At 51.9% G+C, this 60,948-nt stretch overlaps 1 protein-coding gene across 1 annotated transcript; it reads left to right on the forward strand.

The window, feature by feature from the left end:
• The first annotated feature begins 17,201 nt into the window (after window positions 1-17,201).
• Window positions 17,202-60,637, forward strand: MLLT6 (MLLT6, PHD finger containing). The gene is made up of 20 exons (XM_075722773.1): window positions 17,202-17,310; window positions 20,963-21,042; window positions 26,098-26,152; window positions 27,757-27,866; window positions 28,303-28,406; window positions 29,118-29,211; window positions 30,452-30,559; window positions 39,721-39,819; window positions 47,563-47,737; window positions 48,539-49,129; window positions 50,583-50,764; window positions 51,522-51,639; window positions 55,406-55,472; window positions 55,932-56,074; window positions 56,356-56,544; window positions 56,745-56,833; window positions 57,246-57,601; window positions 57,734-57,842; window positions 59,364-59,741; window positions 60,592-60,637. The coding sequence occupies exons 1-20, from the start codon at window positions 17,202-17,204 to the stop codon at window positions 60,634-60,636; spliced, it is 3,201 nt and encodes a 1,066-aa protein (XP_075578888.1). The 3' UTR covers window position 60,637.
• Window positions 60,638-60,948: the final 311 nt, after the last annotated feature.

Below are 60,948 nucleotides of genomic sequence, written 5' to 3' on the forward strand. Positions count from 1 at the left end.
AATGACAGCACCGAAAAACATCTCTCCATTCTCAATCTAAACTTCGAGCACGTTGCATCACTAATGAACAATACTTTAATAAATCCTACCATTCCCAAAATAATATTTGAATTCATCTATTTATTAATTTTCGTATTTAGAAGAGGAAGCCAGTGGCTGAGAGGAACAGCAGAGCGTGCAGCCGTGCAGGGCGGTGTATCTGCATGCACCGGGTGGGGATAATTTGCAGCAAATCTCTGCTGGGATGCAAGGGCCGGTATTAGTAGATGTTTGGTTCTTTTTGCACTTTTTTCTTTAGGTACTATCCCGGTGCAAACAAAAGCAGTATTTAGTGACAATTTATAAAGATGCAAATCCCGCTCCCCTCTCTTTTGTTTCAAAATACAAAGACAGAAAAGTGGGGTTAGTTTGAAAATAGGCTCGGCTTGAGGGGCTGCAGGCTGGGGCCATCCCCGCTGCTGCCGTTGTTCCCTTTTCCTCCCCGTAAAACAACACGGGGTTTGGGGGAAAAAACCCACACAACTCCCCCCAAAAAAACAAAGAGCAAAAAACCATCGAAAGCGTGCAATCTGATGAAAACTGCAGGGTTTGAACTGCGGGAGAGGCCTAGGAAGAGCAATAGGTTGCATCAGACCAAATGGTGCCGCTCAGACCGCGTTGAAAAGGTTTGGAGCCTGGCTTGGAGTAAAGCCGAGAGATTTAAGGCAAAGCCGGGGCAGGTCCCGGGGAGCAGATCCCGAAAGGATGGAGAAGCGCCTCGTTATTTTTTAATCAGCTGAGCTGTGTTTGCTCCGGAGCTCCTTCGCGCAGTTTTACCGGCGTGGGAGGAGGCTCCCCGTTCCGGGAATTAGAAACGCGCCCATCCTTCCACCGGCTTCAAACATCCCAAGGTCGCTTGTTCAAACTTTCTGTTTTATTTCTGTCTTTCTTAATAAACAGCCTTTCACCATCCTCTAACAAAGAAACCACATTTTCTAGTGAGCAGCTGAAGGAAATTATACAGTAATAAACACTGCCGATTGGAAAAAAAAATATGTTTGTTTGTTTTCCTAAGCAAATACAGCTAAATACTTCCAAGAGGGTTTCTTCTCCTGGAGAAATCCTTGCGAAGAGGCTTGGAGGAGGGTCCTGGTAAAGCCGGCAGCTTCGAGGGATGCGATGGGAGGCTGGAAGGGGAGAACCTCCATTTTCCTGCTGTCTTCAACGAGCCTATTATTTCCCCAATTATTTAAAATAATATTTCTGTGGCCATTGAGAGAAGTGTATGTGTTTAAAACAAACAAACAAAAAAACCCAAACCCCCAAAACAACAGACTTCTAAGGAAGAGGAAGAATGAGTTTGTAGATGGAAGATTTCAGATTTCATGCCTCGATCTTAAAGCCAGCAGAGATTTTGCATTATTTTTCTGTCGCCTTTTGATGTTTCCATATTACATTGTGATTTGGTTGTTTTCCCTCTTCTCGCTTAATCCAGGCTCTTACTCCTTCTATATGGGAACAACTACTAATAAAAACATTTGCAGGTTAGTAAATTATAAGCCCAGAACATTTCCCCCTTAACAAATTTCATCTGAAGAAATCTTAAATTCTGGGGTTTTTTTCCCCTTTAAATCTAGCCCGGCTAAACCAGGGAAAGTCTCTTATTATGTCTAACCCATTGATTTACTACTAACACGGGATTTTGTTCGCTAGTTCAGTTTAGAATTAAAAGAATGCTGGAAAATATTTTTGTTGCTAAGATAAGCTTAACCCAAAACTCTTCCTTGCCATTTAATAAGTGCCGGTTTCAGGAGAAATTAAAGGCGATGCAAGAAAGCCACAATCTTTCAGTCTTTTTATAGGACAGGGAATGGTCTTGGATATCGCCTCTTCCCTCAAAGAGCATTTTATATTCTTTGGGAAACATTTATCAATTCTTATTTAAATTGCACTCATACCTACAATGCTTTATTCCTTAACTTTTAAGTGTTAGATTTAAAACAATTATGACTTAAAATTCCTCCGCGGCAGACAAATAACCCTCGGAGCATTTTTAAACTGTGTAAAGTTTCGTGTTGTCAAACTTTAAAAGGAAAAAAAACCTTTTTTTTTTTTTTTTTTTTACCTTTTACAAAGTATTTCTCCTGCCTGTTATTGATTGACAAGTTTATTATTATTATGAATGGATTCTCCCATTTCCCAGTCCTCTTCAAGGCCTGATGTGGATTGAGAGCCTGACCAGTTGCTTATTGACCCATGATGGCTATACAATGACCCTGCTGCCCCCAGCCTGACCCTGGGACCCCCGAAGGACCCAGCCCCACAGAACAGGGCTCAGATATGCAAAGTTGGAGCTTTATGGGGTTTGGGGAGGGGAGGAGGGGGGGACGTTGCAAAGTGGGCGAGGGTTTCATTAACAAAAATGTGTTTATTGTAAATAAAAAAGGCACAGGGGCGGTTTAAAGGAACACGTCCTAAAGGATCGCGGCTACTTTCCGGATGGGGAACGCTGGAAGCGCTGGAGCCCGTTTTATCCCAACGCACGCCTAACCGGCGACAATAAAGCAGAAAGGCTGACACTCGCTCTGCTGAGTTTCCCAGCCGCCCGGGTGATGTTCAGTAAGTATTGCTCGATTTCAAAAAGTTACCGAGTCTGCTCAGGTTTGAACCGGCAGCCTCCCTTGGGAGGGAAATAGAGAAACCCCGCGGGAAGGCCCACTCGCACCTCCGCTCTTTTCCCTTCCCTCCCTGGGAGCATCCCTGCGCGCGGGCGGCTGCGTGCTGCCCAAGTGGGAAGCCGTGCCCTCGTTTTGTGCCGCGGTCCGGCGCTCGCACAATGAGAGGAAGCGAGGCCTTTAAAAATGTAATCAGCAGGGATGAATGAACTAAAAAAGGTTAGAGTGGATATCAGCATTAATATTCACCCTTTGTCTTTTTACCCGCTAAGTGAGGAAATGAAGGGGAAAGACATCTCCTCCTACCCCTGAAGTGCAGCTCCGCTGCTTCGTTACTGTACAGGGTCCGTGGGCGAGCTAATAATTATTTGTGAGAGGTGAGAGGTGGTACGTGGCCCAGAAAGCGCCTGTTTTGTGAAACAGCATTTCGCTCCGTTTCAGAAAGTAAGGGGATCTGCTCTCCACCCTCGCTCCCTCATTTAATGGAGATACAGTTGTTTAAATAATTTCCCTCTTCCCAAAACAAATGCAGGAGAATGAGAGCTCATTTTTTATCCTAATTGATGGATCACTGAAGACAAGCCTTTGAAGAAAACGGCTGTCAACAGTGGGAGATACCCGGAGCATCTGGGTTAGATAGGTATAAAGCAAAGAGCAACCTGCATTCTTTGCAAGGCTGGATGCTCTCAGATTATAAACCACGGCGATTGCTTTTGATTTCACCATAAAAAACAACAGCAGCAGCAGCAGCAAGTTGTTCTGACACTCTCAAAACATCTGGATTGTAAAGTTTGCTGGTTTCTGGCAACAGCAACAATAATAAATAAAATCTCTCGCCGTACGGGCAGATCCCCATGGTTTCGCCAGGGGTTTGGCTCGACCCGGCCAAGACGTTTGTTCCGCTGCACGACAGAAAACGTACATTTGCGTGCACATCCCCAACACCTCCCCGGCAGCGGATGCAGGGGGTAACACACCAGAGCTCTGCGGGTCCAAAGAGAAAAAGCTCTTGCAATTTCTAATTGCGGTGCCCGTGCACCTAAAGGCAAGAAATAGCAGATCTGGGGGCTCTTCTCTGCGTGTGTTTTTAAATTGCCTGGATTTTGTTTGAAATCCTGCGTTAGGGGAGAGATTTGCACAAAACCTGGGGTGCAGGGGTACAGAGTCGTGTCAAACGCTCGTGGGGCACAAGGAGCCCTGGACCAAAGTGTGTCCTTGCATGTCCTGGTGCGTGGCACGAACAGGTCTGTGCACACATGGACACACGGACACGCGGACACGCGGACAGAGGTGTGGGGTCTCCATGCCAGCACGACCTGGGCATGAGCTGCTCTACCGGCTGTTGAACTGGGTTAAACCCTGGAATTTGGGATGAAAAAAGTTACTGAAGGGTTGAGGATTGTTCTCGAGTACTTTCCGCATGTTACCCCGTGGGTAGGGGAGGAGGTTGCATCTGTTTGTCTTTATTTGATTTTATTATTATTTTTTTAACACCGTGGTATCTCCCAGCTGCCAAATGGTTCTCGGTTTCAGAGGCACTGAGACCTAAAGGGAGAGGAAGGCACTGAGCTGGGAAACAATAAAATAGAAAATATTTGCGTTTCGCTCCAAAGTGGACATTTCAGCTTCAGCTCCACTTTCTAGGAATCGCCTGGCTCCGTGGAGGGGGGACAGGAGAGCTTGTGGCTGTCCCCGATGTCCCCCCCCGGCAGCCCCTGCAGCCTCCTTTGCTGGGGGTGGCGGGGGGGTCTCTCGTCCCCAAACAGGGATGGGACAGGGCGATGCCTTTGGGGAGCGGCTTCGGGGCCACTCGCGAGGTGACATCTAAAAATCGAGGTCCCCGAAGGAGCGGACACCGGGGCGGGGCGGGGGGGGACACCGAGGACAGGGACGGGAGGGAAACCGGACACCGGGGCGAGGGGGACACCGAGCACCGGGACAGGGGGAACACCGGGGCGAGGGGGACACCGAGCACCGGGACAGGGGGAACACCGAGCCCCGGGACGTGGGGGGGGAAACACTGGGGCGAGGTGGGACACCGGGCACAGGGACGGGGGGGGACACCGGGCACAGGGACGGGGGGGACACCGGGCACCGGGGGCAGGCGGCGGCACCGGCTCCGCGCCGGCGGTGCCCGGCCGGGGTGGGCGACGATCGCTACCGAGGGCTGGGGGCAGCGCCGGGGTCGGTGGGAGCCGCGGCGGGGCGGGGAGCGGGAGGGGGGGAGCCGCGGCGGGGCGGGGGGGGTGCCCGGCCCCAGCCCGGGGTGCCCGGCGGGCGGGGGGCTGCTGTAGCCGGGGCGTCCCGGGATCCAGCTCTGCCCCGGCTGTTCCGCCTCTTCCACCGAATTTTCCCTCTGGTGCTCGTCGGCGGGGACCCCTAAACACACGAGCGGGGGTCTCGCCCCGGGCAGGAGGGTGCCGGCCGCGGGGCGCTGGGTGCCGCTGCCGCCCCTGCCCTCCCCGCTGCCGCAGCTGGGCAGGGAAATGCTCCCGCTCCCCTTCCCCTTCATCCCAGCGCCCCTCTGCCCCCCCCCGCCCCGGGCAGCCCCTTTCCCAGCCCCTTCCCAGTCCCTTCCCTTCCCCAGCCCCTTCCCAAGCCCCTTCCCAAGCCCCTTCCCAGTCCCTTCCCCAGCCCCTTCCCAAGCCCCTTCCCAGTCCCTTCCCTTCCCCAGCCCCTTCCCAGCCCCTTCCCAGTCCCTTCCCTTCCCCAGCCCCTTCCCAAGCCCCTTCCCAGTCCCTTCCCTTCCCTAGCCCCTTCCCAGCCCCTTCCCAGTCCCTTCCCTTCCCCAGCCCCTTCCCAAGCCCCCTCCCAGTCCCTTCCCTTCCCCAGCCCCTTCCCAAGCCCCCTCCCAGTCCCTTCCCTTCCCTAGCCCCTTCCCAGCCCCTTCCCAAGCCCCTTCCCAGCCCCTTCCCTTCCCCAGCCCCTTCCCCCGCCAGCACCTCTCGGCACCGGCACCCGAGCTCAGCCCGCCGGTAGCTTTCCCCTTCGCCTCCGGCGATGCACTTAAAAAAAACCCCAAAATAAAACAAATCAGAGGAGCCTCTCGGCTGCCCCTTCCCCCGGGAGGGTCTGTGCCCGCGGCTCCCGGGCACCCCCTTGCACCCCGCTTCCCGGGGGATCTGGGCTGGAAGGACCCGTTCCCCAGGGAGCCTCAGCCCAAGCCGCTCCCTGAGGAAGAGCGAGGTCCCAGCGCGGTTTTTTTCTCTGCTAAACCCGGACACTCCCGGGAGGGGGAAATTTTGGCTGGCGGGGTGGGGCAGGGGAGAGCGGGGGCTGGGTCGGACAGACGGGGGACCCGAGCAGAGGATGGACGGACGGTCGGGTGGATGGATGGATGGATGGATGGATGGATGGATGGATGGATGGATGGATGGATGGATTGACGGGAGAAATAGCGGAGGAATAGTCCAGTCTCTGGCCGTCATTCCCGTTTCTGAAAGGTTTCGCCCCCGGGAAGAGCCGGCACCCCCCGGAGAGCGGAGCCCAGCCCTGGGCGCCCACCTCCCCGCCCTCCCGGCCAGATCCTGCCCGGGGCTGCGCCCCGTCCCCGCCCGGAGGATGCGGGTTTGGGGGGGTCGGGGCTGGCCCGGCCCCGGGCTCGGCCCCCCGGGACAGCCGGGCTGGGGGGGCTCGGCCCGGCGGGGAAAGGCGCAATGCGGGCGCCCTCCGGAGGTCTCCCACCGCCAGCCTGGCCGCAGGGCACGCGTTTGGGGGAAAAAAGGGCATTTTTAGGCTTCGCCCAGTAGAGGTCCCCGGCTGCCTTCCCACCGGCAGCCGCCGGCTCCCCGGGTCGGCCCGGCCCGGTGCCGCTGCCTGCACCCCCCCGGCAGCGCCGTGATCCCCCCCCACGACCCCCGGGGCATCTCCTCAGCCCCCCCCGGGCCCCCAGCGTCACGTCCCGGCCGCCCCAGGCCCTTGGGACCCCGTGGGGCTGGTACAGCCCCGACCCCCCCCGGGGGGGTCCTTCTCCTCCGCGGGCTCCAGCGGCAAAGCTGCCGGTTTGCCCGGCAGAAACAGAAACTCCTCGCACGGGAGGGAGCAGCAGCGGCTGGAAAATCCCCTTTCCCGGCACTCCGCATGCGGAGATGTGCTACCGTGTCCTGCATGCCAGCGCTCACAGCCAGCAGCCTGCCTTCACGCAGGACGGTGGGAGATTATTTGCCTGAAGTAGGCAGCAAAATTCAGGGCAGGGACCTGGAAATCCCCCCGCTGGGTTGGGTAGTTGTGGTTAAAGCCATGCAGGGGAAAAACGTGCCCGCCCCGATATGACAATTCCCCCACGGAAAGGCACCTGTAGGGAAAAGCATCACCAAAACCTACCACGTCAGAGCCGACACTTCGAACATCACATTAGCCCAACTCTTTCTGCCTCCCTAAGTGGCACAGTTCCGTAAACCGAGTGTCATTTTCAGTTTCAGGTCTCCTCACTATTTTTGTAATCCCACTGTCAACGAGCCAAAACAGAATGAATGAAAGAAAGAGAACAGAGTGGGCTTGCCTATATTAGGAAATTACGCTAAATATACTGCTGTGTTTGTGCAAACCTCTCGTGTACACCCATTACTACTTTATATTGTGCTTCTGATAGATTATTTTCTTTTAGCAAATAACCAGATTGAAATACATTAATGTAAGCCTTAATTAAAGCTGGACTTAGTGCACCTGAATAGGTCTTGCACCTGTGAAATTCCGCAGTGTATCCCAGCCAGCACACCACCCTCCATCTACAGGCTTGCTCCAAAGCACCCTGGGATGGCCTTCCCCTCAGAAAGCTTTTGCAGCGATTTTTGACACTTTTAGAAATGATTTCCATTGCTGGGTTTCTCCAGTTGAGTGCAAAAATACTTGAGCATCGAGATAGATAGGTATGAATCACAGCTAAACTGATTTATTCCAAATATTACTCATGAATTATGCTGCAACCATCAGCCTAATTTTGATCCCTTAGCTCTCACTGGGAAGCATCGCACAGAAGTGGTGCCGGTGACTTTACACACTATTTTGGGGGTTAGCCTCAAGGATGTCAGAATTTGGCCATCTTTTATTTTCCAAGGGACGAGCTATGACTCACCAGTGACTAAGTAACAGGTTACAGCCTCACAATTTCTGATGAGTAATAGGGTGTGCAAGAAGATCTAACCCATTAAGTCACTAAATAGACACATGATTAAAAGGACGATCCTAACAGCAAGGCAGATTGGCAGAGTCCATGATAAATCACTGAAATTATCAGTAAAGGAAACAGTTGCTTCCTCTGACAAATAATTAGGACATTTATAGTAAACAGGCATCTCAGAACGGTCCATGCAAATCTCCCAAGAGCAGTGACGAAGGGCTAAAGGTTTGATTATGTTTTCTTTTCCGTCCTTGCAGCTCTTACCAAGAACCAGAGCTACTCGCCAGTTGACAAACGCGTGAAGTGCAGCCTGCAGCTGCCTCGGCCCCCAGGGGCCTGCAGCCACCCCCTCCCACACCAGGCACCCACTGTCTCCAGCCCCACCGGCCCTGGGGGGCTACTAGGGCAGGGGGGGTCAAAGGGCGTTGTAGGTTTTGTAGTTTTGAGTCTGGAGAGATCATAGTATCATACAGTGGTTTGGGTGGCAAGGGACCTCTAAAGGTCACCGAGCCCAAGCCCCCGCCATGGGCAGGGACATCTCCGACCCGAGCAGGCTGCTCCGAGCCCCGTCACCCTGACCTGGAACGTGTCCAGGGACGGGGATCCCCCACCTCTCCGGGCAACCCGTGCCAGCGGTTCAGCACCCTCAGCAGAAAACATTCCTTATACCCAGTCTGAAGCTCCCCGCTTTTAGCTTAAAACCGTGACCCCTTGTCCTATCGCTGCAGGCCCTGCTAAAAAGTCCGTCCCCACCTCCCTTATAACCCCCTTCACGTATTGAAAGGCCGCAATAAGGTCTCCCCACAGCCGCCTTTTCTCCAGGCTGAATAACCCCGACTCTTTCTCCATAGCAGAAGTGCTCCAGCCCTCTGATCATTTTTGTGGCCTCCTCTGGACCTGCTCCAACAGGTCCATCTCTGTCCCACGCTGGGGACGCCAGAGCTGGACGCAGTGCCCCAGGTGGGGTCTCAGCAGAGCGGAGCAGAGGGGCAGAACCCCCTCCCTCGACTTGCTGGCCACGCTGCAGGGGATGCAGCCCAAGGAGACGGTTGGCTTCCTGGGATGTGAGCGCACATTGCCGGCTCACTTCCAGCTTTTTTGAGTATGGAGAGATCATGGAACCACAGAATGGTTTGGGTGAGAAGGTACCACCGGTACCCCCAAGTCCTTCTCCGCAGGGCTGCTCTCAATGGGTAGGTGATGGGTAGATGTGGATGCAGGGCAGGATGCAGGGTGGGATGCAGGGTGGGATGCAGGGATGGATGCAGGGACAGCCATACTCCAGGGAGCTGCATTGCCTCTGCCATCCCAGTCCCGGCCTGGGGCTGCTCTCAGCCCCCCCTGTGGCCCCCGCTTCCTTCCCGGCCCTGGGGAGCGTGGCAGGGGCAGGATGTCGTTGCCTGAACCTCAGCGCTGCAGCTCGCAACCAAAAAAGCCACCGATCGTTTCCTGTCAATATTCACGGGGCTTTCTCAGCCCCGGCTGTTCCCAGCCCCACAGACCTGGGTATGGTCTGGCTTGGCTCCCCGGAGCCTGGCACCGGACAGCGGGCAGCTCTGCCACCAAGCCCTGGCACCCGCACCGGGGGTCCTGGCAGCCCCTCCGGGCCTGCAGCACCCAGCACAACCCCTGGGCTGCCAGTAAAGATTTTTTTGCAGAAATCTTAGGGAGTGGGGGGGGATTTGGGTGAGAGCTGACACAGCTCCCCAGCCCTGGGTGCTCTACGGTGAAAGGCGTGCAGCAGCAGCAGAGCTTGCGCAGCTCCGGGCACGACTTTTTCTGCAGAGCTCTGTAATGGATTCTTTTGCATGCTGCAAACCAGCTTGAGAAGTCATTATATGCGTATATATAAAAGTATATATATATAGGTAATTTGGGAGGGAGCGGGGGAGAAAGCCTGACCCTGTGCAGCACCCTGGACCGTTGTCAGCTTGGCAGTGGGGCGGTGAGGGACGGTGGCCTTTACCCACCGGCTGCCCCACACCTTGCCGTGCCGTGGGGCCTGCGCAGCTCGGGATGATTTCCGCCCTGGGAGGATAGCTTCGGCCTGGAACGACGACTTGGTTTTGTGCAGTCGCTGCAGAGCTGTTACCTTCAGGCTTTTACCTCAGGCTTCCTGTCTTAAAGGCAGTTTCCGATAGCGTAGCCAAGAACTGAACATACAATTGCAAGCTAAGCTGATGCAATGCTCTAAACCAACGCGAGGACGTCAGAACAGAGCGGTTAATTAAACTGGTTTGTACACCAATTAAATGAGAGCAACTGGTGGGCACAGGCAAAGCTTCAATTACTGCCAAGTATTTTTTAAAGGCGCTAAAAACGCAGGAATGTGAGGAAAAAGTCCCAAGGCACAAAGGGAAACAGGTGCCTAAGTCCCATTAAAAAAAGATCTGTTTGTGATTATTAATCCCCTCTTTCACATCAGGACCTAGGCTGAAGACTCAGGGCCTGAATCTGTGAAGTACCTAACACTCTGCCATGCCAAAGCACCTCGGGAGAGCTAAAACGCTCTCAAAAGCCTTGGTCCCGCTCCGCGTGCATCAGCAGAGGTTTGGGCGCATCGGGAGATGGGAGCGGCTCCAAATTTTTTTGGTTTTAAAGCCAGGGCATCTGTTTAGCTTCCTAAGAATGAACTTGAAAGCCTAAGTACAGGCTCCTTAAAAATACTCTTGGTTTCGGGATGCAGACCACATCACTTATTTCTCTGGTAATTGTTGTGTACTTTTGCTACCTAATGTAAATAATAATAATAATAATAAAAATAATATGACACTACTAAGTCCTTGGTTCTGCCTCCCCATAGGGAATTAGCCTAATTGGTCTCTTGAAGTTCCTTCCAAAGCAATGCTTATGTGATTTTATGACTATCCCATTAGGTTTGTTAAACTGGACTTGTTTTAGAGATGTTCCTCAACTACACGGTCTGCGGGACGCTCTCTCTTTTGCAGGAAGAAGTGAATCAACAGCTAAACCACTTTAAATACGTGACCCATAGGAATCCCCCTCACGCCAGTGGGAGAGGACAGTAAGGTAAGCGGTCTGGAAAGCGGTCATAAATACGGGTATGTCACGAAAGCGTGGGAGTTTCAGCTTTTAGGGCGAAAAGAGACGGAGCGATTCTAGCAATCCCTTCAACATATTTCCACTCATAAAAGAGTAATTTAGTACCAAAAGCAAATTTGTCATCTTCCTGTGCAACGACCTACTATATTAATCAATTTTACTGTTTTGAATGCATCAAAACGATCAAGACAAATACGGCCCACTGTCTTGTTTGATTTAAGCTGCTAGAGGAAAAAAAAAAAGACAGGCATAGAGGGTATTTCAATCGCTACTTTTTTCCTTTATAAGTCATTAATGGCACTGTTTCCTTTCGAAGTTGTCAATGACATCATTGTTTCCTTTCAAAGTCCTTAATGACATTGTTTAATGAATAATAACTTGCACTTATATAGTGCTTTTTCAAGCAAACAACCCAGAAGTTCTCTGCAGTAGGGAATTGGTCAGACAAAGAGGGAAAATGAGGCACAAAGGGAGGAAGTGACTTGTCCAAGGCCAGAAAGTTACTGATGAAGCAAAGCTGGGAGTGCCTGTGTTTGGCACTTGGCTTTCTTTACTCTCTGAATCTTTCCGTGGGTGCCCGTACTTTAGAAATGCAGCATTTAGTCCACCATGGAGCAAGCACAAAGTAACCCATCTAATAAACTATCAGTGCCAATTCAACAGCCTATTCCGAAAGCCGAGTGTTTCTTTTTCTCTCACAAAGATCTTCACTAAACAGAGTTGCTTCTTAAGAAAAGCTACCTCGACGAAATGCTTTTTGTGAGGATATGAGCAGGGCAGAAAAGAGACGAAAAGCGTGGGGTTTTTTGGTAGGTGTGGTTGATGAAGAGCAGGGGCAAAGGTCTCGGTGTCTCTCCCCTGGGAATGACACGCTGCAGCTGAAGCTCCTGTTTAAACAGAGACTTTGCCTTTGCAGGTTGCAGTCCAGACTCCCAGCTTTCAGTCCTGCAGGGTACGAGAAGCCTTTGCAGACCTCGGTGGGATTTTTCCTTGTCCGACGATGGGAAAAGAGAGCTAAGAGGCCCTATATACTGTAGGAAAATGTGTGCCACAGTGCTGACTGATTGCAAATGAGATTTCCCCATCTATGGTGTAGAGAAATATCAAGAGATTGACCCCTTGTCTCTACCAGCCTGCGAATATGGACCTTTTGTTGCTAGGTAATAAAATCAATTTTTGTTGGAGAGAAAGGGAAAAAGTTTGTGTCCCTTATAAACCCACTGCAAAGGTAGCAAAACTCCAGAACTATCTGGTCAGCAGCATTCCATGTGGGAGAGGCAAAAAATAAATTTGGGTGAAGTTTTGCGTATGCCACTGAATCGCATTTGTCGCTATCATTACCATCGTCCTCATTTTTGTTCCTACTACACTTATTATGAATTTTGACGGTGGATCATGCAGAGACTCTGAGTACCATCAAGACCCTACTGATCCTGGAAGAGTGCAGAAGGTGTGATGAGATGGCATTCCCTCCTCGAAGGTCTAATAATCCAAACAGAGAAGAAGGGGAAGGCAAAATAATTTACTTCAAGTCTTGCAACAGGTCAGTGGCAGAGCTGGAGGCCATCTTTCCAGATTGGCAGAGGAATTCTCTGCCATAGTATTATTTACCCCTCCAAGGAGGGACACTTGTTAGCCTTGAAATTCGATGGCTAGCATAATCTTTCTCAATGTTTTGAGACACCGTGGTATCCAAAACAAAGGATATAGAGAAAAACATCACATGCAAAGTTTTAAAGAAAGCTGAACTAAATTATTTTGTTTAAATAATATGTATAAATAATGTGTGTAGTCTTCTCGCTGTGCTAGTAAGCATTTACAGAGAGATGAAGGGGCTAAACGTGCACGCATCAGTGAGAAGGATGAAAAGTTTGGTCTAAAATGAGAAAGCAACTTTCTGAAAGAGATAGGGTTTGGAGAGTTCTCCGATTATGTCATGTTCTCCCTGGTGGCTGCTGCTAACAGAGGATAAGACTTTGCTGCTGCTATCTGTGGAACTGATCCCGCAGTTCCAACTGAGAGATTTATACTTTAAAGTAGTGGTTCTTGCTAGCGACTCGAAGGAGTTTGGCTGCCTAGCGAGGATTATGACTCTTATCTGCACAATTCCCTCTTCCTCCAACCTACCCAAGAGGAATGAGATAAAATCTGATAGAGCTAGCAGGTTCGTTGAACAGGGGCGCAGATTTGCCTGTCCACAAATAGGCAAGTTTTAGCCCTCCTTGCACCCCGATAAATTACAGCCCTTATTCATGATAATCTTAAGTGACAATTTCCCCATAAATGAAGGAAGGAAGAGTCTTCATTCCCAGGAGAAGCTGTTGGAAAAGGCTGGGATACTGCGCAGAGAGGCAATCTATCACTGCAAGCCATTAAGTATGTACATTCCAGTGTTTCCTTGCATCGACCCTTTGTGTAAGCTAGGCCATAAGCGCTTCTCTAACATAGATCAGTCTTTAATTTCCTAAGAGCACATTGAGTTATCATAAGAAAGATAAATCTTCTTGCTTTTTTTTGTTGTTGTTGTTCTTTTCTTTAACATAGGATATATGTCTTGTATAGATAAAATAGCCAAAGTATGAATAATCTGGAAAATGCAATGATATGGCCTTAGACGCTAGTAAGAGTATTTTATTTATTGTATCTCAAGAATTTCCATGTCAGGCTCTTAGATGAGAACTAATTTTAGGCTATTTTTAAATACTAACCAAGTAAATGCAAAGGTTCGCCCTGAAAATGAAGGATCATCTGTAACAAAGACTCTGCAGAGAGAGATAAGGCTAACAGCTCTGTTCATGATGTATGAGCCCGTGGAGAAGCCAGTTCCCTTATCCACAGTTCTCTAGATATAGTAGTAAACTACTAAGTTTAGTAACAACTTCTGTAACTTAGGTCTGCAGTTATGACTGAGATACACAGGGTTAGTGGTTCCCATGAGTCAGTACATATCACTTTAATTTTGCCCGCTTCCTACATATGGCCGCACTTTAAAAACACTGACTGATAAAATAACAAATGAACAATATAAATTAAGTATCTCCACGTCTCAGTTTTCACAGTTGTAACTTTCCCCCAAATTTTTCTCAAGAAACGATCGTGCCCTTTCCTCTCTGGCCTAGCCTTTCCTCACCACAGGGATTAGTTATGTAAATTGGAACTTAATCCCCTAAAGGCAAATTTGCAGTTCAAGTCCAAGTGTCTGCTAGCATGGCCAACTGGAACCAAGACGGTCAGGGGATGGTGGATGTTTAGCATTTTGCCCTGTAGTCTAAGACAATCTTAAACCGCAAGGATCTCCTTCAGGTTACAAAGGCAACCAGCCAGATTTTCCCCCTTTTCTTTGAAACAAGTTCATAACACAATAGATAAAAGAAAAAAAAAAAAGGGGGGGGGGGGAGAGGAGGGGAAACCCTCCCAGAAAAGTGAGCTAAGGCTGAGTGAATTTCCAGCAATGTGGTGAACGTATTGTCTGCCCCTGTGACTCTCAAAGGAATGTAATAAAAGGAAGACAGCAACCCAGCGGGCAGCTTCTCAGGGAGCCGTCTGCCTTCCAGCCCCTTGATGTAACGCTTGAACAGGTGCAATATAAAGGATGCTAAACTGGTGATTATTAGGGCTGTTGGAATGGGTTTCCTCTCTGCTCTCTGATGAGAAGATTTTTTTTAAAGGAACCATACGATGGGATATGCCAACCTTTCAAAGGCTACCTGTCGCAAGGGAACGACTTTGAGCAAGAAGAGGGTCGCCAGTCTAAGAGACATTGACACTGTTTCTGGTCTTATCTAAGCGGCTGTAAATCAGGAATAGTTCCCGTGGAGTCACTGCAGCGATGCGCTTGCAGGCAGAAGAGAACTGCCGAGGCTGTGCTCCAGGGAGGGCATCTTTCTGCAGAAACACTGATGGCTTTGAAGACTGACTTTCGAGTAAAGATACGACCTCCTGGCTACTCACATACATGCCAGCAACTGAAAACAATTTTAAGTGCCTGCTCCTGGAAGCAGAGAGAGCGGCTTTTGATTTTTTTTTTTCCTTGATGTTTCCTTCACTACCACGACCATGTCTCTTCAGTGCTCACAACCCACATAGAATAGGGAAAAAAAGATTTCAGGTAGCTCAGTGATTCCATGAACCCCGCACCTTCCCAAGCAAGACACAACGCTCTCTCCTTTTGATCTAATTTACAACACTTCTTTTCTAAAACGCCAAGGGTTTACAGGAACAGAATTAAAAAGTAGTAACGCAAATCAGGCACCTTTATATGCTCCTTCTTATTGAAGTTCCTGTATACCGTTCCTCCATCAGCCCTCCAAAAAGCCCTGCTGTAACAGAACTGTTGGGTATAGCAGCTTGAGAGGACATCTTTTCTTTATCAACGCAGGCAAAAAAAATTGTTCACTGTTACGTTTTCTACTGTTTCTTTGCCCAGGCTGGCATCAGGCGCTTCCTTTTTTTTTCATGAGGACAGTGTGGTCGGTGGGTAAGGACGTGCACCAGAGATGAGACCTGGGCTCCGTTCCCTCAGAGCTGCTCGGTGTCCTCAGGCAGATGATTTCAGGTGGAGCTGGAGCCGTAGGAACACGTTACATGAATTCTTTGGGTTCCTCCTAGGCCTCTTTTCTAAGATTTAATTATTTTTGTGCTCTGTGCTTGGGTTTTCCTCATTTCTCCTTGTCTGTGCTGGGTGATGCATCCAAGGCAAGGGCTGTTTCTCATGATTGTGTTCAGTTTTGGGCCCCTCAGTACAAGAAGGACATTGGGGGGCTGGAGCATGTCCAGAGAAGGGCAACAAAGCTGGGGAAGGGTCTGGAGCACAGGGCTGATGGGGAGCAGCTGAGGGGGCTGGGGGTGTTCAGCCTGGAGAAGAGGAGGCTGAGGGGAGACCTGATCGCTCTGCAGCTCCTGACAGGAGGGGGCAGGGAGGGGGGTGTTGGTCTCTTCTCCCATGTAACAAGCAATAGGACGAGAGGAAATGGCCTCAAGTTGCATCAGGGGAGGTTTAGATTGGATATTAGGAAAAATTTCTTTACTGAAAGAGTGGTCAAGCATTGGACCAGGCTGCCCAGAGAGGTGGTGGGGTCACCATCCCTGGAGGCATTAAAAAAGCGGGCAGAGGTGACACTTTGGGCCATGGTTTAGTGGGCATGGGGGTGTTGGGTTGATGTTGGACTGATGATCTTAGAGGGCCTTTCCAACCTTAGTGATTTATAGTTTTACTTCCATTAAAAAATAACCCAACCACCAAGCCAGGAAACATGAACCTAATTATTACTCTACCCTTAACTGGTTTAGTGGTAGTGTTAGGTTAATGGTTGGACTTGATAATCTTAAAGGTCTTTTCCCACCTAAACGATTTCACGATATACCAGGGGTCTCACGAAACTGGGCGGACTTGCGGGACCCGCAGGTGCAATCCCACACAGCATCACTCCCTAGACTTTAGGATTATTTCTTTTTCCTGTTGTCCAGCTGATTTCTGACGCTTGTCCTGCTGGGCGTAAGCCTCCAAAGGGGGCATTTTTCTCCCCCGCCGCGGTGCAAAGGTACCACCACAGGTGCCAAGGGGTTAAAGGCTCCCGCAGAAGGAGCCTGCGGGAGCAGGACAGGCGGTGGCGCTCGCGGAGCCCCGATCTGTCAGAGAGGAATTGCGGAGATAATAGGATTTGCGGAACGGTCCCAACTCATCGCTCCGGAGCGATCCATGTTGACTGGCTCGGGCACGCATCCAGCGGTTTGCACACACGGGTGCACACTCGGATTCCTGCTCGGTTTGCTCGGGAGATGGGGGTGGCGAGGGGGGGTGGGGGGGTGAATAAAAACGTAAAGGAAGAAGCGAAAAGCGGCCGGAGGGGGCGGGGGGGTAAAAAAAAAAAAAAAAAAAAAAAACCAAATCAAACCCAAAAAACCAGAACAAACCAAAACAAAAAATTAATTTCACACGCACAGAGGCACGCAGAGAAATGCACCCGACCCAGCCAGCCTGCAATCCCTGAACCTCAAATTTTACAGGAGCATGCGGGCGGCGCAGCCATGATTGTATAGGCGGGGGGGGGGGGGGGGTGCGTGTGTGTCTGTGTGTCTGTCCGTGTGCGTGTGTCCCCGCGTGTCCGTGTCCCTGCGTGTGCACGGGCGCGGGGCGGGGGCGCGGGCGGTTCCGTCCCCCCCGCCCCGAGCAGCGCCCGGCCCCGCGGCGGGGGTCGGGCACCCCGCGCCCCTCGGGCGGCCGTGTGAAAGGCAGGCTGCGAGCGGGGAGGGGGGAGCGCGCAGGAGGAGAGGAGGAGGAGGAGGAGGAGGAGGAGGAGGGAGGGAGGGAGGGAGGAGTGTGTGCGTAGAGGGAGGCGGGGGGGGAAGGAAACCCTCATGGAAGTATGAAGGAGATGGTGGGAGGCTGCTGTGTCTGTTCTGATGAGCGGGGCTGGGCGGAGAACCCGCTGGTCTACTGCGACGGGCACGGCTGCAATGTGGCGGTGCACCAAGGTAAGGCACCGGCCCGGCGCCGCCGCCAGCACCGGGGCAGCGTGGGGCCGGGCCGCCGCCCCCCCCCCCCCCCCTCCCGCCGGGCGCCCCCGGGGAGGCCGGGGGGGTGCGGGGGCGGCGGGGGGGGGGGGCTTTGTTTTAGCCCTATTGTTTAAAATAACGGTGTCGGCGCCGGCCTGGCTCGGCGGAGGAGCCGGGGCCGGGGGGGGAGCGCGGTGTGCCGGCGGGGAGCGGAGTTGGCCATCAGCTGCGCCCCGGGGGGGGCACGCAGTTCCCGGGGCTCGGCGGGTGCTGGCTCCCGGCAGCCGGCGGGGACCCCCGGCCGCTTCTCTCCGCGGAGGGAAGGAGCGGGGGGGGGTCGGCCGGGGCGGTGGAGCCGGGCCCCCCCCGCCCTGCCCCGCTGCCCCGGGAAGGGCGGGCTGCCGAGCCCCGGGCCGGGAGGAGGGCAGCGCCGGGCCGGGAAGCGCCGCAGCCGCCCCCGGGGGTCCGGTGCCCTCGGCTCGGCCCCGCATGGCCCCGGGTAACCCCCCCGGGGGTCCGGTGCCCTCGGCTCGGCCCCGCATGGCCCCGGGTAACCCCCCCGGGGGTCCGGTATCCTCGGCTCGGCCCCGCATGGCCCCGGGTAACCCCCCCGGGGGCGGCGGCGGGGCCCGGAGCTGCCTCCTCCAAGGGCAGGGAGGAAGGCAGCCCTCCTCCTCCTCCCAGAGATACGGGCTATTTGCATTTTAAATGACTTGCAGCCACGCACCTAACGCACGGTATCGGACTGGAAAGTTTGTCCTCAGGTCTCCGGAAAAAAAAAAAAAAAAAAAAAATTAAAAAAATACGTATATTTGCTTTCGTTCAAACCTGGCAGCAAGGCAGGGTGATTATCCTGGTTGGTTTGTTTTGAATAACACGAAGGTTTCTGGTCTCATCTGGCATGTCTGTTTTTCCATCTATTATTATCCTATCCATCTACCAGCGCATCTCCAGCCTCTCCCTGTGTAATCTCTCCCTCGGTGTCTTGATGCACGCTCCTGTCTCCAGCTGCGAATGTGTCCTGCTCTGCCTCTGCCCGCCTGTCAGGCGCAGGTCTCTGGGTCTGTAGGTTGGGCTTGCTTTTGCTTTTCGTACGTTTGGTGTATCCACGCTTACGGCTTCGGTAAGAAGTCGCTTACAACCAGGTGACTGAAGGGGAGTTAAAATGAGGAAGTGAAGCTCACGGGGGATTTCTCTTCATTCGGAGGCGATGCTTGGGTGTCTCCCGTCACCAGGCAGCTTCTCCAGGGTGCCTCCGAGTGACCCGGCACGATGCGGGTCTCTCTGGAAGGACGCTTCTTTCTGTTTTGATTTTGCTGGTCTAAGTCTTCCATTCTTCCCGTTATTTATCAAACCACATGCTAGAGAATAGGGTTCTTCATCGCTCTCTTTTTTGGAGGGAGATAAAGGGCGTTGGCGTCCTTATGCCCGCTCCCAAGATGAATATAAACACTTTTGTTTGGCGAGAACAGTTCAAACGTGCAAGAACGGTTTCAAATGTGCAATGCTTTTATTCTTTTAGGGTGCCTGTTTGTAGGCCCGCACAGGTACGGAGGCGGGATGCGTTCGCCGTTTGCTGCGGCGGCGGGGAAGCGGGCGCGTGGCGTTGTTTTGGTACAGTTGGAACATGTTAGAAAAGTCTCAGAGAGGGCACTGCTTGTGTGTTTGGAAAATACAACTGTCTATTTAGGTCTTGTAAGAGTCCTTCAGGATATAATAATTCATAAGGAGCGCAGCAGTGTGTAGTGGATGTTCTTCAACCCTCCTTTTAAAGCCTGCTCATAAACCTAGCAGTAGTATGGTGTTTTGGTAGGCTTTTATTTCTTAAATAGAAACAAACCACTGTAGGGGATCATCTCGGTCATCTACTCTCATTCCGTGCAATCACACACTACTGGGTTTGGTATCTCTTTGTACTGCTTGAATATCCACAAAACCAAATTACCTTTTGAAATGATTGTACAGTTAAATAAAGAATCCTGGTTTGTTTTTTTTTTTTAAGCTTATGTTATAGCCACGCATTAGGGCTCATTCTTAAAAATATCAGTACCATTTCTGTGACAATGGTTAAAAATCGTATCTTTCCAGTAAAAAATTAAAAACGTTAGCAAAACCATCCGATTGGAAATGAAGACACTAATAAGATAGTTAAGAATGTTTACAAATCATGTTTTCAACTCTGCCTTACTTACGTTCTGCCTTGCTCCTTGTTTTTTTCCTTGTTTTCTTCCTTTTGGAAGCAGTGGGTACAGAAGCTCGCACTGGCTCCAGCTGAGTGCTTGCTTTTGGCCCTAAGCCCACTGCTAAAGATGGACCCAAGGCAGGCTCCTCTGTCATTGCTTTCATGTAGTTTCTATTTTCTTATGCGTATGCCTTGGCTCATCTTGCAGTCAGCTCTTTCAGTTTTAACTCTACAATTGCGTTCGTTTTCCTGGCCGATGTGGCATAATAGACATTAGAGAGACGGAGAGAACCTATTGCGGGTCGTGTCTGGTCCATCCCCTGGGGAACATCGCAGGATTGCTTCCAGCAGGATATTTTCAGATGCTTTGTCCAACCTAGTTTCAAACGTCTCAAGTGACTGGGATTCCATTCCAACCGCCAGCTCGCATTTGAAGGTGGAATAAGGAAGATGTAATTTGTTCTTTCCTAGGAGACTCCTATACCCTCGTCTGAGATGCATAGCCTTACTTCTTTACCACCATCTTTACCAGCCTCTGTTGCTTCAAACCCACCTGCGTGGTGGCTAAGAGCCCTTTCGGGGTCAGAAATGCTTCCTTTGGGACTCACAAAGACCATCCTTGGATGGTTAAGAGGGAGAAGGTCACCGAAGGAGGTGAACAGTCTTCAAGCAGCACTGCCCCATCAGAGAAGGGAGCTAATTTTAAAGAAGTGGGAGTTCCAACTTGCAGAGGGAGACCCTGAGGGCATCAGTAGTGGTGTAGAAAGCAAGAGGGACGTACGGTATACCTGGATAAGAACACCGGTTTTGTTGGGTTATCAGCTGGACACTTGTACTAACACAGAAGCCGTTCCCAGGAGTAGCCCTAAAAAGCCTGAATTCGGTGATCTTGGAAGCATGCTCTGAAAGGCTGCCGCTGGATGTGGCTTACAGACTTGAGGGTGTGAATGGGAGTTTCGCTTGGTGTCTGTCTGAATTCTCACTGAGACGGTTTCCTTCGTGACGCTGAGATTTTATCTTAGTTCTAATTATGGTTTAAGGTGCTTCATAGCCATCCATGTCATAATTTTATGTTTAGATCACTAGTGACACTTGAAAAGTTAAGGGGTAAGAAATTGCTCTATTTGTGTTTGCTAGACCAGAATTAGACACAGTTTATGAAGCACTCCATTCCCACTTAGGCCAGATTTTCATAGGAATTTTTCATACTGGGCATGAGCTTATTTGAAAACTTGAATAAATGTATAACACTGGACCTCTTGCAAAAAGCTGTCTGCTGTTGCTGGATATGGAAGCTAGAAAGGGGAATAAAATGCTGCGTAGATCTAATTTTTGGTTTTGTCACCCATCTCTGACTGATAAGAGCTCTGGCAAACTTTTGTATGCACCTGAGAAATTAAATAGTCAATTTAAAGATGGTCTGATGAACTCTCTTTGCTTTTCTTCCAGCTTGCTATGGAATTGTCCAGGTTCCTACCGGACCCTGGTTCTGTCGGAAATGTGAATCTCAAGAGAGAGCCGCCCGGGTGGTGAGTACGAAGCGTGCTTGTACTACACGGAACAGGTTCATTCGATGCCCTTCGTGTCTCTGCTGGAAGCAGCGTGGTCCCCTGGCAAAAGTGATAGTGCCTGGCATTTCAGCGCTCCCGTGCTTGTAATCCCGGCTCTGCCTGTAACCTGCTATATCTTGTTTATACAATAGGAATAATTGCATCAAACCACTTTATACAATGCTGTTAGCCATTTTGATGAAAATGCTGCCAGAGGGGCTTTTAAGCAAGTTATCAGTGACAACATGTTTAAGTCTAGAGACCTTGATCTTCTAAAAAATAATGGCATTCCTCTAAAAGGTGGTTTCCCTCCTGCTTTTTCTGTTCAGCTCCTCGGGAGGTTTTGGAGTGGAGGGAAGTTGGCATCACCTGGGATGCTGCTGTACTGTCAGAGTTATCATACTGACTGACAGGATGGATTGGCATTCGTAGCTCGCAGCAAGTCTCCTGCATAAAGTCTTCTGGGTTTGTAAAAGAGCACAGAAAATTACAGGAAGCTGGATCAGGGTTTAGTTTCTGTCTAAGTAGCAATTTAGCAGTATAGAACACTTTACAAATGTTCTTAATTAATTCTGGCATTTCCCGGTGAGGCAGGAAAGTGGAAACAATCAAGCCAGGACTGCCTCTTAGGTCCGTCTATGTGGCAAAGTTATTTGTGTAGTAAACCAGGCTGTGAGTTTATAGCGCACCAGCTACTCTGCAATAACTTCCCATGTGAGCCCTTATCAGATACGGCTGCACCAACCAACTGCTGAGGCGCGGGCTGTAGATCTTTAACAGGTTAGTTATGCCATGGGTGCTGCTTTTGCCATGCGGTAAATCCAAGATAACTTCCCCCCTTTGCTTCCTTGAAGATGGATTTAAATTAAACTTTGGCTTTCCTTAAACACAGAAGGCCTCAGTCAGCACGAACAACATTTATTAATGCCTGCGCTGCCTTCTGAACTGGTTTAGCTAAATCTTTTCTAAAGTACGCACCTAGCGAAGTTGATGTAGGTGACCTCTGAATCTGCGGATCTGTGCAGGCCCGAGCAAATAGCGTGCTCCATCTCAGCTGGGCTCTCTGCTTGCTGCAGCACAAAAATTTAATCTGTTTCACAGATGGGCGAAGAACTTGGCAAAGATGAGTGAATGGGGGAATTAGGTATCTGTACCATGCTTTCTACATTGCATTAACTCGTTCCTCGTTGGAAGTGGGAGTGTAAACAAGACCAGACTTTCAGACCTGAGCTCTTTCCCCATTGTAAGATGCTGCTTTTATGTGCACTGCAGTAAAGAAGATCAAATGTGTCTTTGAATGGTTTTACATCCTGCAGATAGTTTCATAGCAAAGAAAGGAATTTGGATTTCATGGGCCTCCTTCCCCCCGCTCTCCCAACCGTGTAGGCAGAGAGAAGCTCCTCAGCGTTAGCCACAATTCAGCGTCAGCTGTAGTAGTACATGTACACGCGAGTCCTCCTCACCTGCGCTCGTTGCAAGGACTGCAACTTCTCACTTACACATTATGCACTCCAAACTGCCTCCAAGGTATCAAGAAAACAATACCCCCGCAGGTGGCTCCTTATTTAACTTGTCCTCGGTGAAATCTGTTAGACAATGCGTGGTGGGCTTCAGTCATGCTATTCAGTCCTGGGGCATTCAGCCCTGCTACTATAATAACTGAACAGTGATAATCTTCCTTCCTAAGCAGAGCTGGGGATGATTTCCTATCTAAATCCCTCACCTTTTCAGTTAAACACCAGCAGTCATAGCAACAGACACGCAGATGGGTAAATACTTAAAAAGAATCTAGTTCTTTGATGTAGAGAACAGCATGATCAGAGTAAGGGAAATGAGTCAGGTCTTACGAGATCTGTGCACGGCTCTGTTGCTAAAGCACTTTGAATTTGTGCTCCGTGGTCCAGCGAGGCTGGAGGGTGTGGCTCCTCCACTGCCCTTGGCTTTCACTGCATCTCGCTGTGCCTGGCTTTCTCCAGCTGCGAAAGGGGCATTATCAGCCTGCAGACACTGCCTTGAGGATCCTGAACGAGAGATGCTGCTATTTGAGCGCTAAATACACTGACAGCAGCAGCAGGGTGAATTGATATTTCTATTTCTTTCATAATGACTGTGTGGCAAACTCCTTTGAAAAACAACAATGTTTTTCTTCCCACATCTGCCTTCATAGAAGAATCTTAAAGCGGTTTACAAGCTTTGTCCATAACAAACGTATTTATTGGCTAAATATTGATACTTCTGCTTTGAAAATGAGATATGGAGGCATGGAGATTGTTGTACGCCTTGGCGAGTTTTTAAAAACATAGGTCCCGTGATTACTGTATCTCTCCTTTGGAGAGATGGACTCCGTCCCCTCTTCAGCTTTGGAAAGAGAGCTCAGGAGCCCTAACTTCAGTCAGCAGGTATAGTCGCTTGGTGGTAGATCCTGGAGTTAGAAGCCCCAGGGGGTCGGGAGCTCTAACCTTACCCATCACAACCTGGTTTAAATCAACCAAGCTCGCTCTTTTCCCAGAGTGGAAATAACCCTGGAGACTGCCTTGGCCTATGCAGGTTGAATAAAAGGAAGAGGTACGGCTAATCCCTGCTCATAACCCCTCCTCAGATGCTCAGGTCCCTAAAGGATGCTGTGGACACTATTGTGCTTACAGTAAGCAACTGAAAGCCCATCCACTTTGTAATCAAATTGTCTAGGAAGCCCGGTGAGCTGCGATGGCCAGAGGGCACTCATGTGAGGGATCATGTGAAGGCTTTAGCTGTCATTTCGAGGCAGGGCTATTAAAAGTCTTGTGTGGGGCCGATGGAGCTGTTAACCCCTCTTGTTACAATCAGAGCTTTGCTAATCGCATGGTGGGAGAGCGGCTTTGATCTGAGGGGTGGAGGGAAGAGCGAGGGGCCTTTTCAAGTGCAAATTTCTTATTACAGTGTCTCAGTTAACCCAGTTCTTTTTCTGTCTTGGCTCTGCCGGGCTTCCCATAGTAACTGTGAGAGCAGCTCCCCAGCCCTCCGGCAGCCCGGACCTAACCAGGAGCAGTGAGAAACACCTCCTGCGGTCATCCATCCGTATTTCAAACTAAGTCGCAGGAAAAGCGAGACGGGCTGCCGATGACGGCACTCGTCTTTGTCCCCTCGTCTCTTATTTATATGTTATCGCGGGGATTTCGTGCTTGCCAGAGGCGCCTGTTTGACAGCCCCGCACGCTTGACTCCCACGAAAGCGCTGGAGGATTGGGCTGAGCCTCCCTGCTGCCCAGAGCATTGCAATCCTATTTATTGTGCCCATCTGTCCAGGAGGTAAAACTTCAGCAGAGGAAATCTTGAGCTTGCTTGAGGAAAACCGCCTTTGTAGAAGGTCCTCAGGGACTACTCGGTGGCAGAGGCTTTTGCTCGCGGCCAGTGATTGCTCAGCACGTTGGTGTTTTTCGGGGCATGGAGCACCTGCCCTGTTCCGCTCGCCAGAGCCGAGCGATCGCGGCGAAGCGCCGGCGGGCGAGAGCGCCAGGTCCCGCACGCTCATAGCGGCGCGGTCTGCCGTCTCGCTTTGATGCCAGGCACCTCATTTCAAAACTTTCTGATGAGGCACGTTTTTTCACAGAAAAATGGGTTTTTTTTTTTCGTGTTGTGTTTTGTTTTGTTTTTTTAACAAATCAGACGTTTCCACTAGGGCAGGAAAACGGTTGCACCTTGGAGGTTTTCAGGCCTTTTTTTAAGTCAAACATAACAAAAAGCACATCGAAATTTTCCCCGAGTGACGCCATGAGGAGGCTGTGACCATTTTCGGGTGGCCTAGCCTGGGAGGAGCCCTCAGGGCCGGGAGCGTGTTCCCCCATGCGTGGCAACACGCCCCAAAACCGCCCCAAAACCACCCCAAAACCTCCCAGCAACGCTTCAAAAGGGCGTTGTGGCCGGCGGAGAGCCCTCACGTAGCGATCAGCCGACGTGGAGGCTGATGTCGGCTGGGCAGGGCTGAAATTAGGGAGGGAGGAAGAACGAGTGCAGGACCTCGCCCTCCGCTGTGAGGCGAGGAATGGCGGCGAGGGCCGTGGCACTGGGTTTCCCTGGCTCTCGCCATCCTGCCTGGCTGGACCCTCCCCGTCCCCTGGCCGGGTGTCCGTGGCGGGGGGTGAGGCCTGTCCCCACCCTGGCCATGAGGGAGACCCTCGGGTGGGTTTGGGGCCGCTGCTGGCCTTGGAGGCCTCCCTGCCCTGCGGGGCCTGGCGTGAGGGGGCATCTCCCGGGCGGAGGGGGCTCATCTCCGACCGCCCCGTGGCTGCTGGCCCCCGGCGGAGGAGGCGGCGTGACTCCCCCTCACGGTTTTCCCCAAAAGAAGCCATTAGCGACCGGGCATGGAGAGGGGCGCAGGGTCGCTCCCGTCCCTCACGGCCTGTCATGGCGCCGGGCCTGCAGCCTCCCACCCAGCATGGCAGCGCTCGGGGAGCTTCTTCCACCCTCGCAGGTGGTGAGGTCTCCGGCGCCGATGCTCCCCTCACACCCTCCCCGTCCCACCTCAGCCCTCCCCGGGGCTGGGGCTGGGGGGAAGCAGGGTGCCCAGCCATTGGGGCCAGGCTCGCCATGGCCCCCCGCACCCCACCAGCAAAAATGTCACGACAGCCTCACCCACCTCTCATGAGACTGGAAAAAAAAATCACAAGAGAAAGAGAGAAGGAAGGAAGGGAAGAGGCAAAGATAGATAATGGCTTCTTTTTATTTGCCTTCTGCTCTCTGAGTCATGGTTTTCAGTTTTACTCCCCAACCGCAAAGACTAAAACTTTTTTTTTTTAAAAAGCCCCGTGAAAGTCAAGGTTCACTTGTAGCCCAGTGGCTCTTGGGCTGAGACTTTAAATGCATCCCCGTCAGACAGGACGATATTGAGCTGTGTCAGAGTATCTTTTTGCACCCAAACCGCTCTCAGCCCTTCTTCCACTTCCTCTCTTTGAAAGCAGCCTCATCTTTCATAACCATGTTGTAAATGAATCATCTCTTTTCTGGCCCTGCGCCCCTGAGAGTTAGATTAAACTTGTTGTTTCTGCTTAATTTCAAGAGATGTGAACTCTGTCCCCACAAAGATGGAGCCCTGAAACGGACCGACAACGGAGGTGAGTACCTCTGCGCAGAACCAGGTATGTCGTGCAGAGCCTCCGGGGACTCGGCAGCTGTGATGGGCACAAAATAATTAATTTCTGAGCCTACGTCACCTGAAAGGGAAGGCTGGAGGCTCCAGAGGAATGAAAACACTCTGCCTTTTTCTTAACAAAACTTCACTTTCTGAAGTCTCCATGGCGAGATAGACCTTTCCCAGGGCGGGGGGGGGGACCTGCCTGACCTCTGGCTGGCATTGAAGCACAGCCCCCGAAATGCGCAGTTTCTTGAGTTTAACCTCGCAGGAATCGGTGCATGATCTGGCATTGTTTACAGAAGTGTGGAAGTTGCCGAGTTATTTGCTGCTCGCTTGCACAGCAGTGGTGTGATCCTCAGGTTAAACAGAGCCTCAGCCTTCAGTCCCCATCCAAGAGGAGGGACCAGGATGCAGTAAAGATGTTTTTGTCTGCAGGACTTACCTGCTCATCACTGATGCTTCTCAGCCTCTGGTACTGTGAAGTACCGTGGAGTCTGATTTCAGTTGTCAGAGCTTGTAGCTACTGATGCTACTGGCTTTATAGATCAAACTTAATTTTTCTCAAAACCTTATTTTTCAGGAAAGCTTCTCTACCTACCCGCCACTTACCTTAATACACAAAGAGTTAAATTAGGCAAGGAGGTCTTTATTCTGATGGATCACATTTTTAGAGAAGAAGCCCTAAGTCCAGGATATTTCGTAGAAACAGCTGCTAGAGCTGGTCATAAGTACCAAGAGCCTTAGTGTAATAGCACGAGTAACGTGTTGGGGGATTGTTTTATAACAACATAGCACCTTCTTCCAAACATGTTGCTACATGGTTTGGTCGGGTCTGTGTAGACAGGCACAAAAGCATTACAGCCATGTCACTGTACAGAATTATATAGCCCAAGTACTTACCGTGCTGTGTGATTCTGTAATCGTGGAGTTTGGTTCTGCCTGCCCAGGTGAATCCATCCTAATTCTAGCTAAATCCTTCCAGCGCGGTAGCCGTACTGATATGGATCAGCCCCCAAAGGCTCCTGACCTTCAAACTTTCTCAGTTCTGTCCTGACCAGATGGAATTTCAACTTACACATCTGATTTGGGAAGTGTCTTGGTGGATTTAGATTTTAATATAACTTGGCTTGCTGAAAAAGAGCCGCCTTTAGCCGTGGATAACAGCCAATAAAGGGAGCTTTGTTTCCAGTGGCATGGGACTACACGTCAAACCTGTCCCATCAGCATCGTTTACTGCTTGGATGCTTTTCCTGGGTTTGCTTAGGTCTTCAACTCTGGGTCTCAAGTCCTGAGAGGGTGCTTTTAAGAATAATGAGCGTTGTACATTTCTTTTCCCAAAGAAATCTCTGCTTTCTTATTTAATCTGGACGTGGTATCCGCCTATCTTTCACCCACAAAGGATTTTATTCCTAACCAAGTTACAACAAGCAGTATTTCAAATCTAACATCTAACTTAAGTTGGCTCCCTTCCTACACTGTCTTCCTTCTCTCCCTCCCATGCTTGTCTGCAGCTCTGTCTGAGTTTAAGGCTCCTCTGGGTTGCCCCATGTGAACCTCCGCTCTCTGTCTTGTTTGCTTCCCCAGGGTGGGCCCACGTCGTCTGTGCTTTGTACATCCCAGAGGTGCAGTTTGCCAACGTGCTTACCATGGAGCCAATTGTCCTGCAGTATGTACCCCACGACCGCTTCAACAAGGTAAGGCCATCTCTTTCTCCTGCTGCCCCAAGTGTACTTGCCCCACCTTGGCTTTTTGGGGTCATCTCCTGTCCAATTTATTTTAATTTCCAAGTACTCAGATTCCTTTAACTGACAAAGTAAATCCCCATTCCTGCAAATAACTTTTTGGTCCTCCATTTCTCTCTTCCCCAACTCCCTGCAACTTGAGCAATCTCCACCTTGGAGTTCCATGTTGGTTACTCCACATTTTGATCTGACGCAGTTGTTATTTGGGGAGAAAAAGAGTGAGTTTTGTGCATGCTGCTGAGAAACAACCCAGAGCTGTTGTCATAGGAGGGAGATGACTGGACACGGAGTTATGAGTCCTTGAAGGCTTTGCCTCCTGGTGAACAGTGAGAGTGAAGCAGACCCTTTGTCTGCCTCTTTAAGTGAGCACTTACCCTTTTTTTTGCAGACCTGCTACATCTGTGAAGAGCAGGGCAGGGAGAGCAAAGCAGCCTCTGGAGCATGCATGGCCTGTAACCGACACGGCTGCCGACAAGCTTTCCATGTCACCTGGTGAGTTCCCCACAGCATCACCCCAAGAATAGCCCAGCTATTGGTTTTGCTGCTACAGCTTCGAGGCCACACCAAATGGGTGGTGTGGAGAGTTGGGCTAATCACCCTGCGTTGATTTTGTGAGAGGGTATCTCGTCCTTGCTCAGTTTGTGAGGGGAACTTCCCCAGGAAGGCTGAGTTTTCACCAGTGAGCCTTCCCTGCTGAGAACGAAGGCTGGGGATTTCCCTAAGACTGTGTGGAATCCAAGAAGAGAAGAGATGAGTCACAACCCAGGAATGTTCCTTCTCCAGCAGACCACATGCAAAAGTATCTTCTAGATGATGTGATTTTAAGGGCTGATAGCCTCCTGTACCCTCGCAGCCTGAAAACAACATCGCCTATCAGCAGAACAGGGAGATTCCCAGCTTTACATGGATTCCTTGCTCATGATGTGTCTTTTGTTGGAATTGTTACTGGTCTCCCAGGCCTCCCTTAAGAAAAACAAAAATTGCAAGACAGTCTGGTAGAAAAGTACTTACAATTTTGAAGATCTTAATACGAATTAAAAATAGTCTGAACCTTTTTCTCCCTCCTTGCATACCATTTGCCAAGCAGAACAGGAAACTTCAAGACCCTGCCTGGGTATCCTGAACTGTTCTTTGCCTTTTGATGGGATATGTGGTCTGGTTGTACAATTTGCTTTATCCTCCTCCTAATTGTATGTGTTTCAGTGCCCAGATGGCTGGCCTCTTATGTGAAGAGGAAGTCCTAGAAGTCGACAATGTCAAATATTGTGGCTACTGCAAGTACCACTTCAATAAAATGGTGAGTTTTTTCATCCCTGCAGTGGAGTTTTTTTGGTCACATATAAGGCATCGTCTTCATCCTAGATTGTATCTGTGCTCAGAGCAGTAAGAAATGCCAAGAACACATAAACAACGTCTGCAGCCTGCTTCCCTTTTCAGCCATTCAGTCAGAGTCACTTAGGAATAAAGATTAACTTCTATTTTGCATTTCCTATAGCATTTTTAAACCCGTTTTCAAAACTAGGGGTTGAATTCTTCCCATCCGTTTTGGCTTCCCTGACCCACTCTGTATGGCTGAAAGATAAGTCCCAAGAAAGGAGAGCAGCCGCGATGTTTGATGCTCCAGGGAGTTAGGGGTATAGCTCAGGCACCCTGGGCTGGAGGGTGTCACACAGAACAGCCAGAACTTCTGCCTGAGGACAGAGACAGCCCAGAAGAGACATGGAGTCGTTCACTGAGGGATATTTGGGGCAAAGGACTTCCCCCTATTAATTACAGTACCGAAAGGAAAGAGAGGAACCCTTTTCCTGTTCTGCATAATTAGTAGACACCTGCTCTCCCCCCTCCAGCAAAAAGGAAACTTGATCCTCTCACTACAGCTTTATGTCTCAGTAGCTCCTTTGTTGCTGGCCTTTCCCACTTTCCTTCCTGCTTATCAGTGCTGTCACATGCAGCGACTGATGTCTTGAGCTTCCCCTCCAAGTCAAACTGGAGGACACCTTCCCTGCCCTTCAGGTGCCCTCAGTACCTGACACAAGTGTAGCTCTGTATCAAGTTTACTGATGCTGAGGTAGATAGCAGGACTTCTGCTAGTGCCTGGAGTGTGAGCGCAGGGCATCCTTCCACACACGTCCCCACGCCCCACTCAAGACTGAAAGCTGGACGCTGCTGTTCAGGAGCACTGGCTTGCCTAAGCAACGTTGCTGCTACCATTTATCTCGTTATTCTCTTAGCAGCTGTGCCTTTCTTCTTACAAGTGTCAGGTGTGCATGGGCCACCAAGAACCAAAGATCTGGGGACTCAGATCTACATGCTGTTTGTAAGCCCGCTAATATAGGGCATCCAGTGTGGTCCCCATGTTAGGAACCAGGCTGGGTGTCTGGTACAAAAAGAGTTTGGTCCTGCATGTGGTAGACAAGCCATTTACTGTAACTTTGCTCACTGTAACAGTAAAAGCTGGACTCTATAACACTGTTTCCCTTCTCTCTCTTTTCTTGCTCCTGTTTTCTACCTCCTCTCCCCTTCCCCACTTACCTCAGAAGACCTCACGTCACTCTGGAGGTAGCTCCTTCATTGCTGGAAGGAGGAGTCGATCCACGTCCCCTGCTCAAGAGAAGCATGTATCCCACCACGAAAGGCCAAAGAAGGTAAGATTTGCACAGAGTTCGTCAACCCAGAGAGGCACAGTCATGTGGGATGGAGGTGAGAAGGGGAAGAGTATGCAGAGAGCACCGATGACTCCTCAGATGAGCCCTGACTCTGTAAGGAGTTTCACAGTCAGAGATCTGAATAGTGGCTGCATTTTTAAACAGGCCTCTGGAAGTGCGTATGCAAATAGAGCAGCACAGCCATGGGGAACGTGAGACCAAGTTTGCATGTTCAGATTATGCCAGAGGGGTCCTGGCAGAACGTGCCTATGAAACGTGCAACTTTCCCCTTGTGGCAAGTCCACTTGGAGGATGACATTGTGCTATGGTTTCTAGCTACTGAGCTGATCTGTGTGGAAGTAGTTTGGGCTGTGGTTTTAAATGCAGCAGCTCGAGAACAGAAAAGTGGAGGTCGTTGGACTCTGGGATCAGAGGACAAGTTTTAAAGGACAAAAAGGTACTGATTAGTAATCTGCATTGTGGCCAGCAGGCTAATTGTAGGCAAGAACAATAATTAGTATAAACTAGGTAGTATTTTGTTAGTTAGATTAGGCAGTCACAGCGATTCCACCTGCCTCGAGTCTACCCATGAAAATAGTTTATCTTCGTTAAAGAATTATTTAGAAGAATGTTGCATGCCAGATCTGACTGCTACAATAGTTATTTATTTAACTCTGCTGGTTAAGACGTACTCATCAAAACTGCTGCAGTGTTACAGGACATGTTAACGGCACACCAAGGTTCATAATTAACCAACTGACTCATGTGACAAATGCTCATATTTCAAGGAAAAGCAGCAGTGAACGTGTAAGGCAGAATCCCAGCAGACTCCAGGGTTCTGACAGGGCCGCAGGTTCCAGTGTGGGAGGGTCTGTACCAAAAGACATGAGGAGGCCAGAGGCTTGTGAGCTATTTGTTATTTATAACAATAAATAGTCCTAAAAGGCAGGACACACGCTTTTTGGAGGATCCAGGTTCTAAGGCAAGTGGCAGCAGAGTAAGAAATCTTCCCTACCCCTTGATGCAGCTTTTGCAATATCAAGAATCCACAACGTAGTACTGCCACCCTCCTTTGCACCCTGTCTATCCAAAGCAGTGGGGTAGGCTCTGAAGCAGGAATAACTTATACAGGGATACTGGCAGTATGGTCAGATAGTTTTTCATACTTTATGGGCCATATCCTGGTTTTTGTTAGCAGAAATCCAGAATTACTCTACCGAGCAACCTCTAGATATATTCCCTATAGTCAAAAGCCAAATTTACCTTGTTGTATAAACACAATTGGCGATACCCCTCCAAATCGCAGTGCAAATCTTTTAAGTCTTGCCATCGGTGTCTGGCTGTTTACTTCTTTTTTATTTGTTTTTGTCTTGTTGCAGTAGGCATCCTCACAGTGCGTAAGTGATTTTTGAACGGTATTGGTAGTGACCCACATCCAGAAACAGCCCGATGACACTCCGGTGGGTTACGTGGCCTAAGCCTGATGGATCTCGGCCCAGTCTCCAGGGGACAAGGGCATTCAGGCTTTCAAAAGCAGTACGGCCGTCAGTTAATACCGACTGACACCCTCCTGGCATGCCCAGCTGAGAGTCCATAAATTCTGTGGGCAGGAAAGCCATCTCTCTCTTTATTTACAGAGGTTATCCCGCAACATCCCGTTTGAAACACTGCCCACCATGTCCATTACGTGTTTGGGAAGCTTGCCCAAACCGTACCTGATACATGGGCAAACAAGGCAAACCTCGCGTATAAAGTGGTGCCGACCCCGCTGCCGACGCCGAGTCAGTAAATTTCCTGCTGCCGACGAGGCTGAAGCGTATGGGGAGTATTTACTCCTCTTGTGTGTTCAGCTGCTGCGAGAGGAGGAGGAGGAGGCGGGAGGGAGAAAGAGCATCTGTGCCATGGCCGGGGAGCGAGCGCTTGGCACAAGGTGAACGGCTGTACTGGAACGTGCTATTTTTATCCAACAAGCAGGCAGAGGGGGTGGGGGAGAGGGCAGGATCGGGGTGATTGACGGCAGCTTTGGAGAGCTCAGCTGTAATTATAACTGACAGACTCTGCGAGTCCGAGGCTGGGGACCGTACGAGGGTTTCTATATTTGCACAGCTTCTGGTGGCGGGGGTGGGAGCGCCGTCACGTGCCTGGCAGGTAGGAGCAGGGGAGGTGCTGCTTGCCGGCTTTGGTTGGAAAGCAGGTCAGCGCCAGGGGGAGAGCGAAAACAGGAGGAATATGGATTTATTTATAGGCTTCTCAGTGGTGCTTGCCACTATTGTTAGCCTCTGGGTTCCTCACAAACGTGCAGAGACTCTGTCTCGCTGCTGCCTCACCACCCTCCCCTCCCGATGGCTCATCGGGTTTGCGAGCAGCAGATCCGATGGAGGCCCCTTCCAGGGCCGGGATTGCTTGGCAGGGCCGCAGCGCAAGAGTAAAATCGACTCCTTCCACTTAGAGAGGGGGAGTCAGCACGGACAGGGGGACAAGGTATGCAGAGCAGCTGAGATGGGCAGGGTAAGGAAGGCATTCTCGGCTTCCAGGGCTGTTGGGTGGTTTACAGGTCTGGGAGCGGTTACGAAGTGCAGGGAGGCAGGACCGGGTGTGAGGCGGTGTGGGAACAGAGACCTTTCGAAGGGGTACCCAAAGAGGGGGCTGAACCATTAGTTCCCACATGGTTTTGGAGTACGTGACTAGCTGTGCATGATCTAATTGCACGTGTGTCAGGGGAACGGGGCGTGCTGCTGTGCTGACCTGAAGTAGAACAGCTTTTTCTTGAGCCTGTCCAGCTGTGCAGCCGGCTGGTCTCGTCCTCCCGGAGCTGGAGGTGTTGCAGGGGAGCTGATCGCTCAGCGGCAGACCACAGCGCGTGTGAGTCCCCGGGCTGCAGGTGCTCGTGGCTCTCCGCTCCTGAAGGAGCTCAGTGCCTGACAGCTCCCTTCCAGTGCAGGGCTGTGGCTGTTTGCTTAGGCTTTATGGAGGGAAACTCTGGCTGAGTGAGGGGCATGGGATTTAACTTCAGTAAGACAGCATAGACTCGGGATTTGGGCTCCTAAGCCCTACTGTAAAACAGTTCAGCATTTGTGAAGAGTCTTGTTCTCTGCGGAACAAGGGACAATTGTGATGTGGGACTGCAAGCCAGTGTCGGCATCCCCCGCCTCTTGCAGGCACAAATGATACCAGCCCAAGCATTTCCTTCTGTGCTGTCCTGAAAACGGGAAAGTTCCAGGCTTTGGGTTTTCCTCGGAACATACCAGGCCTTAGCAAAACCAGCCGCACTTATTTCTTTGGGGTTGGTATTGCAATGTGTGTGCTCTACCCTGTGGGAGCCTTTGCAGGGTTGGCTTGTGTTTTAAAAAAAAAAAAAAAGAAAACAATAGCTAAATACCAAGAAAATGCTGGATGACGCACAGGGGTTGAATGAAGTACAGATGTTCTGTCACCTATATTGTCTGCTTGAAACACGCAGAAAAAAATTACCATGTTCCATGGAATGAAATTTGTCACACCAGGAGCAGACAGGAGCACACGCACTACAACATTTTTAGGCATATACCCCATGGAGGGAGACGCTGGTCCAAGTGTTATTCTTAGCAAACACCTGGAACCCATAAGCAAAATCAGGGGATTTTTAATGTGGATATGGGACGTTGCTGTGAGAGGAATCGTCCCTGCCCAGTGACACGGGGAAGAGGCAGGCGCTTGGAGCAAGTAAGCCCAGCTGCAGTTGTTCCTCAGGTCTGGGTACGGAGCCAGTTCTCCACAATCACAACACACCTTTAGCTCCTGAACTGCTTCCCTAGCCGCGGCGGGGGGCACTTTATGGGGGTACAGGGACTGTCCCTGTCCTGCCCCCCTTATCCCTTTAGCACCAGCCAGAGTAGTGCGCGAGCCCCGGGTCCCACGGCGTCTGAGCAGATGCACGGCAGGGCCTGCCTCCCCGCTGCCATTGCCTGTCTGTCTAGACCTGATGCCAGCGGAGGAAACGAGCCAAGGATCCGGCCTGGCAGATTGAGCACACTCGAGAAGTTGTACTGGGCTGAAATCTAAACCCACTGGGCCTGTGAGGGGCTTTGTGTTCGCATCCGAGTTGGTGGTGGAGGTCTGCCTCTTGGAGTTTTGTGTCCACGCAGGCACCAAAGGGCAAAGTGGATGTTTTTTTCAAATGGGATGCAGGTGGCTGCTTGCAAGACCAGCACAGGTTTTTTGGGGAGGGAGTACTGGATCTAAATCTACTCTGATCTGGCTGTAGTAGCCTTGTTTATAGCATCCTTGACCGGCTTTCTGCGACCTCTTGTTATACGGGTGTTCAACCGCCCCCAGCAAAGCCTTCCATTAGCAGGGGGTGCAGCAATAATTTGAGAGCACGCAAAGCCCAGCGAGGGCTGGCCATGAGTCCTTGTGTAAACCCTCTCGTGCACTCAGAGTGTGTCTCAAGGCAAACCCGTGAAATCCCCAGCACGGCCCTGGTGCAAGCGAGGTTGCAGGCGGGGGCTTAGTGTCCCTCTGCCCGGTGCTGCCTTCCTCCTCGCTGCGGCTGCCATGGCTGCAGCCCGGAGCCAGGCCTCCTCCTCCGGGTGAGGGAGTTCAGAGAGCCTGGGAAAGAGGGAGGGAGCAGCAGAGCCCGCTTGGCTCTTCCCAGCTCTTCCCTCCCTCCTTCCCCTGCCCAATCTACTTTTAATGATCCAATTGCTGGTGTCCAGCAGATTAGAAGAGGGGGCTCAGGGAAGGGGAGATGGCGGTGGGGGGAGCAAGAGGAGCTGTGCACAACCCTTTTTGGCAGCGAGAGATCCTGTTTGGTTTCTCCTGCGCTGGGGAGCTCGAAGGGAGATTGTGTCGCCGCCGGCACGCCCCCCGATGCAGCCGCGCTCCCCCCGCCGCAGGCCTGGCCTGCTCCATGCCCACATGCCAAGCCCCAGCTGCTCAGTCCTGCATGGGGAGAGTTTGTTTTCCGTGAAGTTTGTTGCCGGGGGCAGGTTCACGTTGCCTGCAGACTGCAGCTCACCCCGCCAGCCAGCCTGCTGCAGGGAGCGCCGAGCGGCTGCAAGGTAGGGCTCGGCTTTTGCTTGCAAAGATGGGATGGGGGTGTTGAAAGGTTTCCTGCTCTCGAAGTGCATCCTCCCTCCCTCCTTCCCTCCTCTTCTTCCTCCTCCCCTGACTCCTGCTTCATGGCACAGCCAGGCAGGTCTCTGTGGGCAGGCTGGGCTGTTGGCAGTGGCTGTGTTGTCTGCGAAGTTTCCTGGAAGGAGCGTTTGCAGAGGAGACTGCCTGTGTGCCAGGGAAATGAAATGCTGGAGACAGAAAAGCCAGGTGGGGAGAGAGCACTTGAGAGGCAGGGGAGAGTGCTGCTTCCCCCCTGTCCCCTTGCCCTCCCCTCCCTTTGCGCCCTGCGGCTCCTGCAGGAAGCATTCGGAGCCTTCCTGTTCCTGGAGAGAACCCACATGTTTAAAAGCTGGGGAACGCCCCGGGTTGTCTGAGGGCCTGTCAACACAGGCAAGATAGCCAGGAGTGGCTGAGCACCCTGACCGTCTCAGTGCCGCGCTCTCTGCGGGCAGCCGAAGTAACCTTCCCACCAGTGCCTTGGTCTGGGGGCAGCCTGACCCACCTGCAAAATGTCCATGGCCTAACGGGAGTTAATTGTCCTGCCCATTCGAGACAGGGCACTGCATTTCTCCAGGCATATTGAAGAAAGTGTCAGACCCTGTTGCCCTTCCGAGTACCCAAAAGCATTAGAGAGTAACTGGAGGGTGGGAGGTGGGTACTACTGGGTGTGCAAAGGCAGTGGGCACTCTGCAAAGCTTTTGGTCTGCTGACTGCAGCCCAGAGAGCTCCTGGGTACCCGGTCCTGTCGTTCTCTGCTCTGCCGGAGCAGGAGTGACACGGAGAGCCGGGAGAGGAGGTGGTGTGGGAGAGGGAGAAGTGCTTGGTAAGTACAGGGAGGAGCAAGGTGTGCCCACGGGCATGGCCTGGGGCTGCGTGCAGGGACACCCAGCAGAAGTGCCGCTGAGATCCTCGTCAGGCTGCAGTGGTTCTGGTTTCAATGCAGTCCTTTGAGCAGAGCATGAAGACGGGTCTCTGTGGGACAGATTTTCTAAATAGTTTTGAGTGCAGTTGCTCAGCACATGTAGTCGGGGCCAGATCTTCAAAAGAGCTCAGTACCCAGTTTAGCTTTTTGGAAAACCTGACCATTTATTCAAGCATCTAAATGGGAGCTGAGGCATTCTAGAAATCTGGTCCCTATTGTGCAGGCTGGGTTTTTGCTGAACGTGTACATATGTACGCAGCCCTATGCGTAACCAGGGCACTGCTCAGTTAGCTGCTGTAGACTCTGTGCTGCTGACAGCAAAGGGAGATTTTTCAGACAGGAGATGGCCAGGATTTTGAAGCTGGAGGATGTGAGTTTGGTGGTTGCCATCACAATGAAACTGTGGGAGGTTTTATGGTTTGCTGTGGTGACAGTCAGGACATTTCTGCTTTTCCCCTCGCATGTGCACGTGTGTATGTGCATGCATGTAGGTGTGTAGGTTCATTGTCGTTAGCCAAAGTGGCTTGGCTCTGCCTTGTCTCAACCATGATACGTGAAATTAAATCATTACAGTGCTGCCTCGCTGGCATTTGCAGCATTGTATCTTATTCCCTCCTGTTGCAACTTCATGACTGAAAAGCATTTGGGATTCAAGGTCTGAAAATGAAAGAATAAGCTTTGCGGTATTCAGAAAGTTTAAGGACCAGGGTCTGTGCGGTTATTTGGCAAAATGTATTGTAATGAGGTGTCTGGCTCCTGTTTTCCGTTTCTGGCTTCCGTGAGCGGCACTGGCAGCATCTGCAAGTAGGCGAGCGTGTGTCCAGGTGGGGTGGGGATCCCTGACTTTTCCTTCTGCATTTTTGGATGACTTTCTGTGGGATCTGAGCAAGTTCTCTCATCCCATGTGCCCTGGTTTCCACATTTGTAAAATGAGATGTAGATATTAAAAACCTCTCTTCAGGTCGTTGAAACTCTCTGCTGTGCGCTATTAAGTGAGTGCAAATTGTTACTGCTACTGGAATAACGAACGCTGATGTGCACGTGGTCTATGACAAGCTGCTGAACTAACTGGGCCACAGTTTCCCCATCTTCCTGCCCTAGAAGACCCATGAGACTTAGACAGAGTTTATAGCATGAGAAGCCCCCATTTAAAACATTATGAGATTTAGTAAAGATCTAATTTTGTTTTTCGGCACTTAGTCTGTAGAAATCACATTTTCAAGCTTTCCTTGTTCACTGCCAAAGCTGGAAATGTGTATTAAAGAAAGGGAAGAAAGGAAGACAGAGATTCTGGTAAAATACTGTAGCGCTAGGAACAGAGGCTTTAACAGATATGCCAAATGCTGGGAGTCTTGTGATAAAGTGATGGATATTGGCAGCGTTGGTTGGGCACTCAGCAAGTGCAGTGAAGCTCTAGGCTGGATTTGCTTCCTTTTTTCACCAGCTCATCCCAGTGAAAGCTTTCGTGGCGTCATGGCAGGCTTATGCTGGCAGGGTGACTGGTAGCATGGGCCTCCTTTTCGAGTGCGTTGGAAATTCAGCCAAACCCACACTGGAAGGCGCTGATTTCTGGAGCACTTTTGCTTCACCTCTGCTTCACTTCATGCCTGCCTTCTCCAGCCTTTTCCTCCTGCCCTTTCCATCCTCCAGCCCCCCTTCCCCCCCCTTCCCATTTAGTGTATTGTTTCTCAAGCTAATTATTCCGCTCTCATCTCTCCCTCCCAAAAACACACAGTGGAGCTCGTGTATTTGCTGCAAGTACATCTTCCTCTGACAGCATCCCATCTTTGGCATGTGCTGGCAGCTGTAGCCTCAGGGCTTTGCCTGCATGAGGAAGGAATCAGCGTCTTTCTGGAGAGTCAATGAATTTCAGTGTGACTCTTCTGTTCTGAACGCACCTTCAATCCAGACTGAGGACTTAGCTTCTAGGATAAAATGCCTGTGTGAGGGAGTTGTACCGGAATAGGCATTCTTTCCCACAAAAAGGTCTCAAAGACAAGAGGATGGGTTTTTCTAAGCCCTGCATCTCACGCAGGTGTTTATCTGACGGCAGGTCTCTTCATCCGCACACCAGTGACCACACTGGGAAGTTTAGAACTCGGCACAAAAGTTTCTGCAGCTTCAGTGAAGAAGGCTGTGTCTTTAGCTGACATCAGCAGCATGGAAAAGCTCCTGTAGTCAGCTGAGCGTGTTCCCATGGGAGTGTGCAGCTGAGGAAGATGGGGAGGAAGCAGGAGTGTGTGATGAAGCATGCTCTTCTATCCATCCATCCTGTATGCCAGCTGGCCTGGCCATCCTCAAGCCCCACGGACTTGAGGTCACACAGGCCTACGTTTTCAGTCTTTTCACTGAAAACATCCCAGTTTTAGGATAAACATCGATATAGCACTATATAAGAACAGCCTTCTTGGTTACAGTCCGTTCCTCAAGAGAATATAAAATCAGGGCAGGCAGGACTCAGTGTTTCCCAGACCATGATTTTTCCTTGCTTTGCAATTTGAAGAATCCCATTGCTCTGGGGTTCTAGTGCAAGAAAAAACAGGACGAAGATATCAAACTAAATAGTCTGTCTCCTGTTAGCAGAGATGGGCCCAGACCAGCTGTCTCTGTTGGGAGGGGAGATGTGGGGGATCTCTAGGTTAGGTTCAAGCCTAGGTTCCAAGATCTCCACTGACTGATCTCTTTACCTGTGCACGTGCGACACGTGCTGAAATCGAGATTCTCCCATTGACTATACAGGGTGGATCTGAGAAACCCTTGAAGAAGGCAGAGAGCGAGGGTAAGGGAGCACAGAGTCCCTTTGGGGAAATAGCAAGGGGAAAGCTCAGGTTTCTTGAAATCAGCCAGAGCTTAAGTCCTTCTCTATCATCTTACCATAAACTGATTTGGGGGCTTCTGTTGATATTCTGCGCTCCAGATGTTGGCTGCAGCTGGGGTAGAGATCATATAGTGGGACGCTCCCAGCCAGAAGCTGGGATGTGGGGGAAGGGATACTGGGCTTGTGTGGATGGGTGGAGAAGGAAAGAGGGATATGAACGTGTGGTTGTAAATCCACCCCTACACACCCTCCTTTCTTTTCCCTTACAACTGCTCTTCTCAGCAGAGGAAAAGTTAGCCTTCCAGTACTCTCTGATTTCTTTTGCAGAGTCGGAAGGACAAAGAAAGACCTAAACAGAAGCACAAAAAACGACCGGAGTCTCCCACCAGCCTTACCCCATCCTCGGTGCCCGTCGCTGCAGAGAAGGTACCAAAGCCCCAGGATGCGAGCGTGTGAATGCAGGGTGGGAGGGAGGGCAACGGGAAACCATCGACACTGGCTTTCCTAGGAACTGGGGAGGATGGGGCAGAAGAGCAGAGAAAGGGCTTTTGTCCATTTATTTTGATTCTTGATTCATCACATTCTCGCTCTCTCTGCCTGACTCCCCACCTCGACACCCACCTTGGGAATTTAACACAGCAGCTGTCTTGATTTCTGTCAGCACTGATGACACAATCATGGAGCTAAACTCCCAAGAGATTGAGCTGTAAGTGCCAGCCTGTTTTGCAGCAGATGTTCAGATTTGAAGCTCTCGCGGAATAGATAAATATCCATGCTTTGGCCTTTTCTGCTGCCACATTGTAAACAGCTCAGGCAGGTGGATAAGCAAGGCAAGGCTTGTGGGAGGAGGTGTTATCCTTTATTAGACAAACTGATGTAGCTGAGGGGAAGACAAACCCAGACAATCTTAGAAGCACATAAGATCTTCCAGGTGCATAATGGAGGTAGCTTTTCTGTGTGAGACAATGGGAGGTTGGTTTCTATTTAGTTCCTAATATTCAGGAAAATTCAGGCAGAGGAGCACAGTGTGGTGGCCTGTTTTGCTCCTGAGGCGTAGAGGCAGTCCAGTTCCCTGCTGGGAAGGTGGCGTTTGTGTGCGTTTGTCTTCTCAGTGCCCAGGCCTTGTGGGGCACAGTTGGGATGTCAGTGTATTTCTGCTGTTCACTGCTGAAATCGTGCTGCTGACAGGGACTCTTGCACCTGGCTGAAAATCAGGATAGCCCTGAGCTTTCTGTAATTCGTGCCAGCCCCAAACTCCTGTAGTGCAGAATAGCCACAGTGGAACTTGCCTCGAGCTTGCATGCAATAAGGTGAAGGCCAAGTTTGCAGTTGTTCGGGGTCAGGAAACAAGTGAGGTTACTCCAGCGCCTGGACCTCTGGAGTTGTACTCTCCTCTCTGTAGTGGGAATGTAAATTAATGCAAGTCCTTAGCAGGGCTGTTCTGGTGTAAGTGAGAGTAGGACTAGGGCCAAGCTCCTGCTAGAACAAATAAACAACATGTCCCAGGAATGTCCTTTTGTGCACAGAAATGCTACTTGGAAAGGCTTCGGTGTCCTTTACATGGCAGGACTGCCTTGTGAAAATGAAAATTCACAGGCTAGCAGTGTCTGCATATGTGACAAGCACTGCAGGGGCAGTCTGGAAGAGCGAAAGCTCCTGCCAGTCAGCACAGGGTTGCTTTGGGTGAGGACTGAAGAGGATTTTCTATGTTCTGTGTGAGGCCAAGCCTGGAAGCAGGGAGCGGATGTAGGTCAGAGCTGAAACAGCAAGGCTGGTCTCATGGTTCTCAGGCTGGGAGAAGCAGAAAGTTACAGCGGGACAGAGTGGAAGAACAGCCTCTGAGCTGCAATCACTCTTGATTTAGCTGTGCTCATGTTAGAGCGGCTCAGCTCTGGCTTTTGGGAACAGCAGATTCACCCAGTTAATGGAGCTGTCGGGAACTGATGGCCTAAGATTATTTTCAAGCTGAACTGAAATCCAAAACCTGACTCTTGGCCAGCTAGAGCGGTTGTTAGACAATTACCCAGTGTCTCCTCCAAAGCCCTGCCAGACCTTATAAATAAGGAGGGAAGGGTGCAATTCAGTTTTATAGGCAGCTTTCAACTCTTTGTAAGCTAAAATTCAGGAGATCCTAATTACTGTAGCTGTACTTGAGTGACAGGGTTTTAGTGTTTCCCTAAGGAGTTGTTATTAATCCTCATAACAGAGAGTGTATTTCCCTTGCTTTTTTGTGCATAGATCCCAAAGTATTGTTCAAACTCTGTTACCAAAGGTACTCACTCCAAATCAAATGTAAGCTGCTCAGCAGCCTGCTGCAGCCCTGCACAAACCCCTCGGGGTGGTTGTATGAGGCTTTCTGGATAGTTGCACCAGCGTAACATTGCACAGGCTAGACTGATGTAAAACCTTGAGACACATTAATGTAGCATGTCCAAGCAGGTTTCCTCTTGGAAGCCAAAACCATCTTTGTCCTTTCTGGGTCTTAGATTAGTACAGCTCATCCCAGTAGAGTGGGGAGTGGGTAGGGTAGATGCAGCAAACCAAAAGGTGATGTTCACGGTGTGACTATGCAGAAGAGCATTGCTAGTCCCTGCTGTGCCATGGTTAGAGTCTGAAGAGAGCTGAGGTCTCCTCCTCTCCTCACCACTTGCATGATCTTGGGCAAATAATTTATCGCCTCCACGGTCTTCTCTAAGTTACCCAATGAACCAGAGCATAAACTCCCCAGGGATAATCCCTGCCGGTGACACAGCCCCCAGTCTTTCGTGGGGAGCAGCTGGGTGAGAGCAGATCTCAATGACCTGCAGCAGTGAGGGCAGATGGTCGTGTCCAGGCTCCTGGGAGAAGGACATGGGCCCGGAGGAGCCATGCGGAGCCGTGGGAGACTGGTGCAGCCCTTGATGTTTGCACCAGACCCATGCTGCCAGCTCACCGTGCAGCTCGCGCCGTAGCCAAAGTGGCACCACGTACAGTCCCAGGCTCCCATCCCAGTGCACAGGCTGTGCTGGAGCAAGGGTTGGACTGGAGGCACTGAGCATCACCAGTGTTTTGGAGCCAGCAATGAGGAGCAGGAGCATCAGTCTGATGAACCGGCAGAAGGGCCTTGGCACCACTTGCTCCTCGGGCACTGGGACGGCGGGCAGACTGTAGCATGGCACCAGCCACCAGGCCATGGAGAGGTGTTACTGGTACCTGAAGCCATGCTCCAGTCTGCTCCCAGTTTGCTCAGCCCAAAAGGAGCCTGGGGCAACAGACATCTGAGCCCCAGCATCTGATGTTGCTACCAAAGTCCTTTGAAACTTTCTGCAACCCTTTAATAATGGATTTTCAGAGCTGTATAGAAAATCGGTAGGCCTTTTCAGGCTACTTCAGGTTAGGCTGACAGCAGTGGAACTATGTTTCCTTGCTTTGGAGGAGCAGTGGTGTATCCCACTTCCTTGTTCCCTCAGGCAGCCTGGCCTCTTGGTCCTTCAATTTTGCAATCCAGATTTATTTTTCCATTCCAATTTTCACCTAATACGTCGTCCACCCTGTGCTCCCCTCTTGAACCATTTAGTTATGAAGAAGATCCTTTGATGTGGTTTCAGTCTTCCTCTTGAAATCAGTTGTGCCAGACCTCTGACTTCTGCCAGATTTTTGAACATCTCACTGAGTGCTTCCCTGTGTCTTCTAGGAATCTAAACACCGTTAATATCTGACACTTGGCCTCTACCAGGCCTCCGTGTCCTGTCTGTGCAGTGACAAGCTCTCACTGCCTCTCTCCGGTTTGGGGGATAAACATACCGAAAACACAGCGGTGGCCTCAGCTCTCATCTACACCGGAAAGTGAAACTAGGGTGTGAATTCACAGCATGCAAATGACTCTTCATAACACCTCTTCCGAGCTCTCCTCCTGCCTCTGAAAAGTGTCTTTGGGCCATTTTCATTGCTCTCAAAGAGGGGCAGGAGACCTTGCTCCTGGGGCACAGGAATGTCCCTTCCAGAGAGCACGCAGAGCAGCTGACCTGCCGAAAATCCCCCGTGGTGCTCTAGGGCTAGGGCTTTTGGGTGGATTGGGATTGTAGAGAGTGCGTTTGTGCTGGATATAGGCTCTCGTTCATTATCATGCTGGCTACTCGGAGCTCCTACAGACTTTCTGGGGAGTGGGAAGGAGGCAGAAAACATCCCCTCTGTGTAATAGTTTCTGGCTATAATAGTTTCTGGCTGTTTCATGTGGTCTATCCAAAAATGCCAAAATGCTGCCAACGAGTAACGCTTTTGAATGGCCTGTAGGAAAGATGGCGTTCACGGAGCAGGCCTTGGGCAGAGGAGGGTTTCTCGCCAGGGGAGGAGCAATGAGCCTCACCAGTAAGTCTTGGCAGGCAGGGCTGCTCCGTCTCTGTAGCCGCACACCACCAGACAAATTCAGGAGGCAGTTTCTGTGCTCAGGATCTCTCCATGTAGCTGGTGCCTGGTTCTGGCGATGGGGTTAGCGAGCAGCCAAACAGCAAGCAGCATGCCGCTCCCCTCCCCCTGCAAATGTCCCTGGGGAGCCGTCCTGCTGCTCTCTGTTGCACTTGCAGTAAATCTGCAGGATTGCAAGCCACCCCAGCTGCCTTCTTCTGCCAGCTGCAGACATCATGATCACTTGTTGACACACACTCACACATGCTACGTGTTTTGGGCTGCAACATCTGGCTTGCTCTGGGTTTTGTAATCCAAGCCGTGGATGCCAAGGCTTCCCCGCACCCACCCTCTCCTGGTCAGGTGCTGGAGAGAGAGCGATCACAGATGCCACCGGAGGCAGGGAGACTTTCCAGGTTTCCCACTGTTATTTGAGCTCTCGGCATCTACCCAGGAGCTGCCTGGAGCTGACAGATCCTGGGAACTTCTGCACTGTGCCTGGCTCGGGCAAATTCACAGTCGCTGTGATGGGGTAGGGGCTTGATTACCCCTGCTAATCAAAGCATGTCTCAGCATGGATATTTGTGGTAAGAATCCCTGAGCCTTTTAGCATCCCTTATCCTGACATGAGTGGGAATTTGCTAGTGACAGCAGGGACTTAAAAATACGGTCTTCAGCCCATCTGTTTCTCCTATCCCTACCTACAAAGAACAGCAGCACGGTGCTGCCTGATCTCGAGGTTGAGGGGAAGGACGTGGTGAAGGTTGCGAGTGGCTCGGAGACAGAGGTGCCGTCGCTTGTGTGAGCGCTTTGGCCCAGAGCTCCTGACGGAACTCATCTGACCTCTAACCACTGATCCAGCGTGGAAAGGCAGCTGATGCTCACAGCCTGCCTGGGTGGCTGCTTCAGCACATCGCCCTGTGGCGCGTGGGCTGGAGGAGCTCCTGTTCTCGTCACGTTGTTCCTCATTCGTGTCCTCCCTCTTTCCCCTCACCAGTAGTTTAATCCAGGGCAAAGCCGCTCTGTGTTTCCGACGCGGCGCCAGCCTCCCCCACCCCTTCTGTATTTCGTCAGTGGTTCCCTCTAGGAGCTCATCCTGCCAATCAGGAGGCAAAGAGGTGCTCTTCTGATTTCCCGTAAATAAATTAATGAATGAAGAGCTTGGGTGCTGCACAGTGTCACAGAGAGGCCAGGAAACAGGTACAGCCCCTCGGGCGACAGCGAGTGCCGGGGGGGAGGAGGTGCGGGCATGCCTGTGCTTGGGTGCCCTTGCGACTTCGCCTCACTTCTCCTGGCTCCCGGGTTGAGGCAGGAGTTTCCCCATCAGACTGTCACCTCCAGCTGGGGCAGCAGGTTTATTCTGGTGACATCTTTCACTTGGTTGCTTTAAATAAACCTTCAAAATGTAGCTGCTGTCTCATTTTGAAAGACAGCTCTCACCTCCTCAGTGCTTCCCTATTTTTTTTTTTCCTCTGCAGCATGCCTTCCCCCACACACCTGTTCGCAACACACGAAACATTGGTGTTTCTGCACACACACACACACATTTCCATGCTGGAGAAAAGCCGATGATCCAGAGATTGAGACCCCTGTTTATGCACAAAGCAAGCAGCAGGCATGCAGGTTTCTCCAGTCCTGCTCCCTCTAGGCAGCAGCCCTGAGCCGGAGAATCTCCTTCGTTAGGGAGGCGATGGGACTGCAGCCCTCGTTACTGTTATTAACATTGGCATTATGGTAGCAGACCCCTCCCCTTCAGATGAAGGCCGTGTTGTGCTTGGCAGTCCACGTGTGTCTCCTGGAAGGCTCCACTGCCACACAGAGCTTGCAGGCTCCACAGAGCAAAGTGGGAAAGAAATAGAGGCACAGAGAGGGGAAGTGATTTAGTGTGGTTTCAGTTTCCCTCTCTTTGCTCCTCAGCTGCAATGCTTGGGCCCTTGCCCCAAATTCAGGCTCTCTGGAATGGCTGCTAGAGAAGGGCCCTCTGTGGTGAGGAGGGCTTGTGGCGGTACCATACAGATCTGTCTGCCGTGACCTGTTTGGCAAACGATATCTAGGATAACGTTTGGCAGGAGGTGGGAAAATCCTGCCCCCGAAATCTCTGGGAGTCTCTCAGGGAGGTCTGGGAGGTCAGCCCAGCCCTACAGGTGAGTGTCTGTCCATTCGCTGCCTTCGGCTGAGCCAGCTCAGCCTCTCATACCTTCTTTTTTTTTCTTTTCTTTAATTTTGCAATTAAGATTTATTTCCCAGCTCAGATTTCCCTCTCCCACCCTGCACTAATTCATTACTTGCCCTGCACTCCCTTCCTGACACTCTGGATTTAGAACATATCTTCTCACGTGGTTTCCCCCTGCCCTTCTGTGGCCTCGTGCACCTTGTGCAGAGCTCCAAAGAGGTGAATTTATGGGGGGAAAATTTGGGGCTTTTGCATTTCTGCTGAGACATGAGCCATCTTGTTCCTGCGCCTTCGTGAGCAGTCTCAGGACTTCCCATAGCCCCCAGACACTGCTCTCCTTTCCCTCCCCAGGCAGATGTGGAAAGTCGGAAAGATTTTCATGCTCCCTCTGAGCTCGTAAATCAAGAAGGCTTAATCTCCTACATCCAGGAGTCTGTGATGAGAAAATACAGATTCCCCCTCCTCTCCCCCCTAATTTCCACCACTCCCTTCCTCCTGTCTTTCATATTCCCGGCACATCTGGTGTGTGTTAGGCTGCCAGCTGTTGCATTGTGCAGAGTGATTAAACCATGTGGGAGGAATGGGGAAAGATTTTTATCTGGGCATTCATGAGTCTGCATTACAAGCCCTTTTTTCTTTAGCTCTCCCCAAGAAGAGGTCATCTGGAGTCAGGGATAGTGGAATGTAAGAAAGGTATTGTGCTTCTCTGTGTCTTCCTTCTATCTGCTCAGTAAGAAATAAAAGGTGTTTGCACTAACGTACAGGTGTTATATTTTGGGCTATAGCCATCACATTAGAACTATATCTATAATATTGATTGGTTGCAGTAATATCTTGCAAGAAGTGATCTTTGAACACTGCTGGTTTGGCTTTGAAGTGACTTGAAGGTGAAGGTTTCATATCCTAGCGTGGGTGCCCCGGGGGAATCTGGTTTTCGGTTCATTCCACTCTCCCCCTGCTAAACTCCCACACTTCTCTCTCTCATCCCAAGCTCCTGGATTTCCTAGCATCTGGCCAGCCTCTTCATCCCCCTTGCTTCCATGTCTCCTGCAGGCTTAGATGGGGTTTGGATAGCATCTGTTGCTGCATGCTCTGATGCTGCTCTAACAATGTCACTGTGAAATATTTACTGCAGTAGATTTGGAAAGCCCTGGGGCTGGCAGTGGAGGTGCTTTAGGGAACCCAGGGAAACTCCCATCACAGCACAAGGGTGAGCAGGTTCCCCCAGGTGGAATGACCTTGCTGAGGATAGCACACGTGAGAGATGCAGCTGAAATACATGCTTGAATCGCAGCCAAATTCACGTTTTATTTGGGCTGAATAACCCTCCGAGGTACTCCCCTCTGCTGACGATGTGGGGAATCTCTGATGTCTGTGCCCTGTTTAATTTCCTGCAGTTAGACGGGATGAGCGTAATCCCCAGAAGTATAAAGCCTGGTGCCACCAAGCAGCAGGAGAGGGGAATGTTGCTTTTCGCTCCTCAGTAACATGACCTGACCATCACTTTGTGAGCAGAGGGGCAATTACTTCTCTTAAGGGGAAATTGGTAAAAAGAGCCCCTGCTGTGGCCACATCTGGCCTGAGCGAATCACCTCTGTGTTTGCTGCTGCCAGGGCTCCACCAGCCACCATGAGGGGAGCAAAGAGACCTCGGAGGTCGCCAGGTCGGAGGTGAAAGGCAAGAAGTCCTCAAGCCATGGCAGCAGCCACAAGGGGAAAAAGACGGGAAGCGGGAAAAGCTCCGTTGGCTTCAGCTCGGCTTCATCCAGCGGGACCTTCCAGCCTGCAGGTAAGGGGTGAAGGAGAAGCAAGAGAGGAGGGGAAGAACGGGGGTGATGTTTTGCTCTGCTCCACTTTGATATCTCTGTATCTGTAAAGATATCCGTTCACCAGCTAGCGCCGTGAAACTTTGCTGATGGCTATTTCTTTAACCCCTTGAAGAGAAAGGGAAAAAGTCTTATTGCCACTAACTCCATGCGCAGAGGAAAGAACGGAGTCAGATGAGTGTTACAGCTCCCCTCCTGTGCAGGCCTGCTGCACTGCAAGGAAAAACAGATCCAGATGTCTGAGTGGAGGGAGGAGGGAAGGGATACTGTGCACAGGCAATATGGGCAGCACCTGCCCTCTCCTCTGTAGGTGGGACTGTCTGCAGCAGTGTTTTAAGGAGTACTAGTGGAGAGACCTGGGCCAAAACCTGATATCCACGCTCCCCTGAGCTTTGAGTCAAAGCCTTGCAGGTCTCCCATCTGTTCTGACCTTGCTCAGTGCTTTTTTGAGCTGTTGTCGTAACAGCTAGCGTGTTTCATCTCCTGGGACCCTAATGGGGGCTGGAGGGACAGCGGTGATGCGGGGTCTGGGGGAGCAGACACGCGCACGTTTGGATGGGGCGAAGCTGCTGGTGTGCACCTCTCGTGCTTGCTAGAGAGCATCAAAGCAACGGGGGCGGGGGGAGCGGGGCTGGAAGGTGACAAAGATGTCCTTCAGCTCTGTAACGAGCCTGTGCCGGAGGACCTGCGCTGTGACCGTGCTTCTGTTGCCTTTTGGGCTGAGTTACTGCCACCACGAGCCTTTCTACATCTCCTTCCCCCAGGTACCTCCTGCAGCAACTTGCAGTGCTCCCAGGACTTTGTGACGTTCCCCAAGCTTGAGCAGGACGACGAGAAGTACCGGAAGCCCGTCTCTTCCTCCTCTTCTTCCCACTGCTCCCCTCTGTATGAAGGCCAGAAGGGGGACGTCTTCGAGCAGAAGGTGATCTTCTCAGGCTTTGGGTCCATCATGCGCTTCTCCACCTCCGCGGTGAGCCAGCAGCGAGGCCGTGATGCTTCCCCTGTGGACTACAAAGCCTCGAACCCTGTCAGCGGCCCTTCGGTGGGGAGCAGCGGGGCCAGCGGTAGCAGCAGCAGCCACAAGCGCATGCCATCCCTCAGTATGGAGGAGGGAGAGGTGCTGAAGGAAAAGAAGCACAAGGGGAGCAAGAAGAACAAACACGGGCCTGGCAGGCCGAAAGGGGGCAAAAGCAAAGAGATTTTGGGTGCCCAGCTGGCTGGGTCCACGTCTACTTCCTCGTCGCCCTTCTCCGGGGGCTCTCTTGTTAGCTCCAGCATTGGCAACTCTTCACGGTCCTTCAGCCACACGGGGAATCTGCCCAGCCTCAGCATGGAGTCCCCGCTGCTGGGTTCAGGTATGTTCCCCTTAGGGCTCCAGGTGTGCATGGTTCCTCCCAGCCCTGCTGTCTTTTTCATCACATTTGGCTGGTGTCTGGACCTGTCTGCACAGAGTCCAGTCCCTTTAATTCAGTCCCAGGAGCTGTAAAAATCCACATCTGGGTCTCTCTTTTCCATCTTGGCCTACATCCTAGAACCTCCTCCGGGTCAGCTTATCTATCGCTGGAGCTGGGCTGCAGATCGGAGCTGGGGGGCATTTCAAACCCTTTTTGCTCAAGTGCTGGAAAACCTCAGCTAGCCAGAGCTTAATTTCCAAAGCGATAGAGAGAGAGATTTACGGGCCAAACCGGAACAACCACAGTCTGACCCCAAATGAGGGTATCTCGTTAAGTGGTTCAAGTTTAACCCCTCTTCAACCACATCCACGTAGGGTTGGGAGACTGGCACACCATTAACTGTGCTGAGAGGCTTATAGCTGTTCCCAGGCTGAGTCCCCTTCCCTGGCCTGGCAGGAGGAGGGCAGCCAGGATGCGTGGCAGGAAGGGGTTAAGGCAGCAGGCAGAGGAGGGGCCTGCTGCTCAGGGCTGAGGTTTGACACTGTTCTGGCAGCAGAACTTGTCATCGGCCTATTGTGGGTTGTTTGCAGATGCTCCAATTTAGGTCAGATTGCAGAGGGGGGGCGAGGTATAATTTTGTTGTGTGTGCGCCTGGGAGCCCTGGCCCATTTGTCTGCACTGCCTGAGAGAGGAGAGGAGCTGCAAGAATGGATGCAACTTCCATAATCATAACCTTAGGCCGATTTTTTTTTGCCTCCCCCTCTGGAACAACAAAGGGATGTTTCAAAGAGGAGGTGGCTGCCAGGCCATGCTCTCCTGCCTGCTTGTTCTCCCATTCTTCTCTTGCGGAGAGATGTTGGCAGGGCTCTGGAGGACCTGGCTTTGGGCACTGCCTCTGCCGCATGCCTGAGCCAAGGGGAAGTCAGACGGGTCCCCTCCCTCAGCAGCAGCTCTCTCCTCACCCTTTCTTCCTCATTTGTCTGTCCGTACCCCACCGTGGTCCCTGGGCAGCACGGAAGGGTATGGGTTCGCTTAGCAGAGCGTGGTCTCTTGACTAGCACGGGCAGCAGAGAGCAGGACTCTCCGAGTCCACTGCCCCCTTCTGCCACTGACTTGCACCTTCGGTGAGTCACTTTATGTGATTTCTTTGTTGGATTGTATCGGGGTGCGAGGAACAGACAAGAGGGGGGCAGGGGCAAGGCTGGAAAAGTTTGTGATACCTTCTGAGAGAAGGATTGTGGGCTTTGACCACCCTCGCTGCACATCAGGCCATGAGATGCTGAAGTGCATGTTCCGCTTGGTGTTGTGCATTGGTGCCACCCTCCCTCTCTGAGATCAAGCCCTGCAGAAAACCAGCTGCTTCCAGGCCATCGGAGGGGAGCGTGGCTCTCTAACCCGTCTCCTCCCCTTGCAGGGATCTACACCAGTAACAAGGACCCTATTTCCCACGGGGGCGGAGTGCTCCGCGCTGTGTGCAGTACACCCCTCTCTTCCAGCCTGCTGGCACACCAGGGTACGTCGTCTCTCCCACAGCTCAACCGGTCTCCCTTTGCTAGCACCATCCCAGCTTCCTCCTCCTCGGTCTCCACCACGCAGGTAAGAGCATCAGGACCAGGAGAGGGACTGTAGTTCAGGAGAGCGTTGGGCGGAGCAGTCACTGGCAGAAGCAGGGCCAGTTTGTGGGCACAGAGGAGTCGCTTTTTCCACTTGGGAACAGCTCCTCTTCCTTCAGTTTGGAGGGGAGCTGCCAACTGCAGCTTCCCTTAGAGTCGGGGGAAAGTTGTAGGCAGTTTTGCACCACAGCCCACGCAGCCTGTTTCGGGGCGGGAGGAATTGCACCCTAAAAGGACGCGTTGCTTTCCATTGCCTGTAAGGGGAGCACAGACAACGCTCAGGTAGCAGAGGCCTGGCTGTCGGCGTGGGCTGTGTCCCATGCCGCTCGTCCGGGTCCTGCCCCCAGTGCCCACCAGTGCCAGCTCTACCTTCGCTCTACAGCACAGATAACTCGGTGGGAGGGCTCGCGCGTCCCAGCTGGGTGGGCTGTGCATGTGCCAGGAGACAGAGCCTTGTCCTTTGTCGGGAGCTCGCTGTGAGGGGTGTTTTACAGGGAGGAGAGAGTTAGTTTTACAGCCTCAGCGTTAACATGGCTCATTCAGACCTCTTGGCTCTGAGATGGGGCTGGGAAGATTTCAGCTGTCTAGTGAGACTTCCAAAGAGATATTTTTAACACTCTCTCAGGAGCAAGCTGGGTTCAAGAATCAGGAGAAGATGGAATAATGAAGTTATTTTCCTCTTGCGTTTTTGAGAAGTCGTTTCTCTCACTCTCTCTCTTTCTCCTTGTTTTGCCATGTAGGTGTTCTCACTGGCAGGTTCAACGTTTAGTCTCCCTTCCTCACATATTTTTGGAAGCCCCCTCGCATCTGGGCTATCAATCAACCCACTCTTAAATCAGTCGGAAAGCAGCCGGGCAGGTACGTGAATCAGAAGGTATGTGAGTTTGGACTTCCAAAGGGGTGTCCCTGGAAGAGTCGAGACAACTGCATCCATAGTTCTCCAGCTGCACTCCCTGCTTGCTCCCATCCCATGCGTGTGAGAGCCCAGGGCTAGGAGAGAGGGACAGTGGCTTTTTCCCCAGGGCAGGGGGTGCTTGTGTTTGCCTTAATGAAGTGCTGGCCTGCAGTCCTGTAAAAGCATACCTGCTGGTGTGTCCACTGGATAATGTGTGGACATACGCTAGAAAAGTGCAAGAATGTAAGTCCTTCCCTACAGAAATTTGTTGTCTTTTTATGCCCTAAAGCTGTGCAAACCTAGTGAAAACTACTGTCAGCTTTTGCTTGCTCAAAACAAGTCAGAAGGTTTTGCTGGGGTTCTGTTTTCTGGTTTGTTTTTTGGTTTGTTTTTTTTTTTAATGAGAGATATCTCATGCTTAATTTTCATCTTCCATTTCTGTTTTGAGTTACTTTCTGCCCTTCCCCTTTGGCTTTGTCATGAATGCAACAAAATCCACTGTTTTCAACTTCCAAACACAAATGTGCCAACACCGAATTACTTACAACTGCTCATTTTTTCCCACCAAGGCAAATTCATTTTTCTTGGAAAATTGCCTGGTTAATAAGCAGGAAACTTGAAGCATCGTAAGATTGCTTTTTTCCCAAAACAGAGTGGGCCTGATTTTTGCTTTGCACCAGTCGTTAAACAAAAGCACCCTCCTGATTTTCAGATGTTGCAGCTAGTGGTGCAACTGTCTCGTGCTCCCCTAGCCCAGAAATGTTGGCAGCTCAGCATGCTGGATGCTGAACTGCTGGGAGGTAAAACTCTGCCCAGTGTCACACTGAGTGGCAAGCACTTTAAAGCGCACAGTCCTCGTTAGAGGTGGCTCCGAGTTCTCCGGATAATCTGACACCAGTGTGCCCTTTATTTGCCTTAACAAGTGTGCATGCCTGCATGTAAAGCATGAATGAACACGTATGCTTACTTATGACCTTTGCAAGCCCGTGGAAGGTGCCTGCCTGTCTCTCCGTGTGTCACTGGCAGCATTTTGTCTGTATGCCGCCGCCGGCAGCTTGCATCTGCTTTGAGTGCAACGGGAAAGTACCTGCACAGCTGACCCCAGTGGGAGTCAGGGCCGCTGCACGGGAGCTGTGAGTCAGGAGTGATTCAGTCACCTGGAATTAAGGAAAGAATGGGATGATTCACAAAGAGTTATTCTTCCCTCATGGCGATCGACGAGAGAGAGATGACCCACTGCCACTTCCCCTTTGCTGTTATTTTGGCAAGGTGCTGACAGGAGAAGGAAGAGAGTCAACTGTCAGGAATAGCCCTGTGGTTCAGGCACAACACGGAGGCTCGGCAGCCTGGGTTCTGTTCCAGCCCTGCGGCTACTAATGAATGAATCATGTAGGCAAAATCCAACATACAAAGTGCTCAAAAAAACCTGATCCTTAGTTTCCATTTCTAAGATTGCTCTTTTTGTTTGACTGGGATCTTACAAGCTTCAGGACATGCTTCTTCCAGTTCCAGGCAGCCTTCAGAACAAGCTCCTGGTTTTTGTCACGTGTAAGGTTTGTCCATCATTGTCGTCTCCTGCTGGAGCTGGTGACCCAGAGGCTGTTAAGCCAAATTCACTTTTTTTTTCCAGGGGGATTAATTAACATGCATTAAGCCTCCTGTGTGGGGCCATTTTCACTTAAAAGTGTGGTGACTGCTTTAATCCCAAATCGTTAACAGGGTGGCTGGGAAGTTTTAAGTAATCCTGCCTTGTCCTTAATTCAGATTACCTTTCCTGAGAGCGTCTGTGTAGACAGATCCCATGGAGATGTAGTTTTCATTGCAGTAATGTTTGAGTTCTTCACAATTTTAATGTGACGTAGGGAAATGGTGTTACCCTGTCTTACAGATGGGGGAACTGAGAAACTTGTCACTGATGCAGGTTGATACCAGGGTGCCTTTGGCAGTACAAAAAGTCTGATTCTTATCTTCCCACTCCCTTAGCTACTGTCTAGTTCGTCCTCCCACGGCTTGTCCCGGATCCTGCCTCATTATGCTGACAGGCCAAATGTATTTATCTTCTCTAGTTGTCTTCAAGCCTCTTTCATACTTGCTGCCTTGGGAAGCACTGTCTCTGTGTGATAACTCAGTCATCTCCCCGTTCTGTAGACAGCAGGGTGGTGTGGGCCAGGAGATAATTTAATATGGAGCCTGGTACTGTTTCAGAAAACCAGAATCGTGTATATGTGTGTGAGTATGTGTGTGTGTGTATATATATATATATATATATATATGCACACAACCTCCCTGGGCTGCAAGCAAACAGCGTGATGGTAACAAGCAGGCAGTCAGAGCTTAGCTGAATGTTTATTTGGTTGCAAGTTAAAATGGTTGCGGCAAAGCTGCACACGGTGGGCCGTGGATGTTTTTCAAAGGGTTTAGGTGGTCCTTGGATGGAAACAATACCGAGAAGTGCTGCTGTAGTCTTGACTGTTCCCAGCCTTCTGGGAGCTGATCCTGGGTTGGAGAACTTGGGAAGATTTCATACCTTGCGGTGTCCCCAAAATCAAGAGTTGTCTCCATGTGATGTCTTATGCTGGGTGGCTACTGTTGACTGGCAACTGCTGGTCACCTCCAGAAAGCAGTGGCTTCTCCCCAGAAGGGTGGACCAGTTATAATGATAGCCAGGAAGACATTCCCACAGGGATGAAGGAGTGAGGATCCCACTCGTACCTGTCTGTAAGAGCTGCTGAACAACAGCTGCGTTTGCTTGTTCTCAGCAGTAGAAAATACTGCCAATAACTAATGCCCTGCTCAGGGCATTACACTGTAAATCACAGTGTTCCCTGCAGGAGACTTCCTGGATTCTTGCACATAAGAAATGTCTCTTATTGTGTGAAGAAGAGGAGGGGCAAGTCAGCCAGCTGGTGCAGGCTGTACTCACAACATCTGACACGTCCCAGAGCGAGGGGAACGTGTGTTTACGGGCTGGCAGGCTCTGGGGATGGAAAGCAAATGGCAGATAAATATACTGCACTTCTTGATTACTCTTTGGATGGGAGAACCCTGCACGTGTGCACATGCACAGCGGCTCCGTCCCCGGCACTGCGGTGTCCCAGCTCCCTGGGACAGAGGGATGGTGCGGGGGTAGCTTCTGATCACCGAAACACTTATTTAAGCTCTTTAGAAAGGAGCTGAGCAGCTGGAAACTTTGGCGGACCCCAGCTGGGTTTCGGGAAACGATGCTGGAGGCAGAGGGCTGCGGCAGCACTCGGGAGAGCCGAGTGGGGCTTTGCGCAGGATTGATTCATCCTTGCAGGCTCAGCAAAGCAAGTGTTTTTTCCCTCCCCCCGCCGCCGCAGGTTTGCAGCTGAAGGCAAAGCTGCTTTCTGCCCGTCCCTCCGCTTTGCGGGGCTGGGGCAGGGGCCGGGGCCGGGGCCGGGGCCGGCTCCCCCCAGGCTCCCGGCGGCTTCGGGCTTGCGGCCGCTGCCCTTGGGAAGGGGGTCGCGTCGGTGACCTTCCCCGGGTGACACCGCACCCCCCCCCCCCCGGCGTGACACAGGGTGACACGCAATGACACGCAGCCCCTCCCACGGCGGGCGGGGCCCTTATGCAATGAGGGTCCCCTGCGCTGCTCGGTGCTCCCATCTAGCGGGGACCGGGCTCGCCGCCCTCGGGTGACAAACCCGGGCACCGGCCAGGGCTGGGCGCCTATGAACACTCTGCCTCTCTGTCCCTCTCCCCACCCAGAGCCTGACCTGGAAGACTGCAGTTTTGGCTGCCGAGGGACGTCGCCCCAGGAGAGTCTCTCTTCCATGTGAGTGTCCTTCAGGAGTCCTCCCCTGCCGCCCGGCACGGGGCTGCCTCCGCAGCCGCCGGGGCACGGCGGTACCCGGGAAGCCGTGGGATGACACAGCAAGGAAAGGGAGAGACTGAGAGAAGTAGAGGCAGCTCCTTCCCTCCTCCTTGGGGCTGGGAGTGCGATGGGCTGGGAGTGCGATGGGCTGGGAGTGCGATGGGCTGGGAGTGCGATGGGCTGGGATGCGATGGGCTGGGATGCGATGGGATGGGATGCGAGGAGGCAGGTTTGCTTTTCCAATAGGAGCCAGGGCTAACGAGAACGGAGGCATCTCCTGAAGTGGAGCAGAGGAGGCTGAGGCTGGGAGGGATGCAGCCACTCCCAGCGTGAGGCAAAGGAGATGTGGGGAAAAGGGAGCAGAGGAGCGCAGGTGCAGACCAGGGAGGCATCTCTGACATCTCCTCAACCCTTCCCCAGGTCCCCCATCAGCAGCCTGCCGACCCTCTTCGACCAAACAGTGTCCTGTAGCAGCAGCGGGCAGCTGGAGAATGTTCCCCAGGCTACCCCAAACATCGAGCAGCTCCTGGAGAAGCAGGGCAACGGGGAAGCTGGCGTAAACAGTGAGTCACTCAGGCCATGGGCTGTGGGAGGAGAGGTCCTTGTGCATGTTTGTGTGGGAGCCAGCTGGGATTTTGCCCACCGGCAAAGGAACCGGGTGGGGGACAAAGCACTAGTCTGTGCCGTGGGGGAAGAGCTGGCAGTGGGACTGTGATCTGGGGCCAGTCTCCTCCCCCAGTGTGGTCTAATTGTGGTGCCTTCTGTGGATCCCCTTCTCCTCTTTCCTCTGTCCCCCATTCTCTCCCCTGACCCTGTCCCCCTTCCCCGCTTCCATTCCCTGCAGTTGTAGAAATGCTCAAAGCCCTGCACTCGCTGCAGAAGGAGAACCAGCGGCTCCAGGAGCAGATCATGACACTGACGGCCAAGAAGGAGCGTTTGCAGCTCCTCAACGTCCAGCTCTCCGTCCCTTTCCCCGTGGTGACCAGCAGCAACGGCCCAGGCAGCCAGGCCCAGTACATCCTGCCTCCTAATGGTGAGGGGACCTGTGGGGTGCATCGCCCTGTGCCCTTCCATAGCGGTGCCCTGGGGTGGGCAGGAGGGGGTCACAGTGGGGAGGATCTGACCCATTTATCTCTCTGTAGCCACTGGCAGTATGCACTGTCCCTTGCTATTGCTGTGGCAACGTCAGGCTCCACCCCTGACTCTGCATCCTCACTTCTTTCCTCCGTGCAGTCTGCAACAACGATTCCTTGAGCATCAGCAAGAGCCCCCCATGCAAGAACAGCTTTGGGATCGAGAACTCGCTCTCCACTTCCTCTGAGGTACACTGGCCACCGCATCTGCCAGCCGGCTGGGGAAGGGACTCAGGGGAGGGAGCAGAGCAGTGCAGTCCCAGTACTCTGACTTGATGTCCAGCTCATAAAGCCGTCTAGTTCAGGCCCAGAAATCAGGTTTCTTTCTCTGGAGTGCCCGTTCTTCAGTTCATCTCGGTGCTGAGGGTCTGACTAGAGTAGCTGAGGCTGGGAGCGTGAGGTGAGAGTGCTTCTAGGTTATTCTGGCCGCACTTCTAGAGATCCAGCAAAGCATGTCTGAGTTCTGGGACCCCTCTGAGCATACACCTGCACTCACAGCCCTCCTTCCCACCTCCAGCTCCCGTCCAAAGCACCCTTGGAGCTGCGCTGACCTTTCACAAGCTGCCCCAGTCCGATGCTCTTATGTCCGTTTCTCCCCCAGGACCCTCATTCAGGTTGCCCCAGCAGGAGCAGCTCTTCCCTGTCCTTCCACAGCACTCCTCCGCCCCTGCCCATGCTGCAGCAGAGTCCTGCCTCGCTACCCCTGCCCGGGGTGCAGCAGGTGAATGGCCTGGCCAGGGTGGCAGGCAGCGGGCTGGGGGGAGGCACCACTGCCAGCCACAGCCTCTCCACGGTGCCCATGGTGGACGGCCTGATGGGGACCCTGGCAGGAGGCCAGCAGATGCCCATCAACGGGATCCTGGGGAATCTGAACGGAGCTCAGGCCGCCCAGCCTCCGAGCGCGCTGACGCAGGCGAGCGGGCCTCCGACCTTGCAGCTCTCCACCAGCCTGAGCAGGTGAGGATGGGGAGCTCGCGGGGACAGCCCTGCCCTCTCCAGCAGAAGCTTAGCACCGGGAGGGAGGGAGGCCCTACATATGCAGGACCAAGATGGGCTGCGCTGACATTCCCTGCCCTGCTCCCTTTGCAGCATGCCCAGCCTGAGTCCCCTGACAGAGCAGCAGCGGCACGTCTTGCACCAACACGAACAACAGCTCCAGCAGCTTCAGCAGCTCCTGACTTCCCAGCCGCTTAATCCGGTAGGTGTGCCTGCTGGCACCTTTTATCTGATGAGCTGTTTAATGGGAAAGCCTCGGAGCAAAGAGAAAAATTTAGGGCTCCCTCCTTCACATGGATCCCCTGCCCACAGGGCTGCAAGGCTTGTGTGCCTTTTCCTTGGCTCCAGGCTGCTGTGGGTGGAGTAAGGAGAAAAGCTTTAGGCAGGAAGGTGCGGCACCTCCTGGAGGGAAGGAGATGGGGATTTGAACTTTTTCGTACAAAGGAAAAAAATTTAATCTGCGTTTCCCACATCCTGAAGGTGTGAGAACATGGTAACGATAAGCCACTGTAAAATTAGGAGTGCTGTTACCTCCTCCAGCCATCCCTGAATGCAAATCATGTCTGCTCCTGCTGCCGCGAGGACACTAGTCTCTGGGCTTGCAGATGTGCCGAGGCCCACAGGAGAAGAGGAACTCGCTTGAGGACACTACTTGAGTTTAGAAATAGATAAGCACCAAATTGTTTAGTGCTGAGGCAGGTGAGCCGTGTCTGGGCACATTGACATGGAGAACTGGATGGAGATGCCGGGGGGAGACTGTGTAGGTGGCTGAGGACTTCGGGGTCAGAAAAAGGATCAGGCAGCTGTTCGGAGGCTCTTGGCGCTCTGCCTGCATCCTCTTGGGTAGAACAGCAGCCCGGTCCCAGGCTGTTGTGGGAATGGCTGCACAGATAGATGGTAGGCAAGCCTCTGAGTGTGTAAGAACCGCGTTCACTTGCCCTGCAGAAATCTCTCTGGTGTCCCTCCCCTGCGGTGGAGTTGCACGGGAGTGCTAACAGTTCCTGTCAATGAAGCTGCGCTCATTTATATCTCCCATGAACTTAGCCTGTTGCTTTGGATAGATTTCTGGGTCAGGCTATTTATAAGCTGGGAAAAGCAAATTTCAAAGGGCTTCTCTTTGCAGCAGCTGATGTCACCGTGTCATCAGCTGCATCCCTGTGGGTACGGGAACAATGTCAGCTCTCAGCCTGCCGCATTAGTCGATGGTTGCTATAGTGATTTCCGCAGTTTGGTTGGATTCAAGGATGTCCCTCCGGGGCAGGTGAGCCATGGCCATCATCCTGCCCCAGGTCCGGCTCACCTACACCGACCCTGTGGGTCAGGGCTGAGCTGTGAAGCGGGATGGGCTGGGGAAGGAAATTAGCAGCCAATCTAGAAATTCAGGATAGTGAATGCCACAGACTTAAAAGCCATGGGCCGATGGATTGGAAAGAGCTGCGTAGATTTGCGTGCCTGCAGGTGTCTTAGGGAGGGTTAGCTAATCCTACGCTTCAGGAAACAACGGGGTTGGAAAGGTCATAAGCACAGGCTGTTAATGAACACAAGACAGCCTGTTCCCCTCTCTACCTGTAGAGATCTGATCAAGGGGACCTTCTCCTGTCCCCAGTAGTGTTGCCTGGGATGGAGCGCGCCGACGTGGCTCCTGGCTCCTTTGTGTTAGGTGTCACCTCTTCCTGAGCCCTTTGTCCCTCCTTTGACGTCTCTTCCTCACCCTTCCCTGCAGGAGCAGCAGGCCCTGGTGTTCCAGATGATGCAGCAAATCCAGCAGAAGAGGGAGCTGCAGCGGCTGCAGATGACAAGCTCGTCCCAGCTGTCCATGACCAGCCTCCTGGCAGCCACCTCCGCCCCCCTGCACTCCAGCACCAGCGCCCTGATGACCTCGGCCCCTCAGCCGCCCCCCAGCAGCAGCTCCCTCCTGGCCTCCCTCTCCCCCCAGCAGCTCAACCCTAGCAATGCCCTCATGGCCCCCCAGGCCACCCCACCGCTCAGCACTCCTGGGAACAGCCTCCTGGCTTCGGGGACAGGCATCCCACCCGTCCTTACAGCACAGACTAACCCGTTTCTCAACCTGCAGCCCGACGGCAACACCCCGAAAGGAACGGTGCGTATGCTGCTAGCACTACCCTAACCCCACCGAGCTCGTGGTGCTAGGCGCTGTACAGACCCGGGGAGAGACAGTCTGCGCTACAGTTAACTTGGGGGAGCACGGGCACTGCTTAGGCGGCAGAGCCAGAACGCTCCACTGGCGTTGCTGCATCCCTGACTAGCCAGTGTCACGTCCTGATCCTACCTCCAAGGACTTCTGTAGGGCCCAGACAGGGTCGTGGGTAGGCACAGAGGCTCCCGAGGTGCCCTTGTGTGCCCTGCCGTGTGTGTGTGCGTGCAGCCACACACCAGACCTGCTGCAGAAGCGAGGCAGAGACAGGCTGTAGATTTGTCTCTGTTAACCCTAAGACTTGGATGGGACAATGTGCCCCTGGCAGTGCTGGCCCTATCGGAGCCTCGCGATGAAATACGAAGGTGACTGCATGTTGAAACCCAGGGTTTAGAAGGAATCTTGCACCCAAGAGGAGAGGTTGTGGAGAGGTTTACAGCCTCTCTGTAAAGCAGCCTTGTACTGGAACACCCGTGTCTAGGGACCGATGGTGTGATACTTTCATCTCTCCTCCATCCCTCCCCTGGCCTATTCCTGTACCCAGAAGGTCCAGTCCTGGTTGGAGACATTTAGGAGCCAAAGGCCAGGGTCGAGGGGCCAGTTTGGCCTGAACTGGGCAGAGGGGAGACCTGGGGCTCCCGTGTCTCCGTTGATCTCGGAGGAGCCCGAGAGGTCGCGGTGAGCAGGGCCAGGTCCGCAGCACAGCAGGGCTCTCTGCTTCTGCCCCCTCGTGTTGCTGCCCGCCCAGTACTGATACCTGTCTCCTCTGCGTCTCTTTTTCTCTTTGTTTTTAAAGAGCATGAATGAAAAGGGAGCTCCTCTTACCCAGGACAAGGGCTAAGCTCCCCCCTCACCCCGAACAAACCAGCAGCCAACTCCTCTCAGCCAGGGGAATGTGGCTTTCCACAGTCAACTTTGATACTGTTAGAGCAATGAGCACAAGGCTTCCAAGAAGCATTTCCTGCCGCGGGGCAATGCCAAGAGGTGCTTTGGAAGACAGTACGTCTCTGACCAAGCCCTGGTATCGGGAGGAGCGAAGGTGGGGGGCTGCCTGCCGCCCTGCTCCATGCCACACATGCTCAAAGTGAAGCTGTGTTTCCACGCAGAGTGGAGGAGAGAGTTAACACCAGATGCCCGCCAGTCTCCTCCCTGC

Source organism: Pelecanus crispus, chromosome 18 (assembly GCF_030463565.1).
Source record: "Pelecanus crispus isolate bPelCri1 chromosome 18, bPelCri1.pri, whole genome shotgun sequence".
In the NCBI taxonomy this organism is placed as follows: Eukaryota; Metazoa; Chordata; class Aves; order Pelecaniformes; family Pelecanidae; genus Pelecanus; species Pelecanus crispus.

Excerpts from the sequence above, each read along its gene's own strand:
- MLLT6 (XM_075722773.1), top strand. The coding sequence starts at position 17,202 with ATGAAGGAGATGGTGGGAGGCTGCTGTGTCTGTTCTGATGAGCGGGGC. Across the intron at positions 26,153-27,756 it reads GAAACGGACCGACAACGGAG|GGTGGGCCCACGTCGTCTGT; the intron begins GTGAGTACCTCT and ends TTGCTTCCCCAG. Across the intron at positions 55,473-55,931 it reads CAGGAGAGTCTCTCTTCCAT|GTCCCCCATCAGCAGCCTGC; the intron begins GTGAGTGTCCTT and ends ACCCTTCCCCAG.